We start from the raw sequence: 70,761 nt of genomic DNA, 5'->3' as shown, positions 1-70,761 counted from the left end.
AATACGGAGCATTACTTTTGAACCGTCAATATTGCGTCTCGGAGTGGATGTTGATGGTTCGCCTGGACCCGCCCATGATTTTCTGCGTTTCGGATTATCAAAATAGATCCACTTTTCATCCCCAGTAACAATCCGAGACAAAAGACTCTTCTTTTTTTGCCTGGCGATCAACGAAATGCAAATGTTCAACCGGTTCGCAATGGCACTTTCCGATAATTCATGTCGAACCCATTTCCCTTCTTTCTGAATTTTTCCCATTTCATGTAAATGTTTCGTAACTGTTGTACGATCAACATTTAATGCTCTGGCAAGTTCTGAAGTGGATTGTGTTGGATTTTCGTGCAATAATGCTTGGAAATCTGCATTTTCAAGCTTTCTTGGTTGTCCCGAGCGTTCTTTGTCCTTCACATCAGTATCACCACTTTTAAAGCGTCTAAACCAGTATTCACACGTCTTAATTGATGGGGCAGAATCACCATAAGTTTCCGCAAGAATTCTATAACCGTCAGCGGCAGTTTTCTTTTGATTAAGAAACAAAAGCAACGCATGTCGAAAATGCTAAAGAGCTTTCGGAAGTTGCATTTTTACGATGATATAAACACGACTGTTATTGCATCTATTGCTATAATGCTACTAAATGTCATGGATAATGTCAAGACTGTAAGAAACAACAGTTATCGGAAACAGCTATTGGAACAAACTGACACTACAGCCATCTGTTGCAAAACCCTCAAAACTAAATCACACCTAATAGAATTGCTTTTTGTAGAGTTACAACGTAATATGCAGTCACAGCATACTTATGCCATTTGTTAAAATTTCTTAAAAGTGCACAGTATTCAAAGAAGTTGTCGCATTATTAATAAAAATAATAGCATTGATACATATACATTAATATTCACACGTCTAAAATAATCTGCCGTGAAATTATTATTAGAAAATTATTATCGACTTGATTTCAACATTATTGTAAGCGGAAAAGTGTACACTTTATAATGAGCTTTGTTTCATGTCGCTGCGATCTCTCTGAGTCGAGATATCATCATTTAAACATGCAATGATTTCCACTTTCGCACGGCGATCGATTTTCGGGACGAAATTAATTTTATTTTTGTAATCAATCGACGATATCTCGTAAACTAATTGTCCGAGGGGAATGATTGTCGGCTCATCGGAAGCGCTGGAGTCTCAGCTTTCCAACGCCACTTTGTTTATCGCGCTACGATTTTTCTGTGCAGAGATATTGATGATTATATCGACCCGTGATCGCGATCTAGCGGCGGAGCCGAGTGGTGGGGGACGCGCGACGTGGCCGCGCGACGAAAAACAGTTTTATCTCAATCAGCTGATCAGCTGACGTAAGCGTTACGTAATGCAGTTATGTAGGTCACGTGCGCGCGTGTACACACGCTCGCTGCACCCTTCCGTGCGTCGGGATCTTTAAAATGCTGTAACTCGGCGAAAAATTGACGTAGCGACATAAAACGAAAAGCGCTATCCTGCTCTTCGCGTCCCGCGTATGCCTACGCTCATTACGTATGCTCTTATAATGACAAGTATATACGTGTGTGTGTTACTATACAATGTAAAAAACCGTGAATTAAAAAATATAAAGAAACCGCTAGTACATTTGCATGACGTGAGAAATAGAAAAAATGACTATTACGATGCAGATATAGTGAAGGAATGCGCGAACAGTATACGCGGAAAAAGCGACTGCCTCGAGCAGCCACAAAGCCTGCTCTGCCGGGAACCTTTCAACGGTTTTACGAATGCAGTCTATTTAACGAAATCCCGCGGAAGTGGATTGTCACTAAATATTTCAGAGAATCCCTTCATTATTGATCAGCCAATACTCATTTCCTACGTGTCGATCGTGACCACGCGGTACTTACGAGGTCAGTCACGTAGCGTGTACCCTGTATACCGGCACAGGCTACTACGTTCCCACTCGTGCAACCTCCTCAAGAGTGCACCGCAACCTTCCTTCCGTCCTTCTACATTCGTCCCTCACCCCCGATCGACCCCAATCGCCAGCGTGCTTCCCCGCGCGATCACAGGTACAAGGGGAAGATGAAGTTAATCAGACACGGGACCAAATGCATGCCGCGACACGTATCCCGGCGGTACACTCAGAAATGATTACATTAACCCACCCCGTTGGTAGATACCATCAACGTGGGACGAGCTTCCGGCGCAGAGACGACTACTTGCTCGCTCGCTCGCTCGCGTTCGCCGCGTTCACTCACACGAGCGGACACGAGCGGAGCTGGGCACCAGTGGTGCATGTGCACGGTTATACGCGTCGGACGCTCCTTCAATTTAGCGTGCGCTTCTGCAATTCACGCATTCTCTCCACCCGGCGGCTACTTAATTACTTACACCGCCGCGGCCGGTAATTACTTTCGTCCTCTCCGGTTACGGAGAGCTTCGGAATGACCCCGAGCTTCGAATGACCGCTGACGCTGCAATTAGCGCACGTGCGCCAGTCAAAGCGGCGAGCCGGTGTAATTTTTCCCGCGCCGTAAAATATCACGGATTTTATACACGTTGCCGGCGACGCGACGCGTCGAAATTGTATTTGGCGCGAGCGATTACAAATGCTAACAATAAAACAACCTAAACTGGACAGTGGGGATTTAATAAAGCGGCTAAAAAGAATTATCATCGTTAATAAAAATTTCCTATCCTTTCCGCATGGCATTCGTAAATGTTTTCTATAATATATTTTCCCTCGAAAATACAATATTTCTTCACCACGCAGGATCGTTTGTGAATTTGTTCAGAAATATGAGATTATACGAGAATTCATAAAATTAGCGTACTACCAAGCTCTCGTTCCGCCAAGCATTATCTTTACTTTACACGAAAATAAAATTGAAATTATAGTTTATTAAGCCTGTTCCTTTAAATGTTCGCTCTGACATAATGATAAAGTGGCCTCGTTAACACCGTAAGGTATTAAAAGATTAATTCGTAAGTCGATGCGGCGCATAACTGTCGCGTGTTTGCGGAAGACGGCATAAGAAGCGGCAGCGGCCCGCAGCTTTATTAATGATCGGCAACAACAACGCGGCGCGGCAACTGTATAGAGCCCCACAACGCGGCACGTCGTGGTATTACGACGCTCGAAAGTTTGCCTTTCCACAGCATCCCACGCTACATTAATTTTGTATGGTGACTAATTATTACAGGGACCCGCGTTGCTTTTGTCACCTCGGCATCCACCGCGCCGAAAAAGGTGCGGCGTTATATTATATATCGCGCGGTATGAATTCCACCCCCGGGTGTCGACGCAATCGTCAAGATGACAATTAGTAGGTCATAATTCCATTTGGCCAGCGCGAACGCGGAATATATCGGGTTCCGTTGTACATACAATCGCGCATTGTGTGCCGGAGGCCGCTGTAATTAAACAGTAACTGATATTAATCCGCATCGCGGTCGGTCCGATATCGTATCGAGAAGTGGAACTTTGTAAATTTCCTTGCGGTCTGTCGCTGCAACTTGCTCGCAGGCAAATTTGCGCGAGCGCACTTCGCATGGACGCGTATAAAGGTACAGATTTCGTTGCACTTTGAGTTCCGGAATTCATAGACTTTTGCTAATGAAGCCCGAGGCCGCGTAATCATAAACGACGGGTAACGACAATCGCGCGCGAGGAAATTGGTAACTCGGAGTTAATTGCACGTGTGGCGCAGGTTGGCGCAGTTACTTACGTGCTGTATAAAATACTAGGCCAAAGCAAGCCCTCGCGGTGACACGAAGTAATTTCCGCCCCCGAAATCTCACATGCATTTCTGCGTAACTACCCGGAGCTGCGTACTTAAATTTAATTATAATTCGCAATGCCGCGACGCGGCGTCATCTGCATCCCTGCATTCCCCATCCTTCTCACGTCCTCATCTAGCTTTAACGGCTTCCAGAATTCCAGACCGTTCCACCGTTTGTTAACTCATACCAGTTAAAAAAATAACGGGAGGGAAAAGGAAAACTGTCGATTCCGAAAAATGTCATTTTCAGGCTGGATGGTCGCGCGCGAAGCGAAATCGTTCGCGAGAATAGCAACGTGCGCGAACAAACTACATTCCCTTTTTCTTCCGTTTTTTTTTCTACTCGTCGTTATTTTTTCTCGCCATACTTTCAGAGAAAAAAAATGCTGCTCGCAAAGTGCATAAAAAATTTTCCCGTGCACCCGTATGATCGAGCGGAGCGGCGTCATTCGCGCTTTTAAGAGCGCCGTGCTAGCACGCGACACCTTCTACCAGATACAGTGAACGGGCTTAATCAAAGAGGTCAGCGATCGGTGTAACGTTTTGTAGTCAATCCGCACACTTTTTGTAAGCGAACATGAGTCTACGCAATCTTCTCTATTTGCACACGGCGAGTCGTTTTTGTTTTTGGCGATGTGGATTTTCCAGTGATTTTCCACGATTTTCCACGTTGAGCAAATACGGGGGATTTCAACTTAATGCACAACCACGGTTGGGGCTTCCAGTGCTGGGCTTTCATTTCGCCTCGTCGTTGCGCTGGTTCCATTTTATCCTGTCGACTATCCAGTCAACAGTCAACACGAATCACAATAGCTGGAGAGAAAACGAGGAGCAGGAGGAAAGACGAGAGAGAGAGAGAGGGGGGGAAGAGGGAGAGAGAGAGAAAGACGACAATAAATCGTCTCGACATTTGAACTTTAGGTTTTTTCGATCTTCTGACTTTCTGCATTCGCGGAGAAATACTGAAAAACCCCTGAAGACAGTTCCGGGAAAACGGAAATTTCTGATTCCTACGCGAATAGGAAGATTACCTGCGGGGGAAAGAAGGAATTGTGAAGAAAATCATTCTATTTCCGGGACGACATGTAGTCGCGTTACGCTTATATTATACGACATATTAATTTATGTACGTCAAACTGCATCGTGTCACGTGCCTCCACGTGTGAACTGTGCGTCCCGTTTCATAAAGGTGTGTGTCTCGGACTATTAATCTTCCTTCAGGCCGCGCGGTTCCGCGCGACGCAAAACGTAACGCTGCATGTACTCAATTATTCGTTATCGCGGGGAATATAGCGCACGCTTCTTATCATAGAGTCTTGTGTTTATCATCCGAACAAACTCGGATAGCGATTCCTCGGGGGAGCCAAGAGAGTTTCAAGAAGATTGCTTAGCCGGACGACCGAGGTGGAGCAGTCGCGAAAGTTCGAACTAGACTTCGCACTCCGATACCGATTGCTCGGAACGTATTTTCTTAAGAAGTTTCTGCCGAGCACTCGCCCCGAAATCTGTATCCTCTGGAGGGAGCGCGAACTGTCGCTCGACTGCACATAGGTGTGCGCGAAACTTTTCATCCCTAAAAAATGTATTTCATTGAAACTAAATTATTTTCCAACGAGAGCTGCAAGCCACGCGCGCGGCGTCGTTGTACTTTTCGTCGCTTTTTCATTTCACGTACTCGCCGCTACAAAGTCAAAAGAAACCGCCAGCGTGCTTGGAATCTTAGAAGCGGTTTGACGTAAAGATGCGCTCGACATTTATAAAATATTTTCCTGTTTAGTGTATATAACACATTATTTAATACACAGCATCACATGTGTCAGATTTATAATCTGTTATATTGTAGAACGCTTGCTGCGGCAGTACGATTTTTTTATTTACCGCAAGTTATTGATTACTAGAGTTAACAAGACTCTTGGGGCCAGAATGCGGATAAAGACGTTCCGCAGGTGGTTTGGATCTTACTGTCACGTGGGTTTCCGGTTGGAGCGCTATGTACAGCCGAAATAAGAAAGAGAATTCCGCCCATTCGGGTTATATTTGACGTTCGACGTGAAACTCTCGATGCTGAGGTGTTTGGCAAATAAATTCAACAGGAGCCTTATTGGCCCTTTCCCAACCGCCGTCTCGCCGCAAAATTTTGTTTCCGCCTGGCGCGCTTCACTCTCTTCGAGGTGTATTGCCTCCGTACGAGAGACACGTTCGTGCTGCAATTTTCATGTTTGCCGATAGGCGCTTACCACGCGCGATTACGCCTGCGCGGTGAATGAAAATTCCTCGCGATTCTCATCTTGGCGGAATAATCGAAAATTGATCCTCGCTCTTTATTACGCGGTATACAGCTATATTCACGCGTAACGCGATTGTTTGCATTACGCAGAAATAATAAAATCGCGTCTGACCCGATACGGGCTGCTAGCTCACTTTTTCATCGAAAATGGTCCAGGCGAAAATCGTGGCCGCGAGTTTTATCGTCAATAAGATTATAAAGCGAGCTGATGATACCGCAAATCAATGACACCGTGATCGCTTTCTCGTAATTAAATTATAATTTCGCTCGCGCCGTGCAATAATTCTCATTGTTCCGCGCGTGCGCACGCTAACTTCTTTACCGCAGGACGCAGGAAATTATATCCACATATCGCGCCGGCAAATACAAATCGCGCGATGACGCGGGGCGGGTGGGTGGGGGGGGGGGGGGAATGAGGACCTGGTTTTAATTAGACAATAAAGAGGTGTGATTGTAACCGCGTTATATCGGTCGCTTGATTACATTCACTTTCCGGCGCGCCGGTGAATTTGCGCGGATATTAATTTTTGAGTCCGGCGAGTCGGACATTATCGCCGATCGAACATCGAATTCGAATCATTTCCATACCCGGAGTATCATCGTCTATAGATTTTCGGGCAACAGCGTCACGTATTATCCAATATTTGCCGCTTATTTACACGAGCTCGATACACCACTGTACGCTCCCGATTTCCTTGTAATCTTGTAATCGGGCGGGTGCATGCAATCCCCACCCGATACATTTATTTTTTCCTCTCCAGCTAATCAATGACAGTGTTCGCCTACGCTGCCTATTAATTCACCCATATGTTATTCGTACCGATACAACTCTCCCTCTCTTTCTCCCCCTGATTGCATTAATTAATTATCATATGACTGTACTCGATGCAGCTGCCTAGTTTGGGAGGCAACGGTTCAATGCAAAGCGGAATTATTATTTTCAGGCGATCCATATTGTGCAAAGCTAAATTGCTATCCTTCATGGGTATAAACATATCATGGCAAATCCCGCAAAAATATCGCGTTATTAATTAAACGAATTAGAAAATTTATACTACTACATTAACAATGCGTACGTAAGCGATTCTTAACTCTAGTTAATTTTATTAGGATTGACATTAGCATTGAAATCAACTTAAAGTGAAATCTGAGGAAAGAGAGATGGGGATATAACTGCATTTCGACGGTAACGCTCAAGTTCTCTCGGACGTACACGCTCGCGTAGTTATGCACGTCCTAGCGAGCAACAGAATAGTCGCTCTAATGGATGCTGACGCTATTTCGGGGTTAGATTACGCGGTGGCAGAGTGCCGAGAGGTATCGAGCGAGGTGCTGGCGTCGCTTCCCAAGGGCGTGATCAGAAATTATCATTCGATAATGATAGCGAACTGCCGCTCCTTGTCGCGGAACTGCATGACGCAGCAGTCCAATCCAGTCGAGGTGTATAACCACCCCGTAGGAAGGGGCTCGCATAAGGCGATCCTGCGCCTCGCGTCGTCCGTTCAAACGAATACGGTAACTCCGCAGCAACAACGTGGGGCGCTTTGTCGCTCGTCCGGAATTCACCGGGATTCACCAGATCCCAGCGGCGTCTCGCGACGGCACGTAAGGGTGTTGCGTAAAAACGCGGCGCGGCTCCTCGCATGATAGATGGTAAATCGATATTCCGCAAGTGCGGGAAAGTGTATGAGGGGACGAGTGTCGCGCGTCAGGATCTCCCGGGTCTCGAGAGCGACACGGTATCCGATTACGCGGCCAGACGGCCTCTTAAGGATGCGACAACCTGCTCTGGATGACGTAACGTTTCGCGCTCGTTTCGCTTATCCGCGCCTAAAGGGGCTGCCTGATGCTCGGTGCATTTTCCCCGCGCCAGCGCGCGATGATAGGCTCCAGCCGCGTCGCCTTATTCGTTTTGCGAGTGACAGCCGAGGGGGTCAGAGGACAGGACTCACCCCTCGCTGCTTCCCCTCGCCGGATCCACGAGGCAGAGCTTTTAACGTGGCGCGTTCGAGGCGTCATCGAAGCACTCGATTAAGGATTTGTCGTATATAGGCAGCTCGCACGGCCCCGATATTACCGGTGCCATAAGCCGTGCGCTTAATACATCTTACTTCCGCCGGGGTGGTGGCCCTGGGGTGACGCACGCATCGGGCACGACTCGTATGTAAAGTACGTACGTGCCATATGTACCCGGCGTATCGTAAAATGAGATGTCGCGCTGGCTTTTATGGCGTCTGAATCAAGATTAGATTTACTTTGCTCCGACGTAGGACGTTTTCACCGAGTGATAGAGGCGGAGAAGAAAGAGAGATAGAGAGAGAGAGAGAGAGGGAGGCGAAATGCCGTTGAACCTATTTCGCCGCGGCATCGGAAAATCGCGACGGGCATACGCTAGAAAAATACAACGGGCCCCGCGGAGAGATCGGGGGAGATCGGACGCGCAAACACAAATCCTCCTGCGGCTGGAATCGCGCGGCAATTCCGCCGCGAAAATAACGCCGGCCTCAAATAGCCGGCGGGTGCCGCGATTCGTAACGTTCCGACGATTTCCACCAAGTCGATAAGCGTAATGGCAATAAGTCGTGGCATAGAAATGCAAATTTGCCTGATGTCCGATGCGCGCACCGCGATAACGATTGCTCGTAAATAGCGTTACGTGGCGTTACGAGCTATTGATAAAGCATCGTGAGGGGAGTAACATCTTTGCGTATTTCAGCCGGATGATACGGCGGACGCGGCGAATACGCGCCGGGGAACGTAAAAGAGAGTCGTTTGCCATAGGCTTTAACGACCGTGGGATATTTATTTCAATCCCGGTGCCATTAAGGGGCACCATTACGCGACCGAGTAGACTCCGAAATGCCCCGCGCCCATCGGCCCATCGTCATTCTTTATTTCGTATAAAATTTGTAAAAGCACCCCTCCGGGCGAAGCACCGAAAACGCCAAACTTATACGCCGTGCCTTTAGAGCCGCGCAACCGTGAAGTATCGTGCAGTTTCGACTTATCGATCACGCGATAGGAGCGAGCTGAATTTATTTACGGTATCTTCGGTGGCGGAGTAAAAGAGAGAGAGGGAGAGATACACTGGCGGCACGTGGGACGACGTGACTTCGGGCACGATGTTTTCGCAAAAAGCTCTCAGGGCCAAAAAGTAATTTACAGCGCGCATTACCATCCCTTTCGCTTTAAAAGCATTTTTAATACACCGTGAGCGAGGTCTAGGAAAGAAAAAAAAAGAAGAAAGGGGGAAGGAACGGGTATAGCCCCTTCGCGCAAAACTAGATTCCGCCGAGCGTATTAAGAGCGAACGTATCTCTTACGCGCAAGAAAATATTTCGCTTACGAGATTGCGCGAAATACGCTCTTGTTCGCGAGCGAGAACCGCGCGTGCGATTCCCTTTTTCCTCGTCTTCTTTTTCTGCCTTGTTCCGTGCCGTCGTTTCTCCGCCTCTCCGCCGTTTTACATACGTATCTCGCCGGAATCTAAGCTAATTCCGCAACGTTAAGCGACTCGGAAGTTTCTATCTTTCCCGCGGGAGTCCTCACTTTCGTGCAGTTCCCGGCTCCAATCCCCGAAGACATCCACCGAAACAGTGGATTTCATGTTTCCCATTGAAAGGCACGATTCTGGCGTGAAATCCATCCGGCGTGTCGAAAAACACGTTCAGGCTATCCGCTATTCCGTGCGAGGGGATGCACGCTGATCTCTCCTGACGGCTCGACGAAGGGACGACAATTCCATGGAATTACAAAGCCTTGTAACTCGCGTGTCGTTCCGTAAACACAATTACCGCGGAACGAAATCAACGGCCTGCAAAGGTAGAGGGTGAGGGAGAAAGAGGCACATCGAAGGGATGAGAGAGAGGCAGAAAGGGGGTGGAAGAGAAACGCAGAAACGAGCGAACCGTGCCGCGGTAAGTGGCGCGATTATAATTTCCAAGGAAGGGGGAGGAAAGGGTGAAGGCGTCCCTTCGCGAGCAGTCTGCTTCTCAGCGAGATCCTCTCCAACCCTCCCGCGGCCCTCCACCCCGTCCGCAACGAGAGACGCAGACTCGGCAAGTGCTCGTTGGAGACCGCGAGCATCCGCACAGGAAGTCATTAAAATTTTCATTGTCGCGTTTGCTTGAAAATTCCGCCAACCAAATAAACATACGGATTTATTATTTTATCTCGCGCGACTTGCCACCACGAGTTCAGCTTGCTGCGCCGCCGGGGAGCGCCGTCAATCGCGCCGCGAGATAATACCACTCGTAATTTCACGCCTTGTTACTTGTTCAAACGAGAAACAACAGTACTAGCAGCAGCAGCAGCAGCAGCAGCAACGCTGCACCCAGTTCCCGTGATATTTTCATAATACCACCACCGACCGCGATTGGGCGCAAACGGCAGTTTCACAATAATACAGAAACACCGCTCGACTTCGCTTTTGTCCTGCTCGCGCGCGCGTTTCTTAAATCTTGAAAAGCTACCGTCTCGCCTTGCCAGGCCCGTGAAGTACGAGCGTTCCGCGATTCTTTAAACTCTCGGCGCAAGCAAGCTCACCCTTCTCCTTCTGACCGTCGCCTTTCAATCCGCCGCCTGCCTACCGGTCGGTTCACCGATAGTCCTCACCCCTTTCATCGTTCCTCCTGCCGTTTTCCTAAGCGGGCGGTGAGAGGAAAAGGTGTAGGTATACGTACACCGGTGGAAAACTTTGCTATCTCGCTGGAAGATACAAAACGCGATTCCGAGACCTGCTCTCTCTCCTCATACTCGACCGCATCGCCCCTGGTCGGCTCTTCTACCCTTCATCCCTCGATACGGCACATCGCCACCTTTCTCTCTCATCCGGACTTACTTCCATCGTCCCTTCGCCCCACCGACTTCATCTCGATTTCCTCGCGCGACCACGCCACGAATCCAAAACAGCCCCCCGGCGCTCGGCCGCGCAATAGTCGGATCCGCAAGCGGAATATAGCGTGGCCTACTTGAGAATTCATACGAAGAAACTATGCGTATGAATTCGTATTAGATGAAGTTTCGGGTCGCCGTATTCCGCGGAAATTTCTTAACGGCTGCTTGGAATTGTTGCGACGCCAACGATTATACGAACCGGAACACGCTCGCGAACGACGGAAAGCACGGGGCGCACCAAAAAGCCCGCGTGCGTGTGTGTCGCGACTGTACGGACGATGATACAACGGTAAAACAGCGGAACCGGCAACTTCGCCAGCAACGAGAGTCATCGCTGTCGGACAATCCGCGACGCTTTTGCTTTCGCAAATGCAATGCATCGCGTGGCTGCGTTTTATTCCCGTGCTTTCATGTCTAATCATTTAATCGGTCTCGCTTTAATACTCGAGCGGCGAGCTTGCGGCTCTTCACGCCGCGCTGTTTATGGCGCAAAATTAGTGATCTACATCGTTATTGTCCAACAGGCGGAATAATGCTTCGCCGCTCCAAATGCTCGTTGACCTCCTCTCCCGTAGCATTCCACCCTTTAAGACTGTCTGATAATATCCGCACGCGCAAATCCGTCATCCAGGGATCACTCGGTTCACGACGGTCAACGAATGACGGCTCGTCTTGCAGGCTCGCAATCTCGCAGCAAGCTTGACGGGGTATTTTTCGAATACAATTTCAAAGTGCAATAAAGTGTCCCTTACCGCGTGCGCGACCCCAGGCGAAGCACGCGTCATATATTGCGAGCACACTGGATACGCTTCCAGCTCGCGCGCTCGCGCGCACGTACATCCTCGTATTTTATTTCGACGTGCATTACCGCTCTTTAAATATCACGGCGCAATTTTATGCCCGACAAGCGTCCTAGCGATGCCCAGTTACGCCCCAATGCACGCGCCACCGACTCGAACGCCGTGAAAATGCGCATGCAAATGTGAAAGCGGTCTAAGCGGAGATCTTTTCCAATTCGCGTGCGTCGCGACAATAACGCTTTCCGGGACGATTTCGGCGTTCGCTCGCCATCTTTCGTACCCTCTGCCACCCTTACCAGCGGTGGATCCGCAGGCTGAGGCTAAACTCTGCTCTTCCTATCTGCGCTCCCCCGTCCGCGCCACCCAGCCCATCCAGCCCCATCCACTTCTCGGTATACGGCAATGTACCGAGAGCAATGAAAATGATTAAGCGCTACCCTGAATCCCGGCAAAGCCGCTCTAATCCGGCGCCAAAGGCAAAATCAGAGACACCGACGGCGTTGTAACTCGCGAGTTAACTCCGCGCGCGCGGAACACGGGGGCCGGTGCTTGAAACGCGGCCACTTATTACCGGCGCCCATCGCGGATAGTTAGAATCTTTTTGCGAACGCCCGCGGTGCCTTCCAACGAACGAGAATGCTGATTTACATGTACACGGGAGAGTGATTATTAGCGCGGAAATTTTCTTTGTTGAATCAAACCGGCGCACAGTGGGCTAGAATCGAAACAAGCTGGCCAAAAGTCGAATTTTTTCAACTCTTGGAAATCTGTGCATTTCGACCTTTTTTGATTCATGGATATCAGTATTTTCAAAAATGTGAAAGGAGTTTCGTAGGAAAAATTTCCTTCCCATTAATCAACAATTAATAGGAGGCAACGCGTTAACGTTCCGAAAAACGAATTATGAATGAGTATAGGCTATAGCTTACATTCTTGTATGCGGATGCAAGTAATTTTGCTTTTTACTCTATAAATAGAATTGAAACTCTTTTCCCAAACAGTTATAACCATTAAAAATGTTTGTTCATCAATTTGTGTTAATCAAAGTTTTTGGTTTCTTAAAATATAAGAAAGAAGTAAAGTTCAATATCATTTTTTTTAAATAGCTGTAAAAGGCTGTTTGGGATTCTTGTTTTATCATCTTGTGTAGGATTCAAACTAAGTATTTCCGTTTGAATTGTGCACACCAACGCACACCTTTGCGTTATATACAGGATGTTTCATTTTAATTTTCATATCGTAATAACTCGAAAATTTGGCGTTTTGGTAAAAAATGTTTGAAATGAAAGTTGTAGGTTTTTAAGTGAAACATTACATAGCAATACCAGTATGACCTTGATAGTGTTGTCAAGATCACGTACAGATCACCGTGAAATTTGTTAATGCCGCGAAACGTACGACGCGGCGCGGTAGCGACTGTAACTTTCAAGCTTCATAACTTCGAAGTATTTAACGGATTAATACTTTGTTATAGTGTTCTGAAAAGCTCTTGAGATAAGCTACAAAAATATCTAATGAAAACTGGAGGTTCCCACTTAAAAAATTCAAGGTGACCTTTGCGTGACCTTGGCAACGCTATTCAAGGTCATACTAGTACTCTTATCTAATACCTGATTTAAAACCCTATAACTTTTATTTGAAACATTTTTTTCTAAAACGTCATGTTTTCGAGTTATTACTTTTGGCCAGCTTTTTTCGAGTTTAGCCCACTGTGCGGCGCTCGTCTGCAAAATGTAGGCGGAAGTGTAAGCGCGTCAGAATCAAACTCAAAATAAACTTGCAAAAGGATAGGCTTCGCTTTTCTTTCGTTTTCCTTTTGCCTTTCTTCTTTATTATCTAGCCGGCACGAAAAATGCATGAACACTTGCATGCAGTTCTCCGCTCCTAATTCCATCTGATTTAACTTGCAGGTAACAATCAAACTTTGCGGATGCGCTTCCTTGGAAAAAGTTAAGCATGCGAGAGATTTGCGACGATAATAACGCGGATTAAACCTTAAAAACGACGCAGCGTGCCGCGATCCCTCGCATCTTTTAATCACGCCGTGATCTCTCGGAGTCTCGCGGACTTTTTCAATCATAGCGAAAACTTTTTTTATCAGAAGGGAACAAATTTTTTTTCTTCCATCGATACTGTTTACTGGAAGAAATTACGCGTGGGGCGAGGAAAGGCGGCCCGATATAAAATATCACGGTTTACCCCGCGTGTTTTACGAGGGAAATAGTTGCCGGAAGAACGATGGGGGAAGGAACCGAGGGAACATTCTTCGAGCTACCTGCATATCGATTAAAAAGTTCCTACCGTTTTTCCGCCCTCGTCCCCCTATCGTCGATGTGACGATTCGATTGCAGAAACGTTCGCCGCGTCGTCTGTAGACGACGCAGCAGCGACAGACGGTCGTTGAGAGTTTCGGCTTCCCTCTTCAACCTGACCCGACCGCTCCCTTTCACCCTCCTTCCCTCCTTCCCTCGGCGGAGTCCTACCCGATGCCTCATCCCCCGCGTTCTCGAGATGGCAGCATACCGAGGGCAATGAAAATGATTAAGCGCCCCCGTGAATCCTAGCGAAGCCGCACTAATCCGCCGCTAAAGGCAAAACCGGAGTCAACTTAGGTGCTGCAACTCGCGAGTTAACCCCCCCCCAGTATGAGGCAGACGCGAAACGCGAGACGCGAAACAGCCTGCACGCATCAGGCCGACAGCGGGCACGCGAAACGCAGGGTGCCTTCTCCTCTTCGTCCTTTCCACCCTCCCGTAGCGTCTCTCATTCGTCTCCATACCAACCACTATAATGCCATCTAATTTCCGCCATTCCGACCGCTTGATCTCAGAGCACGCCGGCGTTACTCTTGTTTAACGCACTTTTGGGGGTAGTCGCGGAAATATAGCGCGCCTGGGATCGCGGGTACGTGTCCCGTGTCCAGAATTTGTGGAAACAATATGTAAAACGCGCGCGCGCCGCATTTGCGGTACGCAAAAGCTCTCTCTCGATGGTGCCGGTGCATCCGGCGAGTGGTGGTAGTGGGCTTCGAGACGGCGAAAAAGCGTCGCCGTAAAAGCGTAACGTCAATTTTCACGGGACATACATATGTATGTATGCATTATACACACGTGAGCAGCGCGCGTGCGATACAATTTTCAGGGCGCCCGATCAAAAAGTTGCGAATGACGTTTACGACACGTTATTACGTATATCGCGCGAGGGGCCCATAGCGGAGGCATAACGGTCGCCGAAGCCGGCGTGACGGTCGCAAATAAAGCTGTCTGGGAATGATTCAGGGAGCGTCTGAGTCCACGAGTTTACTAGCCCGAAGGAGAAAAGGGGTTCTTAAAAATATTAACCGCCTCGAAAAGCGCAGGCAGCCCTCCCTCTCTCTCCCTCCGCCGCCCTCGTGCACGCCGCGCCTTTTTGGTGCCATGTAACAAACTGTTTCCACGGCCCCGTTATCATCTTTCCGGCTGTGAGGACAGTCGCAGAGAGGAGCGGTGAGGAACGAAAGGAGAGAGGAAGGCGATCCAAACGGAGACGGGAGAGAGAGAGAGAGAGAGAGAGAGTCCTGGAACAAGAACAGGATTAATGGGCCGTCGTATCACGCACGGTGGGCGATAAAATATCGTAGGAAATATCCTCTGGCCGTGCGGAGCCTCGGCCATCCGCGTGGAATTTACTCCCCGCGCGATATCTACTATCTTAGATAATCTCCACCATTAGAGGAGGGGGCAGGGGGAAGGGCCAGAGCGCGGGGGTGAACAGGAACCACCGGACGGATACTGCTCTCTATCTCGTTCGCAGCTTTATGGTAAAAGCTTATGCGCTACGCCAAATTCCGCCGCTATTACAAGAATGCTCATTCTACCCGCGGGAGAGGCACTTACAGTAAATACCGCTTGCTCTCTCTCTAGCTCTCTCTCTCCTCCTCCTTCTTTCTCGGTGGGAACAATGCAGCGGGGCACGTTACAGTATTAATATCATACCGCGTGTGAGCCCATTGTCGTCCCGTTGACTCGTTGTAAAATTGTACATCAGCGTTGGCCCTTCTCGCTCGCTCCGACTCGGTGCATTCTCCATCGCGCAGTTACCGTTTCCCGGGTATCGCTCGGTATCCGGAAATTCTCGCAATATCGCGCGATGATGCCTCGAACACGACGAGCGTTGATCGTGGCGGTTTTCATTTTAAAGTTTCATTTTAAACCCGCGCTTGCGACGCGACGCGGCACGACGGTGTAACGTTTAACGTACTCGAAGCGCTATTAATGTACGCCTCTCGATCAATCATCGCCGCTAACGGTCGCGCGCAAACTACCCTCGGCGGGAATCATCCTTCGAACCTTCGCGTCCCGCCGCTGTTTACGTCCATCGTGGACGTACGTCGAATATCCCGCGACGCTCTCGAGATCGGAAAACCCCGAAATCGTGTGTGCTTGATAAATATTTGCGGACCCTTGGGGGGAGTAACGGGGGCGCGCCAACGTTAAGCCTGCGTGACGGCTCGATCTCGTGTTTCGAGACCCTCCACGGGCACGTGTATCGCGAGGACTCTGGACAGAACTGACGTATGGCGTGTAAATACGAATATCGCGCGGGTGGAGAACGGTAATGCGGTCCGCGCGCGCGAGGGGCGCCAGCTACGAGGGAGGATAAGCGCACACCCCTGTCATGTTCCCAGACCGCACGGCGGCCCGCCAAGTAGGATTTCGGTCGTTCCGCCAACCCGCTGGGGTAACTCGTAACAGAGTCACCAAAGCGGCAAAATTACGGCCGGTATACCAGCGGCTTTCTGCGCCCTTCGAAAGGGAGCCGGCGCGATCTACTTCTCGTTTCCGCTTTATTTCTGCTTGCGTACATCCGCGTCTCTGAACTTGAATGGGTGAGTTCACGCTGGAAAAATGATTCCCCTCGTCGACGATCGTAAGCTTATTAACTCGCTGACTTTCAGCTGGGAAAGTATTGTATAAATGTGCTCTGCAATGGTGACGTATCGTCTAAATTTGTCACTTTTGTACTGCTTTCAAAATAACGATGTAAAGTAACGTTAAAAGAAGATACCGTGCATTACGTAAAACATTTCAAACTTGAAAGTTTACTTATGCTTTTACCGAAAGTTCTCCGGTCTAGCTGAAAGCCGCGCAAACGGCGAATGCGATCGATAGTTTGATTAATCTGCAAACCTCATTTAATCCACCCGAATTTACTATTAACGAAATAATCAGAGGCGCGGGAGCGAATGGTGTAATAATAATAAGTCTTTCAGGTGCGGCTAATCTCATGAAGAAGCGGTGCATTATGCGTGCCGGTAGCATACGCTACGCCTATTTCTCGAACAAGCGGCTATCAGCAGCCACGAGAATTCTCGAGCTACGTGACTCGAGTGCAAATGAAAGAAGACAGTACGTACACCGGCGCGTCCGGTACGACGACAATGCGGTGTTCTTGCACGGACGACGTATTACCTCCTCGGGCCATTAATCGGTTCGTGATAACGCGCGATGTTCGCGCGGTAATATAAGCACGGTATTATAACGCCGATACCTGCGCAGCCGATCTGCGGGGACGCGACGAGTTGCGTTCCTCGTCGTGGCCTTAATTAAATTCCGACAAAGAATCGGAAGTAGGGAAAAGTTCAGCCTGCCCTCCTTGACTTTCCATCCTCCCCTCTTCCGCTCGGCGTGACGGGGCCTCTACTCGGGGCCACGCGGGTTTTAATAACCGTCCCGGATCCGGGAGCAAGAAGAAGCTGGCAAATGACCGTGCGGCGTCGGCGGTGGCGGCTCCGGGAGCCTCCGAACCAGAGAGAGAACCAGAACAGAGGAGGGTGGAAGAGGAGAGTGTACCAAGCCGACGCGCGGGGAAGTCAAGCATCGATCCCCCATATTCCTGTCCCGTTCCCTCCGCTCGCTTCTCCGCCATCTCCTCACGCAACCGCCGACGTATCCCCGTCCTCGCCACCCCCTCGCCCCAACCCCCAGCCTTCTCGCTTTATCTCTCTCTCTCTCTCTCGTTACGTCGTCGCGTTCCGACGTACCTCGAGGAGAGCTCACACGCGCCTTATGTCTCTCTTACCTCCCCTCCCGACCGAGAGGACTCTCTTTCTCGCCACCGTCGACTTTCCGGGTAATTCTTTTTCTCTCTTTTTCCCGCCTAGCTATCTATCTATCTATCCATCTATCGGCGTCTCTTCCCTTTTCGCTATCTATCCATCTATTCGTTTGCCGATCTACCCCTGATCTCGCCTTCCTCTCTCGTTCTGCGGCTCTTCCTTCTCCCCTCCCCCTCGGGATCCAACGCCGGTCTGGCTCTCCTGTGCAAACGTCTCCAAGTCGGTCTATGACATTACTACTTGCTCTCCCGCGCGCTACTTCCTCTTCCCCCGTGCCCCCATCCCCGGCTGATTCCAGCGAAAGCCGAGGCCCTCCACCTCGTCTTTTATTTCCCGCCACTCTCTCGCCGCGCGATATCCTTGCCAGACCGACTCACACCGACAATCACTAACTCCTTCGCGATCCCCTCACAGCAGACGGTACGGCATCTCGCGGTGATAACCGCCGCGGAAGAATTCTTCCGCCATACCACATCGACCTTGCATCCCCCAGTTTTTAATCACCCCGTGCCGCTTTCGGCCGTAAACGGGACGTGAAAATGTTTTCGCGCCTGAAACGAATGAAAGAGCCAAACGATAAACGTCATTCCGGGTTACCTACCCTACGGTAATCACGAGCCGTGTATGAGCGTAAAATAATCGCGAAACCTTGGTCAGCCTTTGGTCAACCTTTCGGTTGATTATTCCAAGCTGACTAATTAACAAAGTGATTACGTAGCCGACGAGAGTTTAGATTTTTCTCGCGATACAGGCACCGTGACGCAAGATAATTAGGTCTCACGTTAAACAACCTCGTCGAAATTGATTAAATAACTTCCGCGCTTCGTCGTCACGGAAATGCACCGGCGTCTCGCCCAGTCGTGCCGTTACGTAACGTTATAATAAACGGAGGCATGACGTCCTCGCAGACGCGGGCGGCATTCTCCGCGCGTCTGTTAAGAACCGTTGGTCAAGCATCTTCGCAACGTCCGGCGTTGCGGAGGAGCTCGGCGGTATCCGGTTGCAGCCGGCGAACGCACTGACGTTTTCCACTGGCGGGCTATATAGCAGACAACGTATATGCGGTCGTGCATCCGTATGCGCGAGTGCGCGAGGCACGTACGCGGACCTGTATCTAACGGTAACGTTATTCCCGTATGCGCGACGGAAGACGCATGCGATATCGCGAGCAAACAAGCGCGTGCACCGAGCAGAGTGCAACCGAAAAATAGCCGATGCGTGCGCGGATGCCGCGCGGAAATAACTGCGCGCGGAATCTCGAGGAACCCGGGGAAATATTCGATCGATGCGCTAGCTGGACGTCATCCTCGACGGGCGTCTATTCAATCCGACGGCCTTTCATCCCCTGATCCGCGCGGCGATCGGCTTCTCTTTATTTACGAGAGATATCTTGGCGCAACCGCGTCTCTCTGCCGAGCCGAGGGAGGAAGGTAGGGACCGCACGTCGCGATGAAATTAGAGACGAGAGCCCGCGTATAAACGGAAATAATTGTTTCCGGCAATCCGCGCAGGAAAACGGCTCGGATGCCGCAACGTCGAAGGTACACGTTGCAAAATACGTGTATAATGCCGCGAGAATGTTGTGCGGATACAATGGTAAATACGCTTTTCGTAACAATAAGCCGCTATTGGCTGGAAACCCTTACGACGTCTCCGGTGAAGATGTACCAACCCCACGAAGGAAAAGCGGCTCGGTAATATCGGATTACTCGCGGTCGCCTCTGATGCTCCCGCGCTCCTGCTGTTGCCGCAACGGTAGTAATGGCGGGCGCAGTCTATAGGGTAGTCTATAGCGCACCCCCCCCCTCCCCCGCGCCGCCCTTAGGACGCGTGTACGTGCGCCGCGGCGCACGGTAACGTTATTCCCCGACACGAATGGATATGCGTTCCATCGACATCGATGCTCGACAACCAGATGCTCGACTGGCATATGTTGCGCGACAGGCGCACGAGGCATCCAAACGCATCGCGCACACATGGGCGTTTTCCAAGTATCGTTATAAACATGCCATTAAACAGTCCGTGTGGATTCTTGAGTACGGTAGTCGCCATTCGATGCTATCGAATGGCGCGTATTATTCGCCTATTATTTTTTATTTTATTTTTGTTAGCCGATCGAGATGAATTCTTCAGAGTTCTCCGGACGGGCGACGCTCCTGCGTCTCGCGCGCCAGAAAAAATTATTTAATTATAGTAATGGCGAATTGTTACAGCGATGGCAAGCGATGTAAAACCTGCCGCAATGTGTTTCGAGATTGTTACGTTCTCCTGCAGCGGAGAACCGGGGTGGCAGTGCGTCCCCGCAGAGCCGAGCGCAGTTGGCCGAAAACGAGATTGCGGGGCGAATTGGATCGAAGTTAAAAACCAGCGAGCCAAGTAAATTATAGCCGTGGGCCGCGAGAGTAATTGTTTCGTGGCGGCCGAGAGGATTAGCGGAGCGGATCGGTGTTCTCCACGGTGTGTTCATCAGCGTTCTCAAGATCCGATTTGTCCGCCGTTACGGTACCACGATTGATCAGGCCCCCGCTAAACCGCGCAGCGCTCACGCGATTAAGTCACGACGGCGGAGGAAGCGGCCGGAATTAGTGGAGACGTCGCGAAAGCGGCACCCCGCCGAGTTACGCCGCAGATTATCCCGGCGACTTTTTATTTTCGCCCCGCAACGAAGCCGCGTAATCCGCTTTTGCGCGTGCACTCGGTAATAAATACACGTGTTCATGCATCCAAGAGAGGGAGAGAGAGACACATGTTCCTCCGCGTTTCCCAACTTCCCGCGCGAACTCTCTCGAGTTTCCTCCTTCAGCCGCGCTAATCTGACGGGGCGCGTCTGAGAGCAGCCCGCAAATTGACCGTAAGGGCCACCGATCGTCGATACTCGGAAAATACGGGGCGTAGCGCAAGGCGCGGATTAACCGGAAACGCGACTGCGCTGTGGAAATGAAACCGCGGAATCTTCGAGCGCGGTGCATTTCAGAAATTCGAATTTCTATATTAATAGCTTTAACGCACGGAACCCAGAACGGGTGGACGGACGGTGCATCCCTTGCACCCCTTGCATCTGCCGCATGCCGATAGGGGCACCGACTCACCACCGATTCCATCGGAGGAGGGGTACGGCATACCGCGCAGCGACGTGTTCCAACCCTGGCAGAATACGAGCGCGCCGATGGCCGCGTACACGAGCCAGCGGTTTTGTCATTCTAATAGGGCGGGCAATGCATCAATTATAGAAACACAGCGCAGCTCGGACCTGGCATTACACGGCCGCCGAATAACGCGGTCCGATTGCGCGCGATTATGCGAACAATAAATCGGCAGTCGGATGCACCACGCACGAGACATTCCGTCGTTTCCACGTGTCCCCTCCTCTCCTCCGCCCTCTCGTCGAACCTCGCCTTTGTGCCGATCAGCAATAAGGGTAATGGGAAAATTCTTGCCGCGCGCGACTTGTCGACAGCGAGATCCGTTTCTTCGTTTCTCGCGAGTTCCTTTAATTTCTCGTGCTCGTGAGAGCGGCATCAACGCGCGGCTCGGAAGTCGTTCCGCGTGCAGAAATTTGCATCTTTAATATTCCCTTCGATAGTTATCGCAATGATAAAGTCCCCAGTACGCGATCACGCGCGCGTAACGAGCCATGATCGCGCGATCAAACAATTTTTTCGCCGACGCGAGAAAATCGAGACGTAAGAAAATTGCCCGCATAGCTTGGCGAACTCATTTCGGTCGTTTGACCATTAAATTGCTCGCCGTGCTTGGCGAGCACCAGTAGCCGGATACGCCGACGATGCTAGCAGCAGCAGCAGCAGCAGCAGCAACGGCAACGGCAACGGCGGCAAGAATTTCCTCTCACCCCGACTCTCGTTTTAACTCGCGCAATACCTCGGACGTACGAAAATTCGATTTCACCTTGCTATCTGCCGGCCTCTGGCAACGAGAGGCAAATTCTTCGTCAGTGCGCGAGACGAGGCGAGGCGAGGCGAGGCGCAGCCAACGAAAGGGTTGCGCGTGGCGCGCGCGGTCCTGTCTCCCTTGTCTGGCAGCACCGTGCTATTAATCGTATTAGGCGACCGACGGGTACGCCTGAGTGGTGGATACCCTCACCTTCCTTCACAAAGGCAACGTACAGCGGTATCTTCAGCCGTGCGCCACGCCGAGCACGGCCGGTGGACGCGCGCATTCTGGCTATATATATCAATCACATACCAAGAATGCTCAGAATTCCGCCGAGTACTCCCTGTCGCTCGATTAGATCTTTTAATAATCCCCGACGCATTCACAGAGAAATATGCTGGTCGCGCGCACATCTCCCTCGTTCTCGGGAATGCCCCCTACGCGAGGTGCTTCATTTCTGCGAGACGTATGGACGTCTGTCTGGCCGGGTATCGCTTGCCTACTTAGTCGGTTGGAAAATATCGACGATTGCAGAGGGGAGGATGCATGATAGCCTTGCTTCTCAAGGAAGCAAAAGGGTTATTAAATTTTACATTATATTTATATTCATGTTTTAAAGTGTTACGCTTGGAATATTATATCGGACACGGAAAATGGGATATTTTATTTTTAAATATCGTATGATTGACCTTTCCTCATTTTTCCGCGTTTTTGCCGGTCTTTTTAAAGCTCTTTGAAGACACGTGAACTCGAAATATGAGGTCAACTCCAATGAACTTTCTGCAGCTTCTTGGTGACGCCACGCAAGCGTTAATGTACCGTAATTGGCAGGAAAAGACGATGTTGTCGACTCGTCGACAATATCGTGATCAAAGAAATTCCTAATTAATCTTTTTGCGGCCAACTACAAGAACGCACCCCACCGCAGTGCTTGGCTAACGTGGGAAATTCGCTCCTCTACAGTTTTTCGCGGAAAACATGTTTCCAAAGCATCCTCAGTTAAAATACAAAGGCATCAATTAAGCTGCGTGCAAACGAACGTTCGTCGCGCGAGGAAATTTTCGTTACGCTTGGAAAATCTTTGCGTCTTTTTCTTCGATCGCTTAGTCCTCTTATCGAGCCTACGCTCGACTTTCTTGGTGAAAGAAAGATTGTAAAAAGACGCGTTAACATCACTCGCGCTCACGTGAGCGGCAGAAGTATCGCTCGCGCGATATTGCCCGGCACTATTTTAGCGTTACCGTTTCACGGTTGCGCGCCGCTAAACGAGAAAAATGAAATTTAAAACTCGCCCCTACGAGTGCACGCGCTCGCGCGCGCATTAATTTCACGGCTTTAATGAAAAAACGTCACCCGTGTATCGCGTGCGCGTACGCTAACTGGAGCGACGGTGTCCGCTGCGTCGTAAATCGGGGTCAAACCGTCCCTGCCTCCTTCACTGTCCCTTTCTCGTAATTCCGCCGAAAGTGCACGCGCCCGGTCTTTGAAGCACAAGCGGAACGAGCGATCGCGACTCGCATGTGCGGCATAATTTGCGCGAGGCAACGAACCACCTCGTATCCCACATCCAACAGGGTGTCGACGTCGACGGCCGTCTCCTGTGCCGCAACCTTCCTCCTCGTCTTTTCGTCGACTTACCCGCGCCGCGTAGGTCTCTCCTCGTTCGCATAACCGCGGAAGAGAGACGCCGTCATTTCTATAGACATTCATTATTCACTGCTCGCTCAACGTGCTTCACCGTTACCCTTTCTCTCGTCGTCGTCGTCGTCGTCGTCGTCGTCGTGGTTGTAGTCGTCGTTCCTTTCCTTCCTCTCTCTCTCTCCCTTTTTTCCCGGCGCAACCCCTATATGTACCTGTCTCCCTTTCGGTTCCACTATAGTCTCCCTATTTCCCGCCATCGGGGCTGCCGTTCGCGTCCGTTAAAATCGGCAACGGCGATAATCCGGCCGAGCTTTTAAACGAGCATCGTTCGCCGTTCTACAAGCGGTGGACTTTGTCGAAGGATTTCTGATCGGCGAAAGAGCTAGATCCACGGGAGAAGAAAGGAGAGGAGAGAAGAGGGAAGCGCGAATGCGCGAGGGCGTCGGCGTGCGAGCCTGCTGAGTGGCGGAATATTTCACGAGGAGCGGAAGAACGACGGCAAACGTTCGCGCGCACCACCCGGTAATCCATCGGGGCAGTAATGTTTTGCACAATTCATACGGGCCGCGCGCTAAACGCTTTTTGATGGCGCGATTTAATTGCGCGATGTGCTTCGATTTTCGAACACGCGCGCACTCGAGCGGATCGATTAAATTCCGACCCCCGTGCCCGCTCGTTGCGGCATTATTTCTATGGCGTTGTTTCCATGCGGACGCGTCTTCCGTTAAAAATTGCATTAAAAACAACCGGACAATATCTCACGGTTCTTCCCGTTATTACGTAAATCGCAGCTTTGACGATTTCGCGCCCTTTGTCTTCGCGATTAATTAATTGCTTGGGCATTGCGACATTGTGGAAGAGAACTTTTCAAATAAATCACGCATAGTCTCGTTCAACTGCAATTTCGATGGACGGAATGTACATACACACGACGCGCGCTTGGCAAATCAAACCGATCGATCGGCGTCGGCGGAAATATTTAATTTTCGACCATGGAAGATGACGCGCTGTTAACTTGCAATGCCGGCTGCAATGCCACGCGAGGGGATCCGGCGACGCTAAAAATGTCCAGTTGAACCAAAAATGTCGAGTCGCTTATACGTAAAGCGCCGAAGCGCTTCAAATCCAGACGCGTGCTCCGGCACAATCAATTGATTAACCGCTATTACTATATTATACATAGGCGCACGGCAATCTCGACATGTCGATATATTCGCAGCGCGTTGCAGCGACGGCCACGCCGAATACACATCAAACACCGTAATATCATATCCATCGAAAACAGGTGATCGCGAAAAATACTGTTTGTATCTGTAATATTGATAATGATGCGAACCCTGACAATATTTGCAACGCGGGTGCATCAAAACACAAATAAACGGGTCGCGAAAGGTAGCCCAAAAAGTTAAACATTCGACGATGTTATTGGCGATAAAAAAATATGCCGTAAGCTGCCCAATATTTATCAGGACGGAACTGCACCCGAGAGTATTTATGCCGTCTGCGTATTTTTTTGAGTATCGCTTTGACCGCTTGTAAAAACGTTTTTACGTTTTTTTTTCCCATAAAACTCGGTCGCGGCTCGAAGGAAAAAGCTCGCGTGAATGCGAGTCGCTTGGCGACACGTTAAAAACTCGGTTTGCCACGATCAGAGACTTTGGCGATCGACTTGTCCTGTGTTCTTGGGTCTTCTTCGTCTTTGTGCACCCTTGGGCTTCCTATTTTCCCTGCATATCATCCCTCATTTCCAAACCGTAACCGGGGGATCGATGGAAAGTACATTTGCCCGAGCTAAATCATCTGCATATAAGCGACTCGTATTATTCAACCTGTAACTCTGCGACTTTTTTTATATTTTTAGATGAAAGACCGGCGATTCTCTCGTACTCCTCTTTTTCGGACGGGGGGAAGAATTTATGGATCCTGCCGCACAGTTGTACGTTTTTAAGTTGGTCGAATATGGAAGTTTTATTCCGCAAAAATCTTTTGTGTACTTTTACGAAGATTCGGAAAGCAGTACATAGCGATTCAAATGCGAGATATATATCTCATCAGGAGAAAAAAGTGCAAAAAATCGCCTGTGTATATATATATATACACACGTGAAAATACATGAGTCTAAATGCATCAGAGCATGAAAAACGCTCAGGGCTTACGCGGCAACGAGAAAATTTCATGTAATAACGAACTAAACACTGGAAAAAAAAACATTTATAATTAAAATAGCTCGCTCGCTTCTGAACCTACACTAAGCAAATGAGAATTACTAACCGGTATAAATATATTAATTCAGTTTCACACATATGATGTGCAATATAACAGCAACCGACAAATGAATAAAAATATCAAGCGGGAAGCCGGAAATCCTCTGAAATAAAACCGGCTTACAAAGAGACTCTCCTAGCCCCGTTTCCGACGAGGAAGAAATAACGACAGCTAAACGTCGAATGCTGAGAAGCACATAATTTTACCTATACCTCATTTCTTTCCGTGAAACACGCTTCCTACCCGTATGTCGCGATCTACTATATGCGCGGTACGTAAACAACGTGTGAAATAGGAAACGTTCCTTTGACTAGTATACTATATCCGATATCGACGGAACTTGCCGGCTTTATTGTGTTTCCAGTTTTATTGATAGCCCGGCATACGTGACGCATCAACGTTTGCGCGTGAAAAAGTGCTATTAAGTCGCAATGCACGAAGCGCGAATATTCGTGCGCGAGTAATTAAACTGCACCCCCGATCCCCGAGATAATGGCGCTGCGAGGGTATAGAGGCGATCTCTCGCGCTCGGTGTCGCGCGCGTTTCGCGGGGCTGTTTGTCTTGCCGCGTTTTTCCATCGCGAAAACGCGATTCGACGCGACGCTACCCCCTCGGCAGGCAGACGAGGGTGTTGTTGCTGGCGTATTGCACGCCAGTATTTAGGATACATAAGCGCAAACGGTATGTTTGCGCGCGGCTATGTACACCCCCGCCGAGTTCAGTAACCCTTCCGTCGACGGCAGACGTGCTCGACGAGGTTGAGCCCGGCGCGAGCACTCGACTCGACGAGACGCGTTAGATATAAGCGTCGAACCCCCGGCATAAGCACTCGGAAATCCCAGCGGTGCGTGTTGTATGTAGCTTTCACGCTCAACGGCGTATCATAGGTACTCGCGAACGAACGAACGGACGACGACGACACTCACCGATAGTTATCTTGTCCGGAAACGCCGCGGGTACCAGGAGGACCAAGAGGACGGTTAAGGCCATCATCGTCATCGTGGCAGTGGATGTCGGTCTGCTGATTCTACCGGCACCGGCGGTGGTCTCTCGCGCTCGGTGGTGCTGGTGGTTCCCCTCGGGTTCCCCGGGGACGACGATCGACGCGGCGGCACCGAGAGGGTACGCGGTGGCGCGACGCCGCCGTCGCGACGAGGGTGGTCCGCCCGTCACGTGAACAACCGGGAGCATCTTCCGAGCTCCGTGGTCTGACACAAACTGCCGTATTCCACTCGGCGTGAACTCGGTCTCGCCTGAACCGCCCCAGCATCCTTCTCGCCCTCTCACCCTCTCTCTCTCTGCTTCACTCTCGCTCCCTCCACTCTCGCTGGTCTCTCCCTCGTTCGTGGACCCCTTAACCAGCAGCCACCCCCGTCGGCCCGCCCTCCTCCGTGCGCGTTGCAGCGCTCTCGCTCTCAACCCACCCTCGGACCCGCTCCCACCGTTGCGACTTCCGCCACCACCGACGCAAGCATTCTCCATCCTCTCTCTGACATCCCGCCGTCCCTCTCTGCCGCCGACCCACCCTCTGTGCTCTCTATCCTCTCCTGTTTCCATCTCGTTCTCTGTTGCCCTCCTATCCTCTCTTTCTCTCTCGCTCTGTCGCACCCTCGCGCCTCACCACGGGGTAGTTCGGGCTGCAAGCGTACGTTTAACGCGCATGTTACGATAGTCGCGGCGCGCGTGTTCGTCGCGGAAATATTCCGCGCACCTGCTGGCGCCGCGCCGCTACCGATACCGCCACCGATACCGGTGCCGATTACGTCGTTGTGTAGCCGTCGAGTGTAGGCCGGAATTAAAATCGAACGCACTTCTGCTCGCGGTGCATACAACATCCAAACGGTTCTGGCTTTTCGACTCGGCCGATTCCAACGCGATTCATTCGTCGAGCCGACCGAAATCAACGTTACATATCAGCGGCTTGATGCGATATATCGATATGATCCCGTTATTATTTATGTAATCTCAAAAAAATAAAATTCCTCGTATTTTTTTACGGGGAATTTGCAAGTATAGAGAAAGTCTGTGCAATCCTTGAAAATATTTCAAGCCACTGCGTTCACCTGGTATTGTTAGTATCAGGACACGCGGACCGCGTACCGTACGAACAAAGCGAGCATGTAAAAAGGTGGACTGTATGTATTTTTTTGCCGAGGGATGCAAATTCTCCCTGGAATCTGAAATTGTTTCTCGACCTAATCGGATTTCGAAAAAAATGCGACAGTTTTAAACATCTATCCCTAGTCGATGGACGATCGAGTTTCGCAACATGAAACGTGCAGAAAGGATTTCTGATAACAAGACGAAAACTATTCTTGACTAATTTAATCGTATTACAAGTATAAAAAATATGGAAATAAAACAATTTTTAATTTAAATCAGTAATTTCTATTCTTCTCTCTCGAATTAAATAAGATTGTCTTACTGTCTTCAGACAAGAGTAACATGTACAAATTTATGCTTATATGTTCTTGTATGTAGAATAATTTGATATTAGCGCCACTTTATAGTAGGCTTTGTCGATGTCGACGCATCATTTTCTCACAGTCGCTCGTCGACTCGGCGCCGTCCTTTATTCGGATAAAACGGCCAATATTTCTGTGTTGCAATCGAAAATCGGGAAAGTGTTTCTGTTATTTACAATGAATAAGTGCAATGTAAGTAAGTATATACAATATACTTACTTGAGAAATAAGATTCGAGATAAGACATTTCCATATCTTTTGCACTTATTCATTGTAAATAACAGAAACACTTTCTCGATTTTCGATTGCAACACATAAATATTGGCCGTTTTGTGCAGATTCTACAAATTCTCTTAGAAGAATAGAATAAGATGTCTTTTAGATCTCACAATATTCTGAAATCAAGAATATTTTGAACTTGCTACAAATTTTTATCTAAATCCTTCTGAGAAAATTAATGAGATAGCTCCAAGATTATTTAAATCTAGATTTTCGAATTTTCTATTGAAGATTAAAATATGCTTCTTTTCAATAATAAATATGATTGTCGCTATAGCGATCTTATTTTATGATAGATTAAAGAGTAATAGCATTAAGTCCAGAAATCTTTTCTGTGGGTGTGACGTGGAGGATCGGTCAATGAACCTCGCTAAATTATATCTACGACTCGCAGCTTGTCGTTTCACCATCACCTTGGGAAAGCAGATTTTCTTGAATATCCTGCGATTGTCTTGACAAGCGCGCGTCCAGAGTAACGAGTAGCTTGTAAATATGCATGCGCTCTAATTTACTGTTTCGCTTCGTACACCGAACGCGCGTTAGGCAGAAGCGTATAAGGTACACGCATCTTGACATTTTTACAGCTTTTATGCGGCACGGTGTAACAAGAAGAGCGCAGTGTCGCCTTAGTCTTGATGGAAAGCGTATCCGATATTACATGCACGCGTAATATTCTCTTTGCCGGGGAAATTCATAAGAATAAGGTATAACTTACCGGAAAGCGGCACCGCGTCGCAAACAGTCCCGTCTAATATATGCGCGACGCGTCTTCGCTCGTTGCTCGGATAACTTTCTTCTCGTCGAGGTTTTAAGCGGTCGGACGGTCAACTTTATACGTCCGCGCTGGCGAATTATGGAAATCCTTCCTGAAAAAGTTCAAAGTGCGGTGAGACCACGCTAACGTGTCAAAAGGTGCAAGTCGTTGTCAGAGTTCGTCAAAAGTTTTGACAAAAAGCATTAGTGATTGTCCCGATGTGCCATCGCGTTATCGTTTTGCCACGCGATACGTATTATTTAATGACGACAGAAAGACGCCGGCAAAAATATTTGACGAACTTCGTGCGAGGAAGATTGTTGCAAACATAGAGGAACAAATTCAACACTCGTTCCATTCTAACAAAATTATCACCGTAGGCTGAGATTAATATTTCGTTATCTCATGTATTATATATCATTTTTGCTTCAACATTAAATAACGCGGAGATCGCGCCATCGTTCGTCATCGGGCGTCACGTCGCACGCGGAACGATAAAAAGCGCGGCGCGTCACGAGATTAGGGGATGGTCCATGTGTTTCTCCGCGGCGCAGCAATATTTGTCGCGACTTGATTTACTCGCCAGGGCTGATTGCCGCTCGCAGCTGGTGGCAGTAAATTCGTGGATCCGTGTCTAAGGGCCGAAGGGCGCGGGCGCGAGAGTCGTAACGCCAAGTGCGGAATAAAAGCAAGCCGCGCGTGCTGCATCGCTCGCAAAACCCGCCCGCCCGCGTCGTGCTAAGATCTTGGAGATACGTTCGAGGGGCCCTACGTGGGGGCCCTAAGGGCTCGCGGACGTGCAAAGCGCACCCTGCACGCGGGCAATCGTAAAACGTCGACTCGCGCGATTGTCGACGAGGAAACCAACCTTGCGTATATCTCTCGAACGCAGCGAATTCACGAAAATATCGCGCGGAGCTCGCGCGTGCTTTACAAGCTCGCGACGCGGCGCGACGGTTTGATGCTTGTTAAGCTGAACGAGGCATCGCGAATGAAATTAATGAGCAACTTGAAAATAATTCCGTGATGAAGTAAAGGGTAGCTTTAGTAAAGGCTCTCTCGTGCAGCGCACTTCAAACTTGTTGGTTTATTATCAAGTATTTTGTAATCTTGATGCAATACGAATTCTATTCACGCGTTGCCGTAATATGCGGAATTTAATTTCGATAATTACTTATTTCTATATTTCTACAGATAGTCCGCAAAACCCATACAGCACAGAAGCTTGCACCAACATTGCAAATTGTAATGCAACAGTACAAAGACTTTGCAGAGATATATATCCGCAAAATACCAGCACACTTGTAGCAACATGACATTAATATTTCGGAAACATTGCACAATCAAAATTTTTAATTAATTAATATTAATAATTCATTTTATTAAAACATTGGAGTCTTCCTATCCTAACGAGATTCGTCCAAATCTATTCGACCAATGATGTGTGACGACCAGAATCTGAGCTCGGTAATATGTGCATGTGGTGTTTGTCTCTTTCGACTATCTAAAGAACATGGTGGTTGTACGACGCGAGCATCATTCTAAAAGAAAGTAGTTACGTAAAAGAAAAAGGTAAGTACTTTTTTAATAATATTATGTCTAATTATAGCACTTGTGTGCTGTTAATCTTGTATCTATTAATTATAATAGAGAATCACTCTATTTGCCTATCTCACGGTTTATATCACTATAACCTCAAAATTATGGAAATTCATTAGAAAACTGCATATTAATAGTTGTAATATTTTTAATACCTTTTACTGTTATGGAAGCTGTTCGTGAAATACACAATCATGCCACTGATGCAGAAATTGCTGAATGCATTTCCAAGTGGCTTGCTCAAGCTCCGGTTAGGATTGAGAGATCAAAGTATGTCATTTTACATATAATTCTATACATACTTGCAGTATATATATTTTTATGTAATTTTATGCTAATATATGAATTTTAATTCCTATTTTATTTTTACAGGCAACATACAAACAAAAACGAAGAAGATTCAATTATTTAATTAAAGGAAAAATAATATCTCAAAAAGAGGATTTTTAAGTTTTTTTTATAAAAAACAGTTACTTTTTTATAACAAAAATAGAGAAAATGTTTATTTCATTTTTTATTACTATTATTATATTACATATAATTGTCTATTTATGTTAATAAATGAAAATATTGAAGTTATATAAATAAAAATATTTAAAGTATATAATAATGAATAATTATAATTATTGCAAAGTCATTACATTGCAATATTATTATGACGTTTCGTTGCAATGTTCCGAAAAGCGGACATTTTCACATTCCTGCAATCCCATAGCAATGCTGCAGAAACATTTCGCAGTGAATTTGCAATGTTGCTACGTTGCGGTGGAAGATTCCTGCAATATATATGCATTCTTTGCGTGCTGTATGGGTAAATACCTTACATACGATAAAAGCTAGTTTTATATATTAATAATATATAAATAATGAGATGTAATATTTTAATCGAAGTATTGTCCGTTGCGGTCTTAACCTTTTGCCATGTTTCAAGCAATAGTCTAATCCCGTGCCGAAAATGACATCCTTTAATTAATAAAACTATTTTGCAAATTCTATTCACCCGTTGCCGTAATTGCAGAGTCTCAGTCAATTTTAAGAATTCTTTATTTCTATATTTTTAATTAGCTAGCAGTAGTTATTTTTAATTGCATTGCTACTTCGCAGAAATAATTGCAATAGATTTGAAAATGCTTACCTGATTTTTTCAGAAACGGTTTTTCCATTCATAATTTCAAGAAGACATATACAGTCCTGCGGCCACGTGTCTTCGATTATTTATCCCGAAAATCATAAATATTCACAGAAATTAAATCGCCCACCAGCGAGATAGAGCACGTGGTCGATCACGTGCACGCCGAATCATATGATCGACGCGCACGCTGCCACATCTGCGCACGGTCAGAAAGCGTCGAAGATGGCGAGCAGCAGTCTTTCCTGACCCGTACGAGCGCGCGCGCATCGGTGGAGAAGAGATCGACGGTATACGATAAACAAATCTCGAAGTAGACAATCGCGTTGCCAAAACTCGCAGCATCATGGACCCGGCTCTGCTCAGAGAGCGCGAGCTCTTCAAGAAGCGCGCCCTGACCACGCCGGCGTGAGTATAATCGCGCGGTAACGCGACCTAACCTATAACCTAACCTCGTTACGCGTATCATATGCTTCGAGCGCGAATCGTTCGTTTTGCAGAATCGAGAAGAAGCGGAAGGAGCAGGAGAAGGAAGCCGCGCGGGACGAGTCGTCGAAGAAGAAGCCGAAGCCCTCGTCCGTGTCGACGGGGCCGAAGCTGGACATGGTCAACTACAAGACGATGACGGGCAGCACGCAGTACAAGTTCGGCGTGCTGGCGAAGATAGTGAAGCACATGAAGGCGAGGCACCAGGAGGGGGACGATCACCCGCTCACGCTCGAGGAGATCCTCGACGAGACGAATCAGCTGGACGTCGGGTCGAAGGTGAGCGTCGACTTCGAAGCGATTTCCGTCGCCAGTTCCGATCGGTCCGTTGCATTCCGCGCCTCTTGTCGCGTGCCGCAGGTTAAGCAGTGGCTCCAGACCGAGGCTCTGGTGAAGAACCCGAAAATCGAGGTGACGCCCGACGGCAGGTTCGCCTTCAAGCCCATGTACAAGATAAAGGACAAGAAGTCGCTGCTGCGGCTCCTGAAGCAGCACGACCTGAAGGGCCTCGGTGGCATCCTGCTGGAGGACGTGCAGGAGAGCCTGCCGCACTGCGACAGACACTTGAAGGTGAGCGAACCACCGCGCGCGGAAATGATTTTCGACCACGAGCAGCGTCCGCCGGACTGAAAGCGCGTCATCGTGACCGCGTGTTTCAGAGCCTGCACAACGAGATTTTGTACATCACGCGGCCGCTGGACAAGAAAAAGATCGTTTTCTACAACGACAAGACGGCGCAGTTCCCCCTGGACGAGGAGTTCCAGAAGCTGTGGAGAGCCGTCGCGGTGGACGCGATGGATGACCAGAAGATAGACGAGTACCTCGAGAAACAGGGGATCAGATCGATGCAGGATCACGGGCTGAAGAAGCCGGCGCCGATCAAGCGAAAGAAGCCCGTGAACAGGAGGAAGCAATTTAAGAAGCCGAGGGACAACGAACACTTGGCGGACGTCTTGGAAACGTACGACGATTAGGGAAATGAAATACTGCCGTATCAAGTGGATACCTCGATCCAAAACGACGTGAGAAGTAGTTATAGGTATGACATAAACGTAGAATATATTTTGTAAATAATAATTAATATTCTTCGAGCGCGCCAATATACATATATATAAACTATTGTATCTGTGATCTCAGTTATTTAATACGTAAAACATTGTCATGACAATTTCATTGTAAATACAAAATAAATAAAGTATTCCAAGTTTTTAATAAATTGAGAATTGTATTTTTCCACGTTTCCCACCACTGAATTTCCGAAATTCGTACTAGATAATAAAACTGAGCTATCATGTGTTTAAAAAATTGTTTAAACCTCATTTTGCCGTAAAATCCGATAATTTTGATTTTAATAAGGCGACATGTGATCTGCAGAATCATAAAACATATTTAAAGTGCATAAAATATTGATAATTGCCCATATATTAATATATAAAATAAAAAATGTAACGATTCTATGTGAAATGCACGTGTCCAATGCGACGAAAATCTACACGTTCTATCGATAAAATTCAACAATTTTTATTTTAAAAACAGCATGAACTTTAAAGAATTATAACATGTCATAAAAGTATGTGGAATATTTCTAATTATGTCTATATTAATTATTACTGCAGCGTACAATTAAGCATACCGGGCAGAAAGGTTACGTTGTACTATGCGAATTGTGCGCTTGAGTCGTCGAAAATCTCGAAAATGGAAGTATCAGGAGCAAGCTAACAGAATAGCCGAGGAAGCGGCACAAACTCTACCACGCTGTCGGTAACGTTACCGACTATGTCGGTAATCACACCGTCGGTAATCGCTGTCGGTAATAGTATCGACAGTACTTGGAGTAATTGTGTCACTTCCTTGCGCAACATGTTATCCTGCTCCTAATACTTCCATTTTCAAGATTTTCGACGACTCAAGTGCAAGATTCGCACAGTACGAACGCAATCTTTTATCTTCCGCACCATTATACGTTGCATTAATAATTTATATCGACGTAATTAGAAACATTCTGTGCACTTTTATGACGTATTATGATTCCTTAGATTGAATGCTACACTTTTCAACTCACAATTGTTTACTTTTGTTAATAGAACGTGCATAATATCGATTACAGCAAGTGGTATGCACGTACAATTTGTTACCTCTCGTACGTCTCGCACAAGAAAAGTGACAAAATATGCACATGTTCTTTATTGATCTCGCAATCTTCTGTTTTTAGAATGGAGAAGTGAAAATAAAAAGCGTAAGAAATTATAAAACGCCATAAATGTGGATAAAACGTAATTTTACTTGTATTTATAATTATATTAATGTATTGATGAAAGAGTAAATAGGACATTAGAAATTGAGAATATAGTAGTATAATAATACTCAATATTAATTATTAATATAGACGTAATTAGCAATATTCTGTGCACTTTTAATGCATTTTCTTTTTCTCGAACATCAATATTATATTCCGCAAATGGAAGTTGTTGAATTTCGTTAGCATGATATGTACATTTTCTCATTTTTCGAGACGCTTCTGCCTCCGATTTTTTGCCTACTATTTCATAAATATACAGGGTAGGTTTTTTAATAGTTACAACGGTCATTTGCAAAAATGTATTGATAGTCCATATCGCAATCCAAAATCCATGTTAGAACAGTCCTTTGCAAATGTTTATTCATAGACCCAGTTAAAAAATCTTTCCCAGTTAAAGAACTTTTTCATTTCTAAGTTTACGGTATTTTCAATAGCAGACAACTCTAGGCAATATAAAAAATAATGATATCATCAACTCAGAACTCCTCTGAGAAGAAAAAAATTTTAAACTCGAGAACTTTTTCAGTTTTGAATTTACGGTATTTTCAATAGCAGAGAACTCTAGGCAATATAAAAAATAATGATATCATCAACTCAGAACTCCTCGGAGAAGAAAAACTTTCTACGGGCTAGAACTTTTTCATTTGCGTGTTTAAAGGATTTTTAATAGTCGAGGAATCTAGGCAATATACCAACTAACAATATAAATATCACAGAATTCCTCGGAAAAGAAAAATATTTTAAGCTCGATAACTTTTTCAATTCTAAATCTAAAGGATTTGGAATAGTCGAGAAATCTTGGCAATATGCCAAAAATATTTATATATATTAAAATATTTATTTGTATAAAAATATAATAGATGTAATAAATAGAATAAATGTAATAGATTTTTTGGTTTGCATAAATACTCATTTTTATAATTGGCGCAATTGGTTGATATCATTATAGTTTTATAGAGGTCATCTTTAAACGCGTTCTTCGGGCGCGTATACTTGGCGCTTTTTTGTACCTTTTTTAAAAAAGTTAATTTTGTTGTGATTATAAATACAAACAAAATTACAAATATTTTATACACTTTTATGGTGTTTTGTAATTTTGTATGTTTATTTCTTTATTCTTAAACCAGAAGATTGCAAGATTAATATGTGCATATTTTGTCAATTTTCTTGTGCGATATACAAGAGCTAATAAATTATGCCTATTCTGGCTTCAATTGACGATATTATACGTAATCCGATGCGTAAATAAAACAATTTTTATTTCAATAATATAATATTAAATCTACAAAATTATAATATGTCATAAAAATGTGCAAAATATTTCCAATTACATTAATATTAATATATTAATATAGCGTATAATAATACGAAAGAAAAACTGTACGTTTGTACTCTACGAATCGTCGTTGAGACGTTCGAAAATCTCGAAAATGGAAGTATCAGGAGCAGGCTAACAGAATAGCTAAAGGAGTAACACAAAGCTCCTCGAAATTGTCGGTAACGTTACCGACTGTTAGGCTGAGTCGGTAATCACACTGTCGATAATTACTTGTAGTAATACTTACCGGCAGGACCTGAGTGATTGTGACACCTCTTCGCCTATCATGCTGCCCTGCTCCTAATACATCCATTTTGGAGAATTCCGACGACTCGGGAACATGCATCGTATAGTACAAACGTAACCTTTTCCACTTCCATTCAATTATACGCCACATTAATAATTAATATAAGCGTAATTAAAAATATTTTATGAACTTTCATAATGTTTTATGAATCTTTAAGTTTAATTCTGTACTTTTAAATTTTTAATTGTTGTAATTTTCGGGACAACGTGCATATTTTCTTCGTATTTAACAAGCAAGTACGCGATCATATATCTTTCATTAATGTAGTACGGTAGTAATTAATAATAGAAAGGTAGCTATGCATATTTTGTGCACTTTTGTCGCGTTTTGTGATTCTTTAGATCTGGATTTACGTTTTTAGAATAAAAATTGCGAAATTTCGTACGTAGAATATTTTTTTGATAGGATTTTTATCTGTTAAAACAAATTTATAGAACACCGTTTTAAAAGTCCATTCTTTTATTTTTATCCATCATTCTTTTATACTGTTTGTTACAAAGCGTATGGTTATAAAGTATTACTGTTAAATATTTATCATTAAATATCCATTAATAATATCTAGTCTCAATATTTTTTACTAACTAATTACACGAGATATCTTGGCAAAATCGTGCGTTAAGGCTGAATGGCAAGATACCTCGTTTCGCAGTTTGCCATAATCACGCGTCGGTCCACTAAATTTACGATAAAAAGATTACAAAATCCATTACAATGCTCGCAATGTAAAAGTATTACACAAAACCCGAGTCAGTTGGTCATCATGTCGCATCTCCTGATTTTCTCAACGTATCTTGGAACTTTAGGATATCTTGCATGAAGATTAGGTAATGTGTGTGGCTATATATCTGTTTTGTATTGCGGAGATATTACATTATACAAAAGTCTGTACAAGTTATTCGAGCCCTATCATCGTATAAATTAAAAACCGTGACATCTTCTTTGGCACTCATATATATCATAGCTACGCCTCTCTCCTTCCCCCCGAACTGCGGTCGTATCTCCGGATTGTCTCGTTTCCTCCGTTTCCTTCAGGACACAGTCACACTGATTTTTTTCTTTCTGATATATTTATAACGCCTGCAAATATTCCGGGCGACGATACGTTACTCCTTCGGCAGCGCGGAATCGCTCTTCCCTCGCGAGTAAGCGCGCGTCGCTTTACTGCCGAGCATTCGGTTCAGCAAGGATTGCTTGTTCCTTCTTCTGGCGGCGAGAACCTCCCTGCATAATTCGTGAAAGGATTCTGCGACCTGCGCGACCTGCACAATTTACTACTGGAGAAATACGTTCAGCCGGCGCTCGCGAATTATTAAGTGGGAAAGCGTAAGTGCGCCTACCTGTTCCGCGGCGGTTATTTCGCTGAACCAACACTCGAAATCCTTTGCTAATATCTCGCCTTCCTCGGTGCTGACTTGCCGTAAATGGACCATGTCAGCTTTGTTGCCGACGAGGGCAAGAGGCATCGCAGCCTCGGGATCAGCCACCGCGAGGGCTTCCTTCGCTTTCCTTACAAAATTGAACGAGCCTCGGTCTGTTATCGAGTAAACCAACAGTAAACCGTCCGCCCATTGTAGAGTGTCCATCGACGGCAATTCATCGTCACTCTGAAACGTCGTTAAAAATAGAAATCGTTACGTGTAAGCAATCGTTTATGAAATATCGCAGGATTTTCGTATGGACGGGAAGTTACCTTTGGACATGTATCTGAAATCTCGAAGAGAATCGGCTCCCCGTCAACCAATACCTCATGCTTGTATCTAGTTTCTAAAAGATAAGATAATTAATTAAAACTAATTAAATAATAGAGATAAAAATTCGCACTTAATATGCAGGCAAGGATTGTCAAACAGGACAGGACGTGAAACGTTTTGCCTAAAGATAGAATTAAAACAAATTCCGTAACAATTCGGTAATAATAGCAACGTGAGAGATTTGCCTTCGTTCATCGCAACGTAAATTTCACTTTCTCGAAATTGAATTCAGATCGCAAGAACGCGAGAGAAAAAAAACATCTTTACTTGCAAAATTCTCACGAGTGAGTCGCGAAGAGACACGATTATTCTCGACGACTCTCCGCCGTCCGATCATTTAACAAGTGCTGGCGGAGGAAATGCGCGTATCATTAAGCGGCCTCTCGGTTCGGATTTAGTTCGAGACCGGCACGTGCCCGCCGTCTTCGCGCTGAAAACGTACAAAACGACGAGTTCTCGTTCGAGTATCAACCTCGCATTAGTACCCGTCCTGTCTAGTGTCAAATTCGTCTTCGATAAATTTAGCGCAGACGCGAGGAGCAAGGTATGCGCCGGGAGGAGGATACGCGCGGCCTCGGAGGCGGATTACAGTTGCTGGCAGTTTTTCAGCGGCTGCGAGGCGTTATTCGTGCGTGCTCGTATGCACGCCGGTCCCTATTATACATCTCGCACGGCAGATTGATAAATCGGCGTTACGATGCATCGAGATGCGTCTCGCTTACCTGATTGATGATCGTACTCGCCGATGTACCGCCTCGTCAGGAACCTCACCGTCAATGCTGAAACGTAATGCAAATTTATATGCGCTCGCGCGCCTGCATCTGCTACTTTACTTATTTAGGCGTGACGTAATTACGTTATGCACGCGATATAATTAAATTGGAAAACTGCGTCGAGGAAAACGGTCCACGGGGCTGCTCGCGCGCGCGCGTCGATGCACATTCTGCCCATTTATTGGCAACGCATTGGCCACGCGAGCGGAGACCAGCGTGAAGGTACTGCCTCCGACTGATAATACGCGCACGACAAACTGCATCCAGTAATTAACAAGATTTTGTGAAATAAATTGGAGAGATATTAGATATAGAGGGGAATCCCCTATTATGAGATATGCTCCTAATATGAGATAATGGGGTTTCTGCTAAACTAGTGAGCACCATCTGTTAATTCCACCATAAACTTATTACTCTTGGTGTAAAATGTATTTAGTGAAAAATTCATTGTTCGTTTTTGCGTTTAGCTTTTGCAAGAAAAGGTTTGTGAAATTGTGAACGTGTCAAAGGAACTTGAGGTAAGTCTTTAAACCTTGTTTATTACATAATAAAGAAATGGTTGGCAATAAATTCAGTATGCAATTATAGAGTAGAATCGTAGTAACAGGAAAATACGCGATTTGTTGAATTGCTTAATTGTAGAGGATAGATTTCATGATCGCGGAACCGCTAGGCGCGTGGCTCGTATAATGAGATATTCAGGGTACTCTTAATATTAGATAATTATTGCTCGAATATGAAGAGTATGTAGTGTAATAAAAAGAAAGAAAATACTACTTAAGGTTAAAGAAAAGTTAATACGAATTTATATTACGAATTTTTGTGTATTTAATTTTTATAGAATCTGACTATGGAGGTTAGAGAAACGAGGAAGCGTCGACAGTGGAATCGTGAAGATTTGGCGAAGGCTGTGGCAGCAGTATTTTTATAAAAATATCTAATAAAGTTTTTTACTTGCAATACTGATGTATTTTGCACTTTTAACACCGATTTCTCGAGGTATCTTATATTAGGAGCACACTTTTTCGATCCTGCGTAAAGCTCTTTTTTCAAATTTTTTTAATTTTCAGAAAAACTAATATTTAAATTAGATTTTTCATTTCACCAACCTAAAGCTTATTAAATTCTCTTCAAGAGAACGTATTACATTTTAAATTCTGCCTACAGATTTCCTTACATTCGGCAAAATCGATATGGTATCTCATAATCGGGGACTTTCCTCTATTAATTTCTTTTTTTTGACAGATTTGTCTTTTTTGTATGAAATAGAGAAATGATCAGCCAGAACTGTTCGAATGATAGAACCGGACAGTTTTCAGTCGCGAGAGGAGCGTCGTGAAAACTTCCGGGCGGAGTTTTCACTGTCGCCGAGTCTGCGACGTTACCAAAGCGATGTCCATTTCATTAATCTGAAACGTCTCGCGTGAAAGTGACGGGCAGATGATTTCTGATGATTCCTGCTGGATATGATACCGCGATTCAATCGGGAGAAACGAGAGCTACAACCTAGTGACCCGCTTCGAGGTGTACCACACTATTTTTACCACGTACTCGAACCTGCCGCGGCGCCACAAAACCTTGCACGAGCGACACGTTGACGCCATCGTGGCTTATTTCATCCCAAAACACGATGGACGCACTCTCTTCCCGAATAAACTGGCGGTTCGTATCGCATCAAGTATAGTATAATGCTGACAGCTGATAGATAAAATTTAACAAATCTCTGTTAAATTTAATAGGCGAGATAAATTGCCTGATCTGTCAAACGAGAAGAAAAAAGGATATCATTTTTCTTGCCAATGCTAATAAATTGTGAATTGAATTGAATTTGGGTTTGCAGACGGAACGAGCGTGCGTTCGTAAAAATTTCATGGCCGCAAGAATGTCACGGTGTACTTCTGCGGAGAAACATATATCGTTTGTAGTAGAGACAGACAGTCTTGATCGACAGGGTCGCCTGGAATTTCGAAGTCGGCGAATTTATTAGCGATCGGTTTATTTGCCTTGAAACTTGTGGACCAAGATCATTGGGATGCCTCTCCCCGATTTAATCTCAATGACAGTGAGAGTTTAGAATTCCATTTGTCGATTGTCGAGCGTGCTACAAAAATTTTAGATACGAGAATTGTAATATCAGATTCAACAGCGTTGAATTGTTGAATATTTATTAAATAGATACTTGCAACAGTTCGTAAAATTACAAATGAATAATTGCTTCAAAAAATGTATCATTTTATCAGCGCGGGATCAAATTATTGCCCGATTTTATGACAAACGATTATTGATAGTAACGGCCAATATTTTAATGATATTAAAATATTATATGTCACCTTATTGTTATTAATAACTTATAGCTTTTGTTACACGATACAATAGCTTTTGTTATACGAACCTTTGCAAGCACGTATAAAATGAAAATATTGCAAGGGAAATCTGAAAACTCTCATGTGAAATTAACACTTGGAATCATTTATCCATAAAAATCATATTTATTTAATCTAAAATATATATTATAATATATATTATTATCGATTTTTTATCTCGATACGAATTACTCGATCTGCTGCCAGAGAAAAGAAATATGTTCCCTTTTTACGCTATCTTCCAGAGACATCTGCGCGTGCTGCTCGAATGCATGGAAAACGATATTCTTCCGGTTCGAAATCGCAAGATCACAAGATTTGAAAGCGCGGTGATTCGGAACTTTATGATAATCTGACGCGGAATTTGAAATAAAACTTTATAAATAGCGAGCACGCGCGAGCGGGGGTGACGCGGGGCGTATTCTGCGGCCGGCAGAAGAGACGGTGCAGCTCTGCACCGGGGACGGACCAATTATTTACTCGCCCACCTGCCTTTACACTTGCCATTACCGAAAATACACGCGGTTGGCCACTCTCACGGTCTCCGCGCGTACATGCGCGTATATATGCGTCGGAATCACGCGAGGCTCTTTGGGACTCCGTGCTACTTGCACGCGCACTTGCACTTGAATTCGGAATGTGGCGTCGGAAAATTCGCCTTTTTTTTAAATACGCGTCTTTCCTATTTTTTGCTCCTCGTTTAATTTATTGCTGCTCGGGAACGCTCGCGGCAAGCAACGACGTGGACGACTTCGCACGCGGTACGAGCGGCGAAACGAATCTGTTCTTAATTACATGCCAAGGTCTCCCGATTTATGCCAGATTCGCAAAAGCCCGAGATCAGAGAACTCGCAGTAATATCGCGGCAGCCCGCGTGCTTTCCGGTACTCGCGATTATGTTCGCGTTAATGCGAAATAGGATGGAGCGCATGTTGCATGAAATCGTTCTTTAAAGCGTGCCAGTAAAACATCTTGGTTGGTACTGCACGTGCGCTGCACAGCGTCCGAAATCATCGCGGAATAATCATAAAACTCAAATAAATAATAAATGAAATAATTAATAGTCATAAAATTAAAACAAATTTTTATTTAAGGTAAAAAATAAAAATTTACGATAAAAAATCATCGAAAAGCGTCACTATTGGTTCACACAAGAATCTAGTAAGCTTCTGTGAATTCTGTCATCCTTAATATTCCTTTAATTGCTCCAACATTTCTTGCGATGAAGAATAATTTAAATTAAAATGAACATCGCTTTCGTTACCCTATTAACTTTAATTTTAATTTCTGATGCCCCATGATCCTTGATTGACGATTTCATCACATCAGTGTCAGCGTAGACGTGCAGAACTCAACCAAGTTTCATTGCGGCAAAAGTTCGGTCCCATCGAAATTCATTCTCAAACTCACCGCTCTTGCCGACTCCCGGCGCTCCTATCACAGCCACCTTGACTTCGCAGAGCGAGCTCTTCTTCCTTCTGATGCCTCTAATTGCATTTGACGTCATACTATGAGCATTTGTCACTGCGGAAAAGAAGATTAGACGGATGGACGTCGCAGGAAAATATTTAAATATCTAAGAAAGTTTTCACCGAGCGTTAAACTGTTTTTTATTGCTTGAAAAGAACATCCTTAAAATATCGACGCAAAATTCTTAACTCCTCATTGTCAAAGATAACGTTTTCGTTCCAAAACAAATTTTTATCGTTATTGTCACTCGTTACTGTGAATGTAAAAATTTGCACGTACCATTGGCATGCCAAGAGATTAACTATACCGAGAGGGTTACTTCCGCGCGAGCGTCTTATCATTCATCCCCATGGCGGGAGCAGCAGCCCGCCGTTTGAGGCCACCGCCCGTTCGCCGGGTGTTCCGTTTCCTCTTGAGCGCAATGAAAAGAGGAGCGAGGATTTTTACGGCACTTCGTGGCATCCGCCGCTTGTTTCTCTTTGGGAGCGTGTTTGAATAAGCCTACGCGCTACGCACTTCGGAAGAGGAACGGAGCGGACGACTGTCGGTCTAGAAACGCGGAAAGGGAGAGAAAGAGAGGAAACGGTGCCGCACGGCGGATCGGCACGGCGTGACGGGTACATTAATAGAACGGTTTGCACACACATGTCCCGTGGAATCTCCGGAATTCCTTCCACTGTCTAACAACATGGCGGGGTTACCGGGGTACGGATACCGGTCACGATAGGGGATGATAGCGCGACGCGCGTTACGAAATTTTCGTGTAATCTCGCGTGCCGATGCTGCTGCTCTTGATCGAGAGATCACAGGATAATTAATTCGCTATTAATTTATTGCGGATTATTAATGATTTAATTCTCGAGTAACGCGACTGGTGATTTGCACTTAATCGCTCCCGAGAAACGTGTCGAGATCTCTGCGCTTAATGACACACTTCCCTTAACGAACGGTATTAACGGGTCTCGGGAGCATTTCACTGCATAACAAAGTAGCCGCGATCGCGTAGCATAATGAATAGGCGCCGCTGTGTGTAGCGGTGTAAAATTATGCAGATGAAACACGTCTGAAGCGAGTGGATGGTACTTAACGTGGGATTAATATAGTCCCTTTTGCCGAGAGGTGCCTCCTCCTCTTCGTTGCGCGAGGTATCTTGCCGCGGGAAATATTTTCTCAATTTTCCGCCTATTTTCATGGAAATTATTTTACGTCGCCAAACATAAAACCAGCCGCGTTTTACGAGCGATCTTTACGATGCAAAATTGCGACGTTCAATAGTTTAACGTTTACTTGATGACTGCGTTGTTAAAAAAATAGAAACGTGACACCAATACCAGCCTGTGTTAATCGCCAAGGGGATACCTGAAGACGCATATTCTATTTCTACTACACACACACACACACACACGTACAAAGTGTACCTCGAGTGGAGAACTTACCGGTCGGCCGCAATGCACAATCCGCTACCGCTATTGTTTCACTGTCCCCCTTTACACGCTCTATCGGTTCGTATCGCGATCGTGCTGTTCACCACGCGGCGACAGGAACGCATAATTCCAGCCCGAAGCGCGATATGTGGGACGACTCGCGCTGAAATTACTCGCTGATGATTGATCGAGCGGATCAACAATCGAGAGACCAAACTCGCGGCGCGGACTCGCCTTTCGCGGATCGGACACGGCACTTCCGGTACGTACAGGCTGTTTGTATCGTGCCAATACGATTTAAGTGATTGCCCGATTAATTAATCGCGAGTGTCACGTGGAGTCGCAGAATTCGCGGCGTGTACTGGCGCGGCTCTTGGTCCCGGCACGACTGTCTCGGGCCATTCTCCCTTGTGGCGGGTCGTGCGAGGCCTCGCCGCCGGTTCCCCTTGTTGCTCTCTTCGGTGCTGGCCACGTATACACGCTCCCGCCACGTACGGGCACCCACTTCCGGTGCCGCAGATGTGCGCACAGACGAAGGTCGAGATTCGAAACGGCCGATGTCCCGCCGTGCCGCGACGCGCCGTCTTCGCGTCCGGATAAAATTGGAGCGGACGCCGCACAGGCGCCGCGACGCCGGCCGACGACAAACTGCAGATCGGGACCATTAACTGGCGTCTTCCAGGAATACTCTTGGAGATGCACTCCGCTAAGCGAATCGTGATTAATGGGAGGATGACAAATATGCGGGATCTGATTAAGAAAGATGACAAATGACCGATCAATGGATCATGATCATAGTCAGCTGCTTTCCTGCCAGGAACTGTGAAATAAATAATTTCATGCGCTTATTAAAATTAATTTAATGCCGAGGACGAAAGGCTCTGGGGCTGCCTTGAATTTGCGAGTCGCGCATAAGACGAAATAAATATTGCAACAGAGGTTTGCGGAGATGTTGGCATTTTACTGTGCATCGGAGAAATAATAAAAAAAAGAATTCATAAATTCGCTCCCGTCGCATGACGGATAACGGAAGAAGAGTACGTCGGTAAAAATAGCCGTTGTCGTGGGCCGCGAGATGCTGCACTCTCGTTGATGGTTCGTCGGCACGACGGTTCGAGTTATCTCACGAAGCTCAAGCCACAATCCGGTACAAACGGTTCCCGCGTTTATCGGCAGCCTTTGTTCCTTTACAGCGGCGGATACAGCTTTTATCGGAGCCATGCGTTGGTGCACTCGACAGTTCCTTCCTTTCCAACCACCTCGACCTGCTCGCGACGTCGCCTGGACGCCTCCGGACAACCGCTAAACAACCAGTTAAAGACCCGCAACAGAACTGGTTTCGCCCGATCTGGAGAACATTATTCGTAATTACGCGAATCATTCGGCGTTCCCCCGAAATTAACTTGCGTCTAGCTGCCGCGATGATTATTATAATCGATCACAATATCTGCTTAATAAGCGCTCCCGATGCGCTCTTGCATTTTAAACGTCGCGATTAAATGTTCATGTGAAAGCCATCACGGAGAGTTTTATCGGTACACGAGATATCGCATCAAGAATGTAATGAACGCTGTTGCACAATTGAAAAAACATAAATTGCGATCTATTATATTATATTATAATTTATATTGGGGAGGAGGATAATAATTGCTTGAAATTTTTTCCTCTTTTTAATTAAATTCTTCGTCTATTTTAATTTCTTTGCCAAGTTCTGATAACGTGCAATCACACAGAATCGTTGTTACCTACTTTTTATAATCGGCGCATTCTCGTAAGAACAATCGTCGACAATTTTCTTCATGCTGAGAAGAAATCGATGATTTTCTCTTTGAAGTCTCTCGTACGAATCGCGTGTTGTCAACGCTTCTCCTGTATTGTAAAATTGTCATGATCTATTTCTGCCACTTGACGTAAGAAGCAAAATATATTAAAATTACCATAATAAGGATCCGCTAGTTGCTTGCTTAGGATGCTTGACGTGCAATTCCTTCTTGATTGACGTTGAACGGTACTTGTAACTTTCTCGTGCTCCTAAAAGATACGATGATATTTTAATATTACAAATTATGAAATGCTTAATGTTATATTAAAGTATTATTATAATAATACATAATGATTTATTCAGAATTTGTAATAATTTGTATTAAAAATTAATAATTCTTCGGAATTTCTGAGGAAGTCTTACAAAGCCTTGCATTTTTAATTGCAGATTAATATTGGGTCATTAAGTATGAAACTGTAAAAATGTAAAAGCGCCATCTTTAACATTTGTTATCTCAAATTTGGCGCCAGACGTCAGTATCAGGTTAGGTTAGTGTGATAGATGTATGTTCGCTCTTCAAACGTCATATTTGTTTGTTCAAATATCTTCATTAGTTTTATTGGTGGATTCTTTTTTATAGAACTATGGAAAAGTCCAAAATTCGTGTGATTTATGAATATGAGTTCCGCCGTGGAACCACAGTGTCGGAGACAGCTCGTAATATCAACGCTGTATTTGGTGAAGGTTCAACTACTAAAGCAACGGTGGGCAATTGGTTCAAAAACTTCAGAGATGGAGATTTCAGCCTCGCTAATGAGCCACGTGGAAGACCAAAGACGAAGGTGGATAATGATCACTTGAGAGCCGTAGTAGAGTCCGATCCATCTCAAAGTACACGTGAATTGGCATCGATATTCAATGTTTCCATACCCACCATATTGGTTCATTTAGCTGCAATTGGTAAGATAAAGAAGTTGGACAAATGGGTCCCGCACGAATTGACCGATGCGCAGCAGGCGCAACGTCTAGAGGCTTCCCTTTCTTTGCTTTCCCATCACAAAAATGGATCTTTTTTTAATCGAATTGTGACCTGCGATGAAAAGTGGATACTCTACGACAATCGTAAACGCTCACATCAGTGGTTGAACGCTGATGAACCACCGAGACATCACGCGAAACCCAACATTACACAGAAGAAGCTTATGGTGACTGTTTGGTGGTCCAGGTCAGGTGTTATCTACTACAACTTTATGAAACCTGGTACATCGATAACGGCTGAAGTATATTGCAAGCAACTGGACGAAATGATGCAACAACTTGCTATTAAACAACCGAAATTGGTCAATCGGTCAATGCCAATCCTGTTGCATGATAATGCTCGACCGCACACTGCACGACTGACCGTGGCAAAGCTACAGGAGTTGGAATTGGAAACTCTCCGTCATCCACCATATTCACCAGATCTATCACCTACCGACTATCACTTCTTCCGGAATTTGGACAACTTGTTGGTGGGAAAATTGTTCAATTCTCAACAGGCAGTCGAAACAGCCTTCCGCGACTTCATCGATTCCCGTACTCCTGGCTTCTATAGTAGAGGCATAGACCAACTACCACTAAAATGGCAGAAGTGTGTAGATAACATGGGCGCATACTTCGATTGAAAATAAATCATGTCCATGTGCCAAAAAATGCAAAAGTTTATGTTCTATTTGTAAAGTTTCATACTTAATGACCCAATATATAGCGTTTTATACATCACCTACCGTATCGCTCACATTTTGTCTTCTCCGCAAGTCTTTATCAGTTTTGTCAAAATTGCTCGCACTCATCTCTTGCTTTTCTAATGTACGTGAAACAATCTGGAATTTCCTGCAAAATTAAGATAGCATTTTAAGATTACATGGCATTTGTGTAAAATGCATTTTTTCTTGTTATCAATATTTATTGTAACTTACTTGTTCGGAGGATAAATGAAATCAATTTTTTCCGAATTATCTGAAACTTGTGTCATCGGTGATCGGGTCGAACACTTATTGATAAAACTGCAATCTGAATGTTCACTATTCTTGCGCATTGCTATGCTATTTACGCTACCTTCATTAGTAATTTCTAGATCCGCTTTTTTAAGCGAAGGAGATTCAATTTCCTATAATAACAATTTTAATCATAAACAAATTTTGTTTCTGATTCAACACGTCTACAATAGCAGATCAAAAATCTTAATAATAATTGTAATAATAATAAATAATAATAATTAAATATTCAAATATTTATATTGGCATTCTTACAATAGTTTTTAAAGGGTAGTCAGCTTCAATGAATCCTTCTGGTCGCAAATCGATGTCATCTTTCAAGCTATTTGTCATATCATATTTCGTGTTTAGACTGATATCCTGCGTGACTACTACATTATCTCTTCCACATTTTTTTGTTGCTTCCATTTGTCGCCATCTCTCCCTGTAAACATTAATTTATACATATTTTTATTAAATACAAGATATGCATATATTTTTTTATTGTCAAATTGCATGCTTCATCATTTTCATGTGTCGCCTAAATCGTTTTAAGACCAACACATGATGTCAAGCATGCGATTTGACGATGTCTCTCTGATCTCTCTGATGCGTCGGAATGCTTGCATAATGCACGATAAACGCAGGAATGCTCTGATTCCGTAGAGAGAATCTGGCAACGTATTTCCATGCACATAAGTTCACGCGTTCGAGAGACGAAATGCACGTACGCGGTTGGTGTTATCGTTGCACCGGATTCCGACGATACGTCCTTGATGGCTGCATTTCGGTGATGATGACTGTGTAATCGGTGACGTTCGTGTTCCCCGTCGATGCTCCGCTTCGTGCGGGATTTCCTCCACTGCTGCTTTCTGCGAGACTCTTTACTCGTACTTTAAAGCGTTCGATGCATAATGAGACCGCGCATTCCTGGGGCGCTCTTATCGTTCTTTCATAAATTACTGTGTCGAACGGACGTGAAATAAAAGTGACCGAATATTTCGAAATTGCAAACGGAAAATACTGACCTCATAGATCTGTGGCCATGAATATTTATTTTATCTGCGCATTTCTGTCCACGACCGTTCGCATTTTCCTTGAATAACTTTCCACATTGCTTTTGTATTCTTGGTTCTTTATTTTTATCGTCTTGGTCTCCTGCCATTATGTGCTCGTATTTAATCTCGGTTATGCTTAAAACAGACTTCAACCCATCTGCGATGAAATCGATCAAAGCGCAACACACTCGTCGAGCATCTAAAATCGACGTAATCGATTTCTTTTTATATACACTAGTGAATAAAAATGAGCAAACAGAGTTTTTAAAAATTTCTTACGGACAAACTGTATCGTTTTTAATTTAGAATACGTCACTATCACTTTCGAAACAAATCCCGGTTGCTACATAAAAAATGATGATTAATTCACGGTATCTCGACGACACAAGCCGCCGTAATTTATAATTAGAAAATACTCTTGTGAGACGCGGCATTACGTAAGTCTCCTAATCGCGTTGAAAAATTAAGTAAGTACGAAAACTAAGAAGTCGCCGATGAAAAGCTCTCTCTTCCTCTCCTTTCACCGGAATGAATTTTTCCTCCCTGCTACTCACGCGAACGTGACTTGGGCACGTAATATAAAACGACGGCGCACAGCATTAACGCGATTAACGACAGGCGCTTCAGGTAGGTGATCCACTCGAGCACGTGTAATGTCACGTCCGAATAACCTGGCGACCAAAGGAGGAAGTCATTTTCGACGAGACGAGACGAGACGAGACGCTTTCTCTTACCGTATCCGCCCCGCGATCCGGCGGACGCGCGCCGCGCGGCGACGAGCGCGACGACGAGCACTGCGGATTTCATGGTTCGGTGCCGGGCGATGCGCTCAATAGCGCCTGAGCGCTATTTTCCCATACTCCAGTCGTTGATCACGCCGACTGAATTTCCGAGGGAAAATGAAGAGCGAAGGACGAGACGATCAAAGTGACGACGCATCTTGCGAGGCGATGCTCGTCGCGAGACACCGTAAGAGGCAGTTTCACTCCGTTTTCAGCGCTTCCAATTACGCCTGCCGACGGCTAATTATGCCTTAATCACGCTTGATAATCGCAGCCGATGCGACGATTACGCAGCAAATTGCGCAGCAAATTCACATGGGATTTTCTCGCCTCGCAATTATCGCGAATAACGTGACGTCGATGTAACGTGCGTTTATAATATAAACTTTATATCTTATAATCTTTTATTATATGCTCTGTGAGTACTTTACAATATAATACAAAGGAAACAAGTGTCATGTGTATCGATCGAGATCGCTACGATCTAAGGGAGGGAGGGTGGGGGTTACGCGCACGTGGTGCACGCGCGAGTCCGGTGTGCGACCGGGGTGGCCGGGTAGGCACAGCGTGCGCAAGCAGGGGGGAAACTATCACGCACTACCCGCTAAATAGAGTGGCTCACTAAAGCGGCGTCGCTCCCCCGCGACTTCCGCTCCGCCAGGGGAGCCCGAGGGAGGGATTGCGGCAGGAGCGACGCAGCGACCTACGATATGCGAGTTACCTAAGTAAGAACACGACTTAAAGATACGCTTTACGAAATACTGTTCACTCCGAATTGCGCGTGAATCCTAAATTAAGCGCGGCAGGATCTAGGGTGAAGGATCCGCCTAGGGGAGGGGGGAGGAGATGGCTGCCCGACGACAACCCCATATGACAGTGTGTTAATTGATAACAAGAAAGAAAAAGAAAGAGAGAGAGAGAATACTGTAACGTATCAGGTGTGTGTACATGTCTGAACGACGAATTCTGTTCGCGCGATCGTGCGATCGATCCCCGCGAATTCTGGGGTTTCGAGGGGTGGGAGTGTATGTACGATTGCTTGCGAAACTGCGCTACGTCGAAAATATCGGGGGCAAATGCCAGTGTTCGCTGGATCAAGCAAGTTCATGCGGAATAACGTAATATACGTAATGTGCTGACATAATAATATAATATTATGTAATAGAATAAAGAACAAGGTATATATATATATATATATATATAATAATAATATAATAATAATTAATAATAATAATGATATAATAGTAATGTGACTCGTACGCGCGTACGTGCAGCCATTAGCGAGAGCAGCATTTACGTTTTGCATTCTCAGGAGAAGCAAGAAATTTAAGTGATTCGTTATCCGATTTAATAAGAGTATCTCGAATCGAATAAGTAATTAATCGGTGCAGATACGCGCGTACGACAACGCAAATGAACGACTTTATACACGGAGGGTGAGGAGGGACGCGTCTTGATGCGCGCGACGAGAATGACGACGATGAGGTGACGCGCACCATCGAACCCGGAAGCTAAAGCATCGACGAAATTGAAAACTTTTTACTTCAAACAAACATTTTCCAATTAAAATCGAAATTAAGCGATGACAGTTGTGCGTCATTCATGTATGAAGTTTTAGTGTAGTCTCCCGGGAGAACGCGTTTGTGTCTACGTTTATTGTCGTCAGAAAGTTCAGGGAAGCTAATGCGGCTGACTAAAAGCGCGATCGACTTGCTCTGGGCTCGATGGTCCGCGAGAGGAATAACCGAATTGGTACAACGAAGTCGCGGCAGCTCGCAGCTTTACGCGAAGTATCTCGCCTTCATTTTGTTGACGGCGTTCGTGAGGTGGGTCATCTCGGTGTTGAGCTGGGCCAGCAGATCCTCCAACCTGTCGACGCTGTCGAGGACCTCGACGCGTTGCGTATGAGGATTGAATCGCACCTCGAACGGCCGGCTCATGGTTGCCACCTGCGACAGAGAAATTCAAGATTCATCATTAGACTCGTTTGGCAAAACGAGAAATTCCAGAAAGAATATGAAATTCGTCAGTTTCGAGCTTCTGAACAAGCGAGCAATAGCGAAATTCGAAAACCTTAGAAGATCCGAAAGACATTCATCCCTTTCGTAAATTATTAGGGGTGTGATTTAGTTTTGAGGGTTTTTTTTGCTCAAAAACGCATGTATTTAAGTATGATAATGAATGAATACCTTAATCAAAATATTTTCCTTCGTTTTCTATAATTTTTTCCCATCTTTCTGGCAAGAGATGGATTCTACGACGATAAAATGACTCTTCTTTTCAGTTGATCCATTCGTCCACGAATTTTCGCACTTCTTCGAAATTATGAAAGTGTGTATCCTCTAAAGCGTGTTGCAACAAATAATAATCGCACGGAGCAATGTCCGGAGAATACGCGGGGTGCGGTAAGACTTGCCATTCAAGCTCTAACAGTGTTTGTTTCACTGATAACGCAACGTCAGGTCGAGCGTTGTCACGAAGAAGAATCACTTTCCGTCGTTTACTCGCAATTGGTGGTCGTTTTTGGTCCAATGCTTGCTTCAACTTGTACGATTGGTGTCGATAACGATCAGCCGTGACAGTCTCGTGCGGATTTAACAGCTCATAGTACACTATCCCACCAAATATACAGAGCATTACTTTTGAACCGTCAATATTGCGTCTCGGAGTGGATGTTGATGGTTCGCCTGGACCCACCCATGATTTTCTGCGTTTCGGATTATCAAAATAGATCCACTTTTCATCCCCAGTAACAATCCGAGACAAAAGACTCTTCTTTTTTTGCCTGGCGATCAACGAAATGCAAATGTTCAACCGGTTCGCAATGGCACTTTCCGATAATTCATGTCAAACCCATTTCCCTTCTTTCTGAATTTTTCCCATTTCATGTAAATGTTTGGTAACTGTTGTACGATCAACATTTAATGCTCTGGCAAGTTCTGAAGTGGATTGTGTTGGATTTTCGTCCAATAATGCTTGGAAATCTGCATTTTCAAGCTTTCGTGGTTGTTCCGAGCGTTCTTTGTCCTTCACATCAGTATCACCACTTTTAAAGCGTCTAAACCAGTATTCACACGTCTTAATTGATGGGGCAGAATCACCATAAATTTCCGCAAGAATTCTATAACCGTCAGCCACAGTTTTCTTTTGATTAAAAAACAAAAGCAACGCATGTCGAAAACGCTGTTTCGGAAGTTGCATTTTTACGATGATATAAACACGACTGTTATTGCATCTATTGCTATAATGCTACTAAATGTGATGGATAATGTCAAGACTGTAAGAAACAACAGTTATCGGAAAGAGCTATTGGAACAAACTGACACTACAGCCATCTGTTGCAAAACCCTCAAAACTAAATCACACTCCTAATAATTCAAAATTCTCTCGTTTAAACGAAGAAGATGGAAGCGACAGGCGCTTTTCGTACTTACCCAACGACGGAATTTCTCCTTAGCATCCTCGAAGCTCTCGGCCACGTAATAGATCGGCTGGTACTCCTGATCCTGATACTTTTGCAGAGCGGTGGTTGTCGGGTCGAAAGCTCGGTGCTCGCACTTGTCACTCAACGCGTGCAGGAGTTCACCGTAAGCCGAGAGCAAGCCGGCGCCGTAGGCCTTGACCTCTGGCCCTTCCTTGCAGAGACCGAACTCGACTGTGAACCAGTAGATGGTCGACAGCTTCTCGATCTCCTCGTCCGAGGCGCCGAGCGACGCCAGACCGATCTCCTGCGAGAACTGGGCGAAGCTGGGATCAGCCAGGAGCGGCATGTGGCCCAGGAGCTCGTGAATGCAGTCTCTGCAAACGGGAAGAACCCCGAGTTGAAAACTTGAACTTGAGGCTGATGCCTCGCGCTCGTTCCGCGTTTAAATTTATCGCTCGCTTCGTCAATCGCGAGGATCCTCGATCTTAATTTAATGCGATTTGCTGCGAGCGCTCGATACAGCGCGAGGGACTCTAAGCGCATTAAATAAAAGTCGGAAGAATCAATTGAGATGATGCGTCGTCAGATGAATGGACGCGAATCGAATTGAAGGGTGAATGCGAAGGGTGAGGAGGACTCGAGGAGCCGCTCCAGTCTCGCAATCTGCGAAGCTATTATATCTGCGAGGCACCTGGAAATCGTACCGGACACGGGCGCTCACTGCGCGGAGGAACGAGTTCGCAAGTGCGGAACTCAGTTATCAACGCCATCGCGTCGTTAAAAGCCAATTAGAGTTCCATTACGAGCTTAGAGAGGCGCGGTAATTCCATTATCATCGTTCCCTGTGTACCGGGTGCAGGCTCGCGTCATAACGCAATATCGATTGCCCCGCAGTTTGACACGAAGGGCCCCGGTCCCGGAGCCCTTTGCGACCTTTCCAATACACAATTTTTAAGACGTTTCCGTAACTTCTGCCCCAACACGATAGTTTATCGAGTTCTCGGTAGAATATGCTCTAATTAATCCTGCGCGATACTTTCCACGTGCAACGTTATCTCTCATTATTAAATTATGAAAATTTTTGGATAACTTGTATGTGTTACATTCGATTTATATATTCATCTATGTTTTAGACGAATGATTTTAAATAAATAATTTCTAGTAATTTAAAATAAATATTTTCTAGGAAAAGAATAAATCGCGACGATTTATTACAACGATTTTGATATTATCTTGCAATCCAAAAGTGCTTGACGAAAATAGAAGACAAATAATTCTGAGATACTCACGGTTCAGGAGTATGGTACGGGCTGTTGATGTGGCGGACATATTGGGTGCTCTGGAATACCCTGAAGGCAAGGCTGGACAGGAAGTCCCGCGCCGTCAGGAGACCAGCTGCCGGCCGCAGGGTGAATCCCGTGTTCTTCTTCAGGAAATCGCTCACCTCCTGCAACTGCGGTATACGATGGGACTCGAAGATCCTCTCCTCCTGCAGTTTCTTGAAGACCCTCTGGTACTCCACGCACGCGTGCTTCGGTACCAGGTCCAGCACGGTGTTGAAGACGCGCGACCAGGTCTCGTTCTCCGTCTCGGTGTACGGGATACTCGGTATCGGGTCGCCGTACTTGTAGGCGAAGGCAATCTCAGCAATGACCTTGCGGCGAGCACGGTACTCCTTGTCAGCAAAGCCTGGGTGGTTCATGTCGAGTTCCGGCTCGTACTTGGTCATCAGGTGGTTGCAGTGGTCGAGGTCAGACGCGTGACGCGGGAACCATGGATCTTTGATGCTGACGGAGTTGTCGGCCAGCAGGGTCACGCCGTCCAGGGCCGAACTCTGACGCAGATTCCGGATGAGCTGCAGCAGGCTCTGCCTGCTCATGTCGATCTTGACGAGCACTTCGAACTGCAGACCCTCCTTCTTGGAGGGCCGCGACTCCACGTGGGTGATCGCGCCCTTGAAGTTCTCGATGGTCTTCAGGATTCGACCTAGAGAACCAATGCCCTCCCGCAGCCTCAGTACCAATGCCGCTTTCTGCACGCTGTGCTCGCTTTCCGGCGACTCCGCAATCGTCTTTGCCAGCACCACTTCCTCCTCGGTGAGTCCGGCATCTGCGGAAAGCATTCATCATTTAATTTTGCTTGACGGTCGGGAATCGTTCCAGATGAGCTCGAATTATTTAGGTAATCGTCGTTGAAAGTGTTCTCGAGAGAAAGACGTTTTACCGGAATAATCGCGACGCTTGAGGAAACACGAGCGGAATCTCTTGACGATATGTGAGATGAGAGAAGCCCGAGCTCGGGAGAGTCGCGAATCATTGCTGGGACTCTCCTCTAGGACGCGACTTTCCGCGAGCGTCCTAAGTGACTTCCGCGGGCGGATAATAATAATCGGGCAATTTAGAGTCCATTTCCGCGTAGCACCCTGCCGGCAACGTCGTGAAACGTGGTCGCGGGGGTGTCGGAAAAGTGGCAAAAGTAGCCGTCATTGTCGCGGGTGCGGACGTGCCGGCAGGAGATGGGAGACGGAGAGTCGCGAAAAGGAGTAATCGTGTTACACGTTTACGGCGGTCGCTTGCGCGATCTCGATCTCGAGGAAAGGCACCGCTCTCCTGTGGTAATGCGATTCTAAATGCACAAAGCGGCACCCCGGCCGGCACGAGTCGGGGAAAGGGACGGAAAGAGCTCGCAGCCGTAATTCACCCCGAGTGTCGGCCGAGCACTCGCCCCAGGCCGCCTATGCGTCCTCGACAATGGCGGCTATTTCACCCTCCATTTACCGCCGACCTACTCTTCCACCAAGCTCGCCGTTCTCGCACACGCTGTTCACCACTTCCGCTTAAATCACGCGAAATTTCGCGACGCGACGACCGATCACGAAATGGAAGGCCGGACGTGGAAGAATCAGGAGTACGAGCGCAGAGATGGAAAGATCGAAGATAAAAGACCAGCACTTACCATCATCATCATCGTCATCCGGTTTCCCATCACTGTCCGACGATGCCTCCGCTTTCGCCTCTGGAAGTTACAAGCGGATTCGTGCTCATGCAACATTTATGAAAGTCGTTCTTGGATACTCGGCAGCAGACGCGTACTCTGAGAGACGACGCTCGATCCCGCGGCATCATGAACGTCATGAATAATTTTCGGACATCATCACGGTAGAAATATCACGTGCATTAACGATTTATTATTAAGGGGGGAACCTGCTTTAGAACGCTGAAAATAAGGTATATTTTACGAATTGTTTTTGGAGAAACTATACAGCGGATCATTATAAAACTTTTATGCATTTATTAGTACATGTTTAAAGATAAAAAAAATTATTTTTTGATTTGAATATATCGCTTGTAGAGGTCGTCCTGGAGAAATCTTAGTGCAGCCGCGTCGCCGGCATTGCAAATTGGTGAGCATTCTCCTGCCTCCGAATTTCGTCTAAACTGAAAAATTGAAAGATGTTCTCGTTATTTATGAATTCCCATCGTCGATGAACCAAAGAGAGAAGAAAACAGTTGAAAAGTGCCAAAATGGTGGAGCTTAGAACACAAAAGTACGATTTTTAGGCAAAGGTTTTGAACTTTTTCATGCAAAAATAATTGTTTAACTTAATGTTTTTATGAATATTAAAGGTTCATCGACGATGGGAATTCATAAATAACAAGAAAATATTTCAATTTTTCAGTTTGGATGAAATTTGGAGGCAGGAGAATGCTCATCAATTTACAATGCCTCCAGGACGACCTCTACAGGCGATATATTCAAATAAAAAAATAATTTTTTTATCTTTAAACATGTACTAATAAATGCATCAAAGTTTTATAATGATCCGCTGTATAGTTTCTCCAAAAAAAATTCGTAAAATTATACCTTATTTTCAACGTTCTAAAGCAGGCTCCCCCCTTAAGTGCCTATCGAAGATGCGTCTCGCCTGCCAATTATCCGAAGATTGTCATGAACTATACGTCATGTCCAAGTACAAACCTTCCTTCTTCGATGCGCAAATCAGTGACTCCACCTGCTCATCGTCACTCGATGAGACATCAACGTAATGCTCTCCCTGTCCCTGCTGCTCTTGACTACGAGTGATGGTCTGATCAGCATTCTTGTCTGCTCGATAACAAAGAAACGTGTCATGCAACATCGACAACATCGATATGCGACTGCTTGCCTCCAATTTCTTAAATATTATTTGTACATGTATCTTTAATGCAAAACCATTCTTTTATAACTATCTTTCAAACAGCAAATCATGAGTCACATCAAACACAAAAATGTTTCGTCTATTCTTCTCTCTATACATCGAACATTTACACATCAAGACGAGAAACAGAGAGGACCACAGAATAACTAACATTAAAAAGATTATGAAAATTATATTGAAAAATTGATCATGCCGAGGAATATTCGTGACACTCACCGTTCGCTCTCTGTCGAGCTTCCTCGAGTACGCTTTGCTTCGTCTGCTTGACGACCAAAGTCTCAAAACGGGCATCGTCTACGAGAGAACGTCGTCGCGCAGGATATCCATTCTGAAAGTAGAAAATAGAACATTTACAAAACTGTATATTATAATAAAATAAATCGTACTCGTGCATTAAAACTGTCCGCATAATTTCTCTACAACCGAACTTTTATTCATATTCAGACTATTCGTTCTCTGTTTCATTCGCGTATTTTACTGCTCGCACAAGCGCGAGGCTTAACTTGGAACTTTAAAGGGCGGATATCCTCTCGCCTTGATCAGCTCGGGTTCCGCTTTCCACAGCGCGCCCACGGCCACCTTTGACACGAAACGGAAATCCAGCCCGTCAGCAAGACTTAAGTCCGATAACGACCGAAAGGCGCGGAAATGAATTTTCGCGACATCCGCCGTCGCTGAGGCATCGGAAATGAATTAATTCCGGCAGTCTATGCGAAAGAAGCTCAAGCGATTCTCAGCCGGAGATAACGTGCAAATGTTGTTTCCCTCGTTATCACGCGACTGGCAATTTCGATTGACGCGATTGAAAAAATTTGCGGATACCGATACTCCCAATTACAAATTTTGACGCATTTTTCATCGGGAATCAAAAATCATTCAGGATTTCGGCGGCGTTGATCGAACAAGAATATCCTGCAAGCGAGAGTAGATACTGCTTGGCGAGGATGCACAAGCATGCGCTACCAATCATTCAAATTCCTGGCTATCGCGTATCCGAGAGTATCGGGCAGACCCAGTTTCTGCAACGGTCGGTCGGTCGGTTGGCACAGTTTAGAGAAAATGTTTAGCAATCCCTTAACGACGCATGTCGTAAAGTGGGCCAAGTACTTCGTCAGAATGGACGATGACTATACCGGGGAGTTGCGACACACGGCGTGTGTGAATCTTGTTCCGACGAATCGATTAAGACGGGGGAATTCATTAATTCCATCGTAAAGCTGTCTCGCTGTCGTCGCCCGTCTCTTTCTCTCTCTCTCTCGCTCCGTTTGCGAGTTGCAACCATTCACACGCGGATCTGACGAGTATACGCAAATGTCTGGTGATTAAGGTTTAAGATTAAGACAGGCCGCGGCACGAGAAAAGAGCCGAGCGAGCCTGATACGTGGGGAATAAAGGACGAGAACCTGGCGCGACGATAACGCGGCAAATAAACGACGCGAGCACACGATCGAGCAAACGGCAGATACCGTAGGAATGTTGCTTCCGACCTTGTGGAATCGCGCTGAAGATGCAGAAGAAACGACCTCGAGTCAGCGAGAGACCAGCAATTATCCGCCGCACAGCGAGAGAAGTCCAAAGACGAACAGGATCTCTTTTTCCACCTGGATCACCGAGCTCTACGTGCGTTAGTTGCTTCTCCGTCGAAAATTTCGACTTGTACTACTTGACTGTTATACCAGCGTCATTGACATGCGTTCCTGACATAGCGAACGTCGAGCAATTACGAGGCTAATACGAGATAATACCTCGCGGACGACGTATTCAAGGCTGATCGTTAGTTCAGCGTTATAATTACGCTCGCAAGGTTCGCTACTCGACTTACGCTCTGCTCGAGTTTTATTCGAGCGGATCTAGCTGCCAATTATAATAATTGCCGCTGACATATCTTATGATAATCAAATTCTAGCTCTCCAGTTTCTCGTCGATTTGTGTACGAAATCTCTTTGGAATTCGATAAGAATCAATGAAGACCAGAATGCGACAAACTACAGAGAATCTGAAATCTTCGAACGCTTTTTTTTCTTTTGCCAAAATTTACGATGTCTTCAAAAATGTTTCTCAAGAGATGTAATGGAAGATAGAACGATGGAAGTCCATCGAGGCAAATCCATCAGGTCCGTTTCCAGATTGAACATAAGAAGTAAAATTGCGACCGAAACACGCACCGCGCGTCAACGTGATTCTCTTCAGCCTGGGAAAGAAGAACGGTGCTCTTAAATAAAGTAATTAGCATAGCAAGAGATACTCGCATGCAGTGCTCGCACGCGAGTGGAAGGAGAGCCGCGAATGCATGCACTTCGAGCCTCCGAAGGCGAATAACGGGCGCAGCGCGTTCAGGGTCTCTCTCGCGTGTCCCTCTGCTTCTCATTCTGCCTCTCTCTCTCTCTCTCTCTCTCTTTTTGTCCCGCAACCGCTCGGCTACACAATCACTCCGCTCGCTCATATTTATAACATATTCATAATTATCATGCGCGCGAGGCCGGAGATCGATTTTGCAACGGCAACGACGACATAATCTCCCGCTCGGATACGGCCGATCGGCGGGAACAGTAGCGGCAGCCTCGACACCGAGAGAGGGTGGTGCTCCTTCGGATCTCGTTACACACCCTCAGAAAGGATTTTTGATAACAAGACGAAAACTATTCTTAACTAATTTAATCGTATTACAAGTATAAAAAATATGAAAATAAAACAATTTTTAATTTAAATCAGTAATTTCTATTCTTCTCTCTCGAATTAAATAACATTGTCTTACTGTCTCGAGACAAGAGTAACATGTACAAATTTATCCTTATATATTCTTGTATGTAGAATAATTTGATATTACCGCCACTTTATAGTAGGCTTTGTCGATGTCGACGCGTCATTTTCTCACAGTCGCTCGTCGACTCGGCTCCGTCCTTTATTCGGATAAAACGGCCAATATTTATGTGTTGCAATCGAAAATCGGGAAAGTGTTTCTGTTATTTACAATGAATAAGTGCAATGTAAGTAAGTATATACAATATACTTACTTGAGAAATAAGATTCGAGATAAGACATTTCCATATCTTTTGCACTTATTCATTGTAAATAACAGAAACACTTTCCCGATTTTCGATTGCAACACATAAATATTGGCCGTTTTGTGCAGATTCTACAAATTCTCTTAGAAGAATAGAATAAGATGTCTTTTAGATCTCACAATATTCTGAAATCAAGAATATTTTGAACTGGCTACAAATTTTTATCTAAATCCTTCTGAGAAAATTAATGAGATAGCACCAAAATTATTTAAATCTAGATTTTCGAATTTTCTATTCAAGATTAAAATATGTTTCTTTTCAATAATAAATATGATTGTCGCTATAGCGATCTTATTTTATGATAGATTAAAGAGTAATAGCATTAAGTCCAGAAATCTTTTCTGTGGGTGCATCGGCGGTAATTCTATCGCGAATTCGCCGGTCACTCTCTCTCTCTCTCTCTTTCTCTGATATTCTGCAAGTTCTGCATCAACACAAGATGATGATTGCCTGCAGCAGTGAGAAGAGCGACTTCTCATTGTCCGCGTGTCCATCCAGATCGATTGTGTCAGGATTCGGATGCAAATCAGAATTTTTCACGGGAGAGCAACGTGTAACTGACTTTACCGCAATTGGAAGAGCGAAAAAAATTCTTTCCGATGGTGAAGTTCGTTGATCGAGATTCGAGTGGTGAAACAAGCTTCTGATGTTGATCATTCAGACTGACCGGATGTCCGAAATGATGGAAACGCGAGACCGTCGCGGATACGCGGTGTCTGCGGTCTCGACGCGATCATAGGAAATTTACTCAAGGTCGGTTCACTTTTCACCCCGCGTGGCTGCTGCTCGCGCGATATAGTAGCTATCGATCGCGCATATAACTGATTCTGGATCTGATCCGGCGTGAGTGCACGCACGCGCTCGCGAGTTCCGTTCGAATGAGTCAGGTGCATCGTAACAGTCAGGAGAAGCTGGCACGCGCGCTTAATTCGGGATGCGACCAGATGCAATCGATCCTATTGGCATGGAATAGTAGAAGCCAGCGTGGCTTGCTACGTGCACGTTCGCCATTGCAAGCGAGACGGAGGAGGACATCGCTCGCCGGAATTGAAATCGCCGGAGATGCTTGGATGGGTGCTTTCCTCGCGGGGAAAACAAAAATACGAAAGACAAAAAAATAAGAAATTTTTGAATTCGGATTTCAGATTAATTAGCTAATTTCCGCATGAGCTTGGAAGGAAAGTGTGAGTGAAGTCGGAGCGAGCATTAAATACAAGTGAGCAATTAAATACATTGACGGTTCGATATAGAAATTGTAGCAACATGCACTTTATGCGTGTATGAACGCATATACATATATGTCTTTAAATTATAAAATAGACAACACGCTTGCTTCATACAACTGACTTCCCTCTTTCATTTCCCTCCTTCATGTACCTCCGAATTTCACTAATTGGTAAACCACGCAAATTAGCGATTCCGGTCGCCACGAGACATGCGGAGAAAGTGCAAGATTGACCAAGCTGTCGCCGGAGCTCGTGATGTATCCTCGTGTTTGTACAGACGGGTGCAAATTGTGCGGCGCTTAGAAGAAGTCCGGGTCCTCGGTCCCGGCACAATTCGGTCGCGAAGAAGAAAGCAACGGAAGTCCGAATCTAAATTCATCGTTCATCGGAGTGTTGATCTTCGCGTTATGTCGTCCAGGAGTATCGAGCTGTTGGATCACTCACGGTAACGGTACGATTCTAATGCAATCGTACGCGTTGAATTAATAATAATTCAACGCATACGATTGCATTAGAATCGTACCGTTAATTACCTACGCCGCGAAGCGAGTTCGCGATATATGCCGATGAATCTCGATCATTTCGAGGAATCACTCACGACCGGAGCGAAAGAGAGAGAAGCGACGATTACGGTGCGTCTTTAGCGCGTTTGCTGAGAGGTAAACGCGTTTATCGCATGAGAAATGAGGCATCGACGTCGGAATTACGATGATTCTCGGACGCAAAGCTCCGTATCGCATACGCAAACGGGAGGAGAAAAAAGCGAACGACCTCGTAAAAGCGCCGATTGCGAGCGGTCGTCGCGCGGACTCGCTTGAAAACGAGCAGAAACGGGATCGGCCTTGCGATCGCGACACTTTAGACGATCCCTCGTACGCGCGCGCACGCGCGACCGAGAGACGCTGGAAAAACGTTGCGGTAACCTCGGGAAAGTGACGATTAAAATCCATCATCCATCGTCGCGCGATCGCGAATACCGCCGGGCAACAATGTTACGCGAGGGAAGGCGCGACCAGCCTTGCGAGCTGCAATTAGCGTAGCAGACAAACGGATACGCGCGTGTACGGTATATTCGAAAAAAATATCGTTACGTGTACGAGTCTCGGCGGGGTACCAGCTGATGTGCTCGAGAGTACGGCTACGCAAAGACCATTGCACAGCCGTTCTCCAACAGAATAATTACGGGCCCGCGCGCGGGCCTTGCAGCGTGCGTTTCGCGTGAGGAAAAGAGATGAGACGGGAACCCGCGCAAAAACCCCTGTAAACGCGATTTCACGATGATCTACGGTGCGAAGATGGTTTCGCGAACTTGCGCAACGCTTGACCAGGAGAAAGAAGAACGCTATTTGTCTTGCGCGACGACAGGAAAGTGAATTCATGGCTCGTCGTGAGGATCACCGGTTTCTCCCATCCTCCGCGGCTTCCTCATGGTCGAAAACAGCTGGCTTATGACCGGCTGGCCATTTCCTCATGTGGTCTCGTAATCCTTATCGTGCCGTCGTCGTTATCGTATCATTCGACTCGTGTTGTTCGTCGGCTAAAGATTGAATTTTTCGCACGCGCCGAGTGCACGGTCTTGAGTGCGTCACCTGCCTCGCCGGCGATTCTCGAACTTATGCAAATTTATGTACACGAGACCTGCAGCCGGTCATTGAACGGAATTGTTCGCGGTATTAATACGATCGCGATTACTTCTGCTCGTCTGCTTGGGAGATTTTTTCTCTCTCTCTCTTTCTCATGCATTCTCTCAATCGAGGCTTCGAGATTTGCAACGGTCGAATAACCGTATCAGATATAGATACTCTAATATTAATTTATCATGCCGCGTGATGCAATTGGTAGATTTACGATAATTTATGTGTTATGCAAATATTGCAAATATTTAAGGCGACGTCAAGGATTCTGATTCGACGCCTTAGCTAAACAAACAACGCGAAAATGTCAGAATTCTGTTCGTATCCCGGGCGACCGGTTTTATAAATTTCGAATGTCCAATTGATTGACATTCGAAAACGCTCCGTCGCAAAAGATTCTAGCAGGCCCATGTAAATAATAACCTTGGCATAACACTGGACCTCGGATTAATATTGCGCAAATAAGCGGTGATAACGCGAAGCGTTATGTACTTTCTCTGCGCGAGGACTCTTCTCCGTTTCGGGCCTACGTGAGAATTTCACTCGCGTTGGCACTCGCGCCGGCTGTTAAAATTGAGAAAGAGCGGAACCGACACACATGCACCTTCAAGTGATTTTCTGACGCAATTTTTTCACCTATTTCGAAATGTATACCATTAGTCGAAAGAAAGAAGAAAGAGATCTCGGGAAGCTCAAGACTGCAGGAAGAATCGATCGTGTTTGTATAAGAAATCCAGCGCCGGAGCGCGCGCAAACCGCGCGGCTGCGATCGCGGAAAACACTCACTTTTGCGATAATGAATTGCATGCGTAATTTCGTGGTACGTAAGCGCAACATATTAATCTGTTGCGCATACATGTTAATAATCTAAGCTGTGCAGTTATCTCTACAATGTTTTTAAAAAGTGAAGATTCTCGCGAGAATCGCGAAATAATCTACGCGTCTAAACTGTCTTTTATCGTCGAATAAGTCAGAGATTTAAACGAACAACTGAAATCTTCTTGCGCTTACTTATGTTGAAGTCTTCTCGATTGAACCTGTTGCTCTTGACGCCGAAATACGGCAATGCTGTATCATTTCAACATAACATTTTTTTCACGGACAAGCTATATATGTCAGGTTCATTGAAAAACGCGACTCCTCGGTTGCAAAGATATGCAGACAAGAATTAAAGCGATATATTAAAATTCTTTCAACGTAATCTTATTAAACTTTTTATAAACTGTTCGTTTCTAAATTTATCTATATTCATCTATTTGTTCAAATTTGTTATGAATCGACCTTTTTAACTATCGACTTCGATAATGCTCGTCTTGGGTTTTCCAACAATTAGCCAGTTACTTTCTCCGAGTTTGGCCGATTCGGCCGATTTGAAAGCGGGACTTACCTCGATACTGTAAGACTTCTTGATAGCGAACATCTCGCGGTTCTTCTGGGCGGCTGCGACTGCCATTGTGTCTTCCTTGGTACTCCTCTTTCCTGACGGACTTCTCTGATAGCGATTAATCTCGGCGGTTTCTCTCGATGACGATCGATCGACTTGGACGTCTCTCAGTCGCCGGTTCTCGGCCTGATCAGCGCTCACTGATGAACGGTACGCAACGTGGCGAGAAAAAGGGGGTGCGTGCGAGCTCTTCACTGCCGTCTGCGAGAGATCACACGAGCGTGTTCTCCGTGATCCGTCAAGATCTGTTCGTCGCGCGTTCGTCGATCTGTTTTCCGCTTTTTACTATCACGGTTGCGTCTTCTTCTCGGCCTCGATCCGTCCGGCTGCTACGTCTCGATTGCGACGAGAAAACGACGGGAAGACGGGTGACTGCGACAACGACGAAGACGACGACGATAACGACGACGTACCTCTTACTACTTAAGTCCGCTTTGGACGGAGCGTACGAGCGAATGCGTCCACGGGGCGGATTGCCGCCGCATATAAACGTTGCCTCCCTTCACCGCCTGCTAATGCCGGGGTCAGGGGTGCCCCCACCCCGTCGTCGTTTCGGGTGGTCCATCGGCACAGCAGCCGTCGCTACCACCACCGCCGCCGCCACCACGGCTGCCTCCGTCGTCGTCAGCCGCTACCGCCGCCTCTCCAGCGCTGCTGTCATTCACGAAGATCACGAGGAACACGAGGTGGTTCCTCTGTTCTTGCGGAGGTGTCCTCCTTGAGGTTTCTCTGGCATCTTTGCAATTCACAGGATTTTTGAAGGATCGTCGCAGAATCCTCTTCGAAAAATTCCCGAGGGACCGCGTTGCGCCTCCCTTCTCGAATGAGATGACACGAGACGTCCTGTCTGTCATTCCGCTGACGAGATCGAGAAGACTATTGGGGGATTCTGATCAAAACAATTTTTTCGTTATTTTTTCTGCGAGTCGGGTAATCGTTTTCACTTTGACGAAAGGATTTTTTTATTATTAGTACTTCTATTAATGGTAAAGTTTTCAGTGCAGTAAGATTGATGTATTATTGTCTTAGATATCGTTTTGGGACGAGCGATCGAATCACCGATGTCGTTACAGATTTGACTGATATTTATAACTTGGATTGAAAACAGTGATTATATAACACGGACTTTTCGATTATTTAAAAAGCAGCATATTTTTAAGAACATCGATAAGAGAATGCTCAATGTATAAGAGATATATCGAATCGATTAACGTAAAAGTGATGCTTGAGGTCTCACGTAATTAATTTTACAGATCGTTCGGGTGTGTCAGGAGAGACTGTTGTCAATGTAATATAATATAGATATAAAGAATTGGATAAAGCGAAATATACAATCCACTCTTAAAAAAGCAGTGTTAAATCAAATCGAAATCATTGTTGCCTCTTTTCCGCGACGCTGATTGGTTATCTCGATTCGCGTTGTGCGTTATGTTCAGTTTAGATTACCATCGCGCGGCTGTCTTCGCGTGGAGGATAACAATTTGGTAGAGTGTGATAATTGTGCATATAATAAATAATATATATAAGATATTATTAACCAAATTCCTTTATTCTTGACCAAAACTAGCTTGTTAAATAGCACATAACTCCTTGGAAAAAGAAAAAAATTTTAATGGCTAGAACTTTTTCAGTTATTGTTTTAACGAATTTTAAATCATCGAGAACTCTAGGCAATATGCCAAATAACAATATAAATAGCACAGAACTCCTCGGAAAAGAAAAAAATTTTAATGGCTAGAACTTTTTCATTTATTGTTTTAACGAATTTTAAATCATCGAGAACTCTAGGCAATATGCCAAATAACAGTATAAATAGCACAGAACTCCTTGGAAAAAGAAAAAAATTTTAATGGCTAGAACTTTTTCATTTATTCTGGCGATCTAAAGGATTATTTAAGCTATTATTATTCGAAAACATTATTAATATTGAAAAATAAAATATCGCGCGCATAGCGCGCGCCTGTGTTCTACCAGTACAATAAAAAATACAGATATAACAATGGAAAAGAGATAGAAAGGCACCCTGAACATTGAGCAATTTGTCTTTGCAAGAAATCATCGAAACGTAATTACATCACGAATATACGAAGTCCATAGGCTGATGCACAAGTCAACAAGCAACTTATCCTTATATCGCATTCAAAACCGCAAATTATCAGGTTGACCAGGTAAATTGAACGTTCGATCTCACGTCACGCTATAGGAAAAAAGAGAGAAAATCCACGCGAGTGACGTGACTTTTCCTCCAATTTTACGTAAATCGCAGATCGTTAGGCGTTAGATCTCACGATCTCTACGTCATCGGGACACGCTCGTCCACGCGCGATCCAGCCTCGATTCTCGCCGGCAAAATTTGATTGCGCTTGATCGTCACTTTGGTGCGTCAACGCACGTTCGCACGCGCGAGAGGCGAGCAGTCGAGTGCGTGCACGCCGAGTGTGGAGAAAGATCTTCCAGGAGAAAATACGCGCGTGCGAGCGATCGCACGCCTCTTTACGGCTTTCTAAAGACGCGCGAGCGGTCCAGCCGGGCGGCGACGCGCGTCCGCCGACAATGGTGCGCTTGGTAGACGCGTGAGAATGATCGCGATGAATATTTAACAGCGGCGACACGATCGATCGATCGTTACGAGAAAACCTGCTCGCTGTTACCTAGGCGCACGGATATTAAAAAATGCCCGCACGCGTAGATCATTGCGTAACGGAAGTCGCGGATAGAAGAATCCAGAGACTTCGGAAGTTCGGTTGCTCCTGATTGATTAATGGACAATCGCGAAGGATCTACGAGCGGATCAAATCTATAGATCGCTGAATCTATTCTCGGAGTAGACTCGTCGATCGAAAATTGACCACGAGAAAAACATTGTTATGTCATGCGATTTTTGCATTTAAATCAAAGCCGCAGACGTGCGTTTGAGAACGTCCGATGCAGGTACACCCTCAGAAAGGATTTCTGATAACAAGACGAAAAATATTCTTGACTAATTTAATCGTATTACAAGTATAAAAAATATGAAAATAAAACAATTTTTAATTTAAATCAGTAATTTCTATTCTTCTCTCTCGAATTAAATAACATTGTCTTACTGTCTTCAGACAAGAGTAACATGTACAAATTTATCCTTATATATTCTTGTATGTAGAATAATTTGATATTAGCGCCACTTTATAGTAGGCTTTGTCGATGTCGACGCGTCATTTTCTCACAGTCGCTCGTCGACTCGGCTCCGTCCTTTATTCGGATAAAACGGCCAATATTTATGCGTTGCGATCGAAAATCGGGAAAGTGTTTCTGTTATTTACAATGAATAAGTGCAATGTAAGTAAGTATATACAATATACTTACTTGAGAAATAAGATTCGAGATAAGACATTTCCATATCTTTTGCACTTATTCATTGTAAATAACAGAAACACTTTCCCGATTTTCGATTGCAACACATAAATATTGGCCGTTTTGTGCAGATTCTACAAATTCTCTTAGAAGAATAGAATAAGATGTCTTTTAGATCTCACAATATTCTGAAATCAAGAATATTTTGAACTGGCTACAAATTTTTATCTAAATCCTTCTGAGAAAATTAATGAGATAGCACGAAGATTATTTAAATCTAGATTTTCGAATTTTCTATTGAAGATTAAAATATGCTTCTTTTGAATAATAAATATGATTGTCGCTATAGCGATCTTATTTTATGATAGATTAAAGAGTAATAGCATTAAGTCCAGAAATCTTTTCTGTGGGTGTATCGGCAGGTACTTCGAAACAATCGAAGAAAAACTGGCCCGACGTGGAGTCGATATTCTTCGCCGCAAACAGGTGACTTCGGCGAAGCCGACGCGGAAAAGAGACGCGGTTTCGAGCACCGGAAGTGCCGTGCGTCTCTGCCGTTGCGTTGTAGCGGTGTGGCCGACATTTTTAACAATAGGTCTTTCCAAACATTTCGAGCCACACAAAATTCCCGCTTAACGGACGGCCTATTTTGCGGTGGTCCATCAACAATCGGTGATTTATGACAACAGAAGGAAATTTTCCTCCGACGTCATCTCGGTGCGAGGCTCGCCACGCTCGACGTCACAATCGCGTTGGATCACTCGGAGGCACGGAATAGCCGGGAACTCCCGGCGAGCGAGTGGAGTCCCACCAAGCGGCTCAATCCGGTTCCGAATGGTCCATGGAATCCCGAGAGCTGGGAGTTTCCAAGAGTAATAATCTCGCGGCATCTTGGCGCGCGCGCGCGCGCGCCGGGCAAAAGAACCGTACGGCCGTCGCGTCGCGCGCGATGAATCATGTACCGAAAAACGCGCTAATCGAACTCGTGAACGCGTACATCACTTTCACTTCGGGTCGCAGGCGCCGTCGTCGTTAACTTAATTGTCTCTTAAGAGTCGGGATTACAGAGCCGAGGGGAAGCACCTCGCGTCGCTTGTCCGCACACGTCGCCCGTCCACACACAAATCAATCGCGCTGTGACATTATCACGGAGGCGACGATTGGACGGTAAACACGTTTACCCCGTCCTGGGAATGAAATTTCCACGGGATCGCGAAAAAACCCAGCGGCATAGAAACGGAAGGAAATTCGGCTCCAATTGCAATCTCGACTCTATCGATTTCGTTCAGGAAACAAATTTAGGAGGAAAGGTTGGAAGCTGCGAACGAGAAGATACGATTTTAATTGTTTTTAAGAGATCGACAGCTGCAAGAGAATAATGTCATGATTTGTTTTTAACTATTATTTGTTTGTTATGCAGAAAATATGCGTAATTTCCATGCAGCTGCATGCCTCAACGTGATGTCTAGCTTAATGCACTACATTTCTTTTCATTCATCGCGATTGTAAATCTAGATACGCACGTTTTTCTCGTTTCATCACTCGTACATAGGAATGTTGATGGAATTTATCTTTCTCGTATTTACGCTAATCAACGGTCTGTGCGTGTAATGTCTCTCATTAAATGATAACCCGTGTCGATTGCCTAGTGACCCTTGGAGGCAAGACTGTCATACGTGCGTATCATATTATAAATTATAGCAATTATTCGCGTTCGCTAGAATAATTAGGGCTGTAAATACGGCAACAAAGAAGGAACTAAGAGAAGTAAGTGGAAGCAGAAGAATCGCTCTTGAGGTTCAAGCTGCAATACAACAACAGCTTGAATATTCTTACGCGGAATCTCTGAACTTTGTCCATCGAGGACGCCGCGTAACTCTCCTGATTACGGAGACACGATCGTTAATCGATCTTGTGTTAAATATGATTGAGGGCAGCTAACTCGACCGATACAGGTGAGTCACTGCTAGCCTTTGGCCAGCGAGCTGAATTATTGTCGCGCGGAGCGAGCTCTAAGGACAAAGGAATCGATTGTCTCCGGAATTGTCTCGCGCCATGAGATCCTTGCGATGGAGGCCATCCGGCCGTTTGCAATTCTGTCAAACGATTGTCGGGACGTCGAGCATCCAAAATCGTCCACTAGACATCAGCCATTAATTTTTATTGCTCAATAATATTTTTATTCAATCGAGGAAACAACAAGAATTAAGTTGTAACCGGAGACGCATCAAGGTGTTACAATTAACAAAGCTTCACTGAAAAAAAATCTGGTTGCGTTAATTAGAAATCTGGTAGGTTCAACCAGTTTGTCTGTTGGAAAATGGACGAATCAGAATTCCTTTAGGAATTACCAGATGAGCATGATTAATTCCTTCCTGTTAAATTTACCAGATTTTCTTGATAATAATACTAAATGTATTTAGTTAAATTAACATGACTGTTTAGTGAAAAGAAACGTTTTTCTGTTTCATTACCGTGAGTTTTCTTGGATTGCTGTAAATGAAATATCATGTTGATATTTATACAGGATGTCCCGTAATAATCGCCTAACCTCTCGCATGCCAATAGAACAGATGTGAGATGAACAGAAAAGTCCCATATCATTTTGCGATATTCGCAATAATAATCGAAATATTGCATATTAAAGTCAAGCGAATCCAGAGCGCGCGGAGGCGAGTGCCGAGCCGCTCGAGGTGTAGGATTATTATTGCGAATATCGCAAAATGGTACGGGACTTTTCTGTTCATCTCGA

General features: G+C 45.6%; 5 protein-coding genes across 12 annotated transcripts in view; 1 reads left to right on the top strand and 4 right to left on the bottom strand.

Moving 5' to 3' along the window:
• LOC105279016 (glutamate receptor 1) overlaps positions 1-26,900 on the bottom strand; it is a 260,017-nt gene extending 233,117 nt beyond the window's left edge. For all 4 annotated transcript variants that reach the window (XR_003406990.1, XM_011338535.3, XM_011338536.3 and 1 more), the window contains exon 1: positions 26,578-26,900. Coding sequence is in view for 3 of the 4 variants with exons in the window: in XM_011338535.3 (XP_011336837.1) it covers positions 26,578-26,842 (265 nt within the window). In the remaining variant the exon portion in view is untranslated. The remainder of the gene's footprint in view (positions 1-26,577) is intronic.
• A 5,071-nt stretch (positions 26,901-31,971) lies between these two features.
• On the top strand, positions 31,972-33,579 carry LOC105279017 (general transcription factor IIE subunit 2). The gene is made up of 4 exons (XM_011338539.3): positions 31,972-32,285; positions 32,378-32,642; positions 32,724-32,933; positions 33,023-33,579. The coding sequence occupies exons 1-4, from the start codon at positions 32,224-32,226 to the stop codon at positions 33,335-33,337; spliced, it is 852 nt and encodes a 283-aa protein (XP_011336841.1). The 5' UTR covers positions 31,972-32,223; the 3' UTR covers positions 33,338-33,579.
• A 3,149-nt stretch (positions 33,580-36,728) lies between these two features.
• Positions 36,729-44,677, bottom strand: LOC105279018 (ras-related and estrogen-regulated growth inhibitor). Of its 3 annotated transcripts, none has more exons than XM_011338540.3 (6): positions 44,081-44,677; positions 42,585-42,698; positions 38,761-38,817; positions 37,978-38,051; positions 37,625-37,891; positions 36,729-37,546 (listed from the first exon to the last, which is right to left on the bottom strand). In XM_011338540.3, the coding sequence occupies exons 2-6, from the start codon at positions 42,679-42,681 to the stop codon at positions 37,391-37,393; spliced, it is 651 nt and encodes a 216-aa protein (XP_011336842.2). In that variant the 5' UTR covers positions 42,682-42,698; positions 44,081-44,677; the 3' UTR covers positions 36,729-37,390. The 3 variants fall into 3 exon arrangements, with proteins under 3 accessions (XP_011336842.2, XP_011336843.2, XP_011336844.2); XM_011338541.3 differs by lacking the exon at positions 44,081-44,677 and adding an exon at positions 42,924-44,019; XM_011338542.3 differs by lacking the exons at positions 38,761-38,817; positions 42,585-42,698; positions 44,081-44,677 and adding an exon at positions 38,306-38,497.
• A 334-nt stretch (positions 44,678-45,011) lies between these two features.
• Positions 45,012-49,995, bottom strand: LOC105279020. Of its 2 annotated transcripts, XM_026972265.1 has the most exons (10): positions 49,638-49,995; positions 49,458-49,574; positions 48,874-49,102; positions 48,577-48,738; positions 48,122-48,290; positions 47,789-47,979; positions 47,597-47,702; positions 46,006-46,099; positions 45,818-45,937; positions 45,012-45,416 (listed from the first exon to the last, which is right to left on the bottom strand). In XM_026972265.1, exons 1-10 carry the CDS (start codon positions 49,708-49,710, stop codon positions 45,277-45,279), a joined length of 1,401 nt encoding a protein of 466 aa, XP_026828066.1. In that variant the 5' UTR covers positions 49,711-49,995; the 3' UTR covers positions 45,012-45,276. The 2 variants fall into 2 exon arrangements, with proteins under 2 accessions (XP_026828066.1, XP_026828065.1); XM_026972264.1 differs by having other exon boundaries at positions 49,458-49,995.
• An 80-nt stretch (positions 49,996-50,075) lies between these two features.
• Positions 50,076-65,134, bottom strand: LOC105279021 (tyrosine 3-monooxygenase). 2 transcript variants are annotated; one of them, XM_011338545.2, is made up of 7 exons: positions 64,620-65,134; positions 57,524-57,635; positions 57,088-57,213; positions 56,065-56,124; positions 54,399-55,218; positions 53,120-53,483; positions 50,076-51,634 (listed from the first exon to the last, which is right to left on the bottom strand). In XM_011338545.2, the coding sequence occupies exons 1-7, from the start codon at positions 64,683-64,685 to the stop codon at positions 51,467-51,469; spliced, it is 1,716 nt and encodes a 571-aa protein (XP_011336847.1). In that variant the 5' UTR covers positions 64,686-65,134; the 3' UTR covers positions 50,076-51,466. The 2 variants fall into 2 exon arrangements, with proteins under 2 accessions (XP_011336847.1, XP_011336849.1); XM_011338547.2 differs by lacking the exons at positions 56,065-56,124; positions 57,088-57,213.
• Positions 65,135-70,761: the final 5,627 nt, after the last annotated feature.

This window comes from Ooceraea biroi, chromosome 9, assembly GCF_003672135.1.
Source record: "Ooceraea biroi isolate clonal line C1 chromosome 9, Obir_v5.4, whole genome shotgun sequence".
NCBI classification, from domain to species: Eukaryota; Metazoa; Arthropoda; class Insecta; order Hymenoptera; family Formicidae; genus Ooceraea; species Ooceraea biroi.
The sequence above is the reverse complement of the archived record's forward strand: the minus strand, read 5'-3'. Positions and strand labels throughout refer to the sequence as shown.

Excerpts from the sequence above, each read along its gene's own strand:
- LOC105279018 (XM_011338540.3), bottom strand. The coding sequence starts at position 42,681 with ATGACGTCAAATGCAATTAGAGGCATCAGAAGGAAGAAGAGCTCGCTC. Across the intron at positions 37,892-37,977 it reads TTTCAGATACATGTCCAAAG|AGTGACGATGAATTGCCGTC; the intron begins GTAACTTCCCGT and ends ACGACGTTTCAG. Across the intron at positions 37,547-37,624 it reads AAATAACCGCCGCGGAACAG|GTCGCGCAGGTCGCAGAATC; the intron begins GTAGGCGCACTT and ends TAAATTGTGCAG.
- LOC105279017 (XM_011338539.3), top strand. The coding sequence starts at position 32,224 with ATGGACCCGGCTCTGCTCAGAGAGCGCGAGCTCTTCAAGAAGCGCGCC. Across the intron at positions 32,286-32,377 it reads CGCGCCCTGACCACGCCGGC|AATCGAGAAGAAGCGGAAGG; the intron begins GTGAGTATAATC and ends TTCGTTTTGCAG. Across the intron at positions 32,934-33,022 it reads ACTGCGACAGACACTTGAAG|AGCCTGCACAACGAGATTTT; the intron begins GTGAGCGAACCA and ends CGCGTGTTTCAG.
- LOC105279020 (XM_026972264.1), bottom strand. The coding sequence starts at position 49,710 with ATGAAATCCGCAGTGCTCGTCGTCGCGCTCGTCGCCGCGCGGCGCGCG. Across the intron at positions 47,980-48,121 it reads ACTACCCTTTAAAAACTATT|GAAATTGAATCTCCTTCGCT; the intron begins GTAAGAATGCCA and ends TTGTTATTATAG. Across the intron at positions 45,417-45,817 it reads GAATGCGCCGATTATAAAAA|ATCGGGCGAAACCAGTTCTG; the intron begins GTAGGTAACAAC and ends AATGTTCTCCAG.
- LOC105279021 (XM_011338545.2), bottom strand. The coding sequence starts at position 64,685 with ATGGCAGTCGCAGCCGCCCAGAAGAACCGCGAGATGTTCGCTATCAAG. Across the intron at positions 56,125-57,087 it reads TTGCGCATCGAAGAAGGAAG|AGGCGAAAGCGGAGGCATCG; the intron begins GTTTGTACTTGG and ends TGTAACTTCCAG. Across the intron at positions 53,484-54,398 it reads CCGTACCATACTCCTGAACC|AGACTGCATTCACGAGCTCC; the intron begins GTGAGTATCTCA and ends TCCCGTTTGCAG.